This window comes from Phaethon aethereus, assembly GCF_964289735.1.
Source record: "Phaethon aethereus genome assembly, chromosome: 3".
Classification (NCBI taxonomy): domain Eukaryota; kingdom Metazoa; phylum Chordata; class Aves; order Phaethontiformes; family Phaethontidae; genus Phaethon; species Phaethon aethereus.
In genome coordinates, this window is record NC_138576.1 from 101,938,290 (window position 1) to 102,010,378 (window position 72,089).

The 72,089-nt window shown below is 39.9% G+C and overlaps 1 protein-coding gene across 1 annotated transcript; it reads left to right on the plus strand.

The window, feature by feature from the left end:
* Nucleotides 1-18,087: 18,087 nt before the first annotated feature.
* HAAO (3-hydroxyanthranilate 3,4-dioxygenase) lies at nt 18,088-54,287 on the plus strand (the record flags this gene model as incomplete). The annotated part of the gene is made up of 10 exons (XM_081997140.1): nt 18,088-18,167; nt 22,404-22,482; nt 32,843-32,926; nt 34,580-34,686; nt 37,274-37,363; nt 37,974-38,017; nt 49,660-49,805; nt 51,491-51,559; nt 52,745-52,827; nt 54,209-54,287. 10 exons carry the CDS (start codon nt 18,088-18,090, stop codon nt 54,285-54,287), a joined length of 861 nt encoding a protein of 286 aa, XP_081853266.1.
* Nucleotides 54,288-72,089: the final 17,802 nt, after the last annotated feature.

A 72,089-nucleotide genomic window follows, 5' to 3' on the forward strand; every position in this document is an offset into this window, starting at 1 on the left:
CAGTCTATCTGGAACTAGATGGCTTTTTTTCTGAAGAGGTCTCCAAATTCACCGCTTTCCCTTAGTAGCTGGAACAGCTGTAATTTCCTCCGTCTTACTGGAACTCCCGTGAATCAACAAGGAAGGTGGGGCAGGGGGGAGAACCTCTCCAATTTTGCCATAATTGCTATAAACTGACCAGATTGTACATTCAAGCAAGCACATGCTTTGTATACAATGCAATATTCTTAATTGAGCTCTCACAGACAAAAATTAACTATTGCATCTGAACCTTGAACACTGTCAAACAGTTGATAATTTTCAACAAGGGTAGGTCCACTTGTACATCTGCTTAGTTATGGACTCCGATGATCAGGCTGCATGTTGTTTAAAAAGTCTAGTACAAAAAGGACTAGGAAAGCCTGCATTTTTTTTTTATTTCTAAAGAAGAAATAGGGGAGTGTTGTAGTCTTAAACATGCAGGAAGTCACTTACAGCTCTACACACGTGGTTCCAGTTTGAACTCTTGCATCTTTAAGTGATTTGCTAATATTTTTACAAATAAGAACACTTTTATCAAACAGTCTTCCTCTGTCTCAAAGCAATTAAAGAATTAACAGAAAAGATTTAGGTGTACTTGCATCGCTTTTTAGTATAATATTTTCTTATGCAGCACCGTGGTATTTTCCATATGAAAGCCCTGAGTCTGAAACAACACCAAGTTATCATAGTCTACTAAAACCTGTATTTCAAAACACTTTAGAAGTGGTTTTGGATTACTTCTCCACTGGCAGCCTCCTGCCAGCCTCAGTAGCAAGGCGTTGCAAAACCACTGCCGGAAAAATAACGTTACAGAGTGCAACGCTGCCACCTGCTGAAAACGGGTTGTCTGAACGGTCTAATTATCATTTCCAAAGAAGATTTTGAAGATTCAAAGCTATTTAGGCCTATTTAATCCGATCGATTTGAGGAACAGTAACAAATACTTCTGCATCAAGCATTTGTGCTTACAGATCAAGGTCAACTGTAGTCCAGTACAGTAAGTAACTCTACTTGCCTGTAATGGGATAATCCACGTTGCCACATGTTGCGTACAGCGCAGCACTACAGCCTTGCAGAAGGTTCCCCCTGTCAGCAGCAGGCCTCAGGAGCAACGTTTCATGCATAGTGACAACTCTGGAACAGGACATCCAAGCCTGCAGGTTCTTCTGGCTAGGCACAAAGGAAAGCTGCACATCAGGGTGGACACCACACCCTCCAGCAACTTGGGCTGGTGTTCCAAGTTACCAGGGCTGCACCCAAGGGTGGCAGGCTTGTTGGAAAGCTTAAGAGCCCATATTTTCAACTGATTTTTATTTCCCCACATCTAATAATGGAATAAAGGTTGGTCCTCTCTTCCAAGTGATGGATGTGGCCTGCTGTAACTGCCAAAGTTCATTTCTACTTTGCCAAGAGACAGCATTTTTTCATCCGTGGGACAAACCGAAGCTGTTCACGTAGCAAAAGCTGCTACAGGAAAAAAGAGGAACTCATGTGAAAGTACCACAACATCATTTTCAGTGTGACCTAGATTAGCTGCAGTAACTAAATTTAGGTATGCGTCCAGGGGTCTCACATAGTATGCTCGCATTTCACCAGTATAAATCTGAAATAACTCAACTTATCTGACTGAACATGGACCTTAATTTCTATCACTGTAAACACATCAAGGATGTGAGCCACTGCACCAAATTTAGTCATGCATGGCTTTACCAGATACAGATGCTTAACAGTAGGAACCCAATTTGCCTATGCCTTGCGCTGAGGTAAACAAGAACAGAATTATAATATCTCAGTACCATATTAGAATAGTACTTGATAATCACTTTGAACAGATTGTAACCCATCTAATGGTGAAGACTGAACAGAAGAAACGGGTCTCTTCTATGTACAGGAGGACAAGCAAACTCATCAAATGATGAATGTTACATACCCTGCCTCTTTTTTTACCATCTCTCATTTCTTAAAAAAAAAAATCCATTGGAAAAATTCAGCCCCTATCATATAATCTAATTTCGTGCAGCTCCACAGTAATTATGATGGATTCACGCTGCATCACTTACATTGATAAAAGGAAATTACCAGGAGATTCCAGAAGCATTTTACCGGACTTAATTCCAAGCATAAACTCAAAAGTGCTCCACTGATGTCTGTCAGTTTGATTATGGTATGAATCACATACCAAGAAATATTACCAACTACGTATTTCAAGGCAGTTTTAGTTCTAGCAGCAGCACAAAGGCAAAAAGCCTTTCTTCAGAGATTAAAACATTCATCCTCAGTTTCGTTTCCTTGCAGGATGAAGAAAGCGAAATTTTAGGAAAAAAAAATAAATGTCAAAAAATTAGATATAGTAAGCTGACATTTTACACTGAAGTTGATAATTTGTGAATGCCGTGTTGTTTAACACAGACACAAGATGAAAAGAGTTTCAGTAAAACAAGACACAAACAGAACGCGTGGGAAACACAGTAAACAGCGACACTAAGCTACAGCAAAGACTCATTTACTCAGAGTAGCTCATAAATACCCACTCAGTAAAGAATGAGCAAGAAGCATTTTTGCCAGATCAACACTCATGTTTACAATTCCAAGCCAAGGAAACAGCAAAGACAGTAGATCTGATTACACAAGAGACAGAGAGAGTTGTTGGGGTTTTTTTTTACCCCACAGTGCAGTGGGCAAACACCAGCTTGAAGCTGCAGCAACCAATGCTACAGGACAAAGGTTCATAGGTCTGAAGCCACCTCAAGGTTTATTGCAGACTGCCAGCATGGTTAGACTGATGAATGGTAACTTGAACTGACCACTAACTAGGACTTCATGGACCATTAGTGGCCCATAAACATCAAGAAAACATCTGCCCTATCAAACCAAATGATCACAGGAGAGCCAAGTGCAGGTTGTACAGCTGCAACATTGAAATACAGGACCAATTTCTCCTACAATTTCGATGGATGCAGTTCCACTGAGTGTGGTGGGGTGGTTTTTTTTTTTTTACTTTTTTTTTTTTAAACCTCCCACAGAAGCCAAGCCAGATGGCTAAATGCTGCTACTACTAATGCTGCTAATACCCCTTCAGGATTATTTATTGAGTCGAACAGCTAGGACCAGCGCTTTCATAGCTTGTAATAACTACCAGTTTTTTTGGGTTTTCTTTACCCAGTTTGTCTGTATCAGTTATAATTTTCTTTCAGGATATGGCTTGTTAGTCTCCAACATGTATTGTTCACATCTACTACTAAGATTATTACATAGCCAATGCAAGTACAATTTAATTTAGATGTGTTGTTCTTATTTCAACTGTATCCAAACCACAATTGTTATTGGAAACTTCTGGTCTAAGTTACTTTCCAAAATGACCCTTAAACCCCACTTTCTTATATTGTCCAGCAGTCATTTAATGTAAGCTACAGGAATTTTCACCCCATTATCCCATGGATTAGCTTCCAGAGAAAACAAGCAACTTAATAAGTAGAAATATTTCATATAAAAATTAAATACAGTTTGATTTGTTTTTCAAACCAGCATTCACTGGAGACGTAAAGGAACTGTAGTTTCCTAATTATCACACTGCACAAGGAAGCAATCTTGAAGCAACAGCTGCCCATGGGTCACACCTGATAAATGTTCTAGCCATCCTCTTCAACTCCTGACTCTACAGAGGTCACACACCAGTAATACCCCTCCCCATTGTGAAAAGCCTGGTACACATTAAGCCAAGGCAATCTAAGCTCCAACAAAAAGATGTCCAAGCTAGAGAAGTTACCGTGCTAAGGGTTCATTCTGCTATTTGCCTTAATTTGCACCTCACTTATGGAAGGGACCTGTTGATTTCTGAAGGTCTTCTTCAGTCCAAATGAGGCAAAAGGAATCCAGATCACTCAGCCACAGTGCTAGCCAACTGCTGGGACTACCCTGGCTCTGTTTTTCACCAGAAGGGAAAAAAGTTATTATATCAAATGACATGCAAGAACATTGCTTAGGTGACTATGTACAGTGCCAGCAGCCAAAGCATATCTATTTAAATACTAAACAAAATGCAAAGTGAAAGAGAAGAAAAACAATTTAGTACAAAGAAGTTCTCTTCTGCCAGTGCACAATGCATCTAGCTCAAAGACCACAAAAGAAAATAAAAAAGCTTTTGAAAGTCAAGTCACATATGTTTATTAGATCATTTACCAAAGCAACATTATGCTGATTATATCCTCCAACCCAGTGGCCACAGAACAGAAAGTCCCCTCCAAAATGATGCCTGCCAAGCACAGCAGTCTTCACACTATTTACTGGTCAGTGCACACACATACATACATACAAAGGAGATGATTATGTCCTTCAGATTTCAGGTGTCATCCAGGAGGATCGTTTCCACAGTTTTAGCAGTGAATGTTCCAAACTACTGCTGTTCTTCCCAGCAGTTGTATTTTGTGGTTTCTACTTCCATTTCCTTTACTATGTATGCATAAGCAGGAGGCCTCTCTTTGGCCTGAATTATTTACCCTATAATTTGTGCTTCTGTTTTCAACTAGTATTTACTGATGAATCATGCCAAAAATCACACATATTGAATATTGCAGTGGATCATGCTTTAAAGCCCTATGAATTTCCTCGTTTCCTTGCAGCCAGACATAAGCTTCCCATTACTTTGGGCCAATCTTTACCCTCCTACGGAACATGAAGCAAAGTCACTGACATCACTGAAAATGCACCAATTTGTATTATACATTAATACTACATTTCAAAAACAGTCACCTCAATCCTGATTCCTTGACAGCTTGGCTTTTACTTTCAGAGGTATTTAGATGACAGGGGCTACTCCTGCAAGAATACTTCAAATATATTACATTTGCAGTAAGAAGTCTGTTTGCTAGATATCCTCTACAACATCCAGATGCTTAGAAGCAGATAGAAACATCAACAACAGGCAGGCAACCCTAAACAGCTCTGAAAATTTGGCCAAGTGCTGCAAGAATCCTGTCAAGGGCTATGGTTATTAGGAGCCTAAAGAAAATGAGGCAAGTACTCTAATTCTCTATTAACAAATTGTCCTTCAAACACAAGGACACACCATAGCACTCCTACTGCTCCCAATGAAACAGAAGTCTCCAACTCCATAAAAAAAATTGATTTTCAAAGATACTATATGCTATACTGTATGTTAAGAACTTATGAAATAACAACACAGACACACCAAACTCACTGCTATCATAAATAGCAGTAAGTATTTTTTTGGCTAGGTCACACTGCAGGCACAGAATAGCTAGATGAGAATGACAGACACAATCAGATACACCCATCAGTCACAGCAGTATTTTAAACAGATGTAGGCTACTATAGGCCTTGCAAACAATTCAGTATTAGCAGTCAAATTTTCAAAGCTATTAGGGACTTAAATACATAGGCAAACACCTATAAATCTCAATAGATCTGAGTGCAGGCATTTTTTACTGGCACAGATTTCAACGGAACACAGCCACCAAGCTTAATTGGCTTTGCAAGTCTCAAGAAGGCACAAGGACTCCTGAGGTGTTAGGGCTGGATCCAACAAAGGACTTGGCCACTGAGTTGGCCCAAGCCACTACCACCCAACAGTCATCGGTGTCCACACAACGCCTCCTGAGCCGCCCCGGGAAGCGCAGCACCTCCTACCACTCCACAGGGATGTACAGGAATGCCTTCCCAGCTGCACTGAGACAAGGCGACTGGCATGGACCTCATGTTGCAGTGCAAAACCCTTACAGCACTTGACCAAAGTGGGAGACGAGTCGAGCCCCTAAGGAGGCAGTTTGGAGTATGGGGAAACGTGGGTGGGGAGGTAAGCATCTGAATGGGCGCTTCCTGCCTTCCCTAAAACGGTGCCAGCTTCAAGGCAACCCTCTATCTATTGAGGCTGAGCCCCTCCATGAGGGGGAAGGTGGGGCAGAAGCAAGATCAGTGGAGAGAGGGGCATAGTGGCCCAGAACACACAAAAGAGTAACTCCCCAACCCTGGATCTGAGCACTTAATACAGACAGCCCCCACTCACCTTGGCTGAAAAGCACCCTAAAATCCAGCATCAGTTTCCTACAAAACTCCCCTGACCCTTAAGTGAGGTGGGCATATTTTCATTTCCAAGATGTTTTCAGTTTGCTGCAGCAACATACAAGTTTTCACAAAAGTGCCAAAGCCATTTTGTAGGGCACAGCTCGCTGACAAAGCTACATAAACTTGCATTATTAACAGCTTTTCAGTATTAAATTGCCTTCATATACGCTGGCACAAGTCTGATGTGACTTTCCTTAAAGATAGCTATATATCCTTCTTTAAACTCTTCCTTTAAACAGCATGTAAATAGTACTTAAAATTAAGATGTATAGTTAACCAACTCTTATCCCCACTTCAATGGGTAAGATACATGGAAAATAAATGCAAGCAGTGAAGTCAACTGACTCTGAGACCTTGCAAATAATGTTGGATGTTCATGATTAATTTGACAGCCTCTATTCACAAAACCAGAAAACCTGTGAGTTACACCATATAGCCATATGACCTGCAGCACAATTGCCTCCTAAGAATACAGCTCTTTCAGAAGACAAATGTTTAAAAATTGTTGCTTTATCCTCCTCCACAACCTTCATGTGTATAACTTCATAGTAAAATTTCTAGAACTACTTAGCAGATTTATGGTAGTGCTATTCCATGTATAAAGATCTCTCAACTAAAGCAGGCAGTCCAGGCTCAATTGCCTCCTTCAAGGGAGCATCCCTCCTCCAAAATTTTTAATTACAGACTTTCTGACTATTCCCTGCCATTTCAGCCACTTCCTCAGCTTGTTCTTTCTCTGGGTCTGGCTGAGTTTGTTTTGCTGTATTTTGAGACTTTTCCAAGGTTTCAAATATTTAGCCTGCACCAAAACTATTTGAAGAAACCAAGAGTCTTTTTCCACCTTAAAAGCAGAGCCTAACACAGCAAATTCAGCATAAGCAAGAAAATTAAATGGGGACAAAATCCAGTGCTGATTGTCCATTTCCTTCCTTTTCCAAACCAGAAAGCTGACCTCTCTAGCCCTCCCAACACCAGCTTCAGTCCCTAGAGGGGTCTTTTACATTGTGTGTTTTGAGCGGTTACTTTGGTGTGGCAGAGAAGAAAAACCTGCCTCTCGAGATCACTCTTTGCTCAAGCAAAATGTACAGGCCAATTTGCTTCCTACAGCAACTCCATCTTAGGTTGGCTTGACTAGCTAACACTTACTCATTTGTTTTTCACTGCCCTAGGCAGCACATTCACAGAGCTACAGCCAGATAACCCTTTTTTTGGTTTTTTTTTTTTTTTTAAAACACTTTCTTACCTATGTTATTCTACCTGCTCCCTCTGTTCCCTTCTTTGACTCCCTCCCCTTTTCCTTTTGTTCTTGTGCTCTCCTTATAACATCCACTTCCCTGGTTTCAGAGGTCAATGCACAAATCCTTTCTCTTTCTGAGCTTGCTTTTCTACTGTTCTTACAAGTTTCCCTCACTTCTCCTCCTTCTGTCAGCCCGTATGAGCCCAAATATCCCCTGCATCTTTCAGCTCTTCTCTTCACTAAGGAAGCTTCCATGTGACCATCTGACCTCCCCCCCCCCGCCCTTATCTTTCCCCTCACAAAAGCAGCATATTTCTCTTTGCTTTTAAAGAGTTTTTGAGCACCTATATTTTGTTCCTCTCCTCCCTGATGCTACTTCCAAGCCCAATACCGCCATAGCATGGACACCCTCAGTGGGAAGCATGTGCCTGGACTTTTTGTGCAGCACTGCACAAAAGCCCCCAACACCAGCTATTCTTTAAAAAAATCTGTTCAAGAGAATCTAAGATGGGCCTGTTATGCTGGCACTTTGACGCACTACTAAGTCGTACAGACTTAAAAAACATGCTACACCCCAACAACCTCCGTTGCTCCAAACACAACTAATCAATAGATTTTAATTTCAGGAAGGTCCTCAAGATGTTACATACAAAGAGCGTGGGGAACCCAAAACAAAAATCAAACGCATCTATACCCCCAGGGGACTTTGTTTTGTTGTTGCTTTTTGTTGGACTAAGCAACCCTTGGAATTTTTGCCTATTGTTCTCTGCTGTGCACAACGGAGCGTTTGGCAAGTGATTTCTATTTTTAGGATGTCCGGGAATGCGTGGCTTTGGCTTTTCTTTGTCGCTTTGTGGGACCACAGTGCCATCTATTGGAAAAGTTACGAAGAGCAGATTCTTATTGGCTATTGACTATTTATAAGGTTAAGACTAAAAAAATTTATTACTTCGATTTCAAAACAACTAGGTGGGCCAAGTCTTTGTTGTAGGCTTTTATAGGCGTTTGTTAGGATAGGCAAGCCCCAATATTATGGACAGTTTCCAGACTGATACGGTCAAAAACACTTCAGTTAAGCAAACACTTACAAGCCTCACAAAACACCAAAACCATACTAACATGCCAGAAGCAAAAAAAGTTGCCACTTTTAGAAATAAACGTCAGGAAGGGCTATCCTGCACAAGCCTGTCTTTCCTGCATCTCCCATTCCAGCAGGAATCCCTGTTTGAGCAAGATCATGTAGGGATAAACACAAAGCCTGCTCCCTAGCCTAATTACTATTAATTCTCCAAGATGAAACAATAGCTAGAGCTTTGTACTTCCAGCAATAAGCAACACGCATGTAAAGTTTCTCTGTGTCTGTAAGCGAGCTCTCTTTCTTTCCATAGTCAGCAGGAACTCAGAGCAGCCAAAATAAGCCTACAGAGTACGCATAGCCCATGCTCAACATTACATGAGGAGCAACACAAATTTTAGGAGAAACCTTTTTAAAATGGACCCCAGAAGGATTTCAGACAAGTTCGGAAGATACAGGCCTGCCGGCATGCCAGCCACACCAGGCAAATTAATAGAGAAATAAAGAACATGGCATGGGCTAGAAGAGGCAAGCCCCTAGATAAACGGGGCAATGTGGAAGACTCACCATGGGGAAACCTCTCCTCCCAGGGCACTTGCAGGAGCACCTATGGACCATCCAACCCCCTTGCCGGCTGACTGCAGCCCCCAGGCTGAGGCCACGGCTCCCCTGGCCACTGCCCGGGAGGACAGTAATGAATGCCAGGCAGTAGCTCACAGGAAGGAGGCCAACAAGCTTTGGCAGTTGGTTTTCAAAAGGAAAATGAGGCACAGGTGAACCATGTTATTATTTGGGGAAGATCTCTCTAGATCCCATTAGTACAGCTGGCACTTTGCATCAGGCCCTCACAGGTGTTTTCTAAATACGTCACCTGCATACATTAATGACTTAAAAAATAAGATGGCAGACACAGACACTGGGAGCTCTGCCATAACGGTGTAAAGGTATCTTTACGCATATGTATGTTGATATACATACATATATAAATATACATGTTTTTATATATATGTAAGCCACTACCAACCAGCATTAACCAACAACTCAGGACCAAAAAGCCTGACAAAAAACCACCATAGTGTAAACAAAAACATATACTTTCTTTTCGTATGCCTGCAAGATACCTAATTTTCAGAGAAAAGTTGTAAATGCAAGCGACAGCCCAGGGCACTCCACGCTTTACCTCCTCAGAGCTGGCGAGGCCGCGGCAGCAGCGCCATGGCTGCCCCAGCCCAACGCCACATGAGGATGAGCTCCTCACGCGCCCTGGAGAAACCTGGAGAGGCCCAAACCTTATCCCTCTCCCCGGGCACGGCTGCTGCTCCCCCAAGGGGCACCTGGACTCACCTTCTCCCCACAGCAGCCCACTGGGGAAGGAAGTAAAACAGGAACTCACTAACATCAGCTCCAGCATGGCACCCTTCCTCCTCAGGCTCTGGAAAGCCTCCCCAGCACCAGTCCCACAGCGGCACCTCCACGGAGCCGGGGTGGGAGGAAGCCCCAGCAATGCCCCTGCCCGGGTGCCCACGGCCAGGCCACAGTGAACCGCCACACTGCTCCACGGGGGTTTATTCCATCTTGTTTCACAGTACTGCCTCCGTCAGGAAGCCCTCAAGCTTTAGCAGCTGTTCACTTTATTCTGTAAATACCCATTAGATAAATAACATTATTTGGTTGTACAGGGTTTTCTAGTAAATTCCCATAAATTGTCCTGATGTAGCACAATTTTCAGTGTGAAATCCCTCTCAGAACACGTTTCCCTTGGGTGTCAGGCATCAGAGTTAATCGGGAGGTAAGGCCTCTGCTGCAGGAATGCAAACAAGTGCCACCTCACATGGTGTTTTGGTCTTTTTGGCTGTTTTTTTTTTGCTGAGGCAAGACAAAAATCATCTTGGAGTGAAAGTAAAAGCCAAGGTGGGACCAAGGGGATGAAGAACGCCACAGCCCTGTGCAGCTCCCACTTCTTGTCCCAGCTGTTCTCTATCACCGCAGAGGCAAGTTGCAAAAAAGTTGTGAACACAACAAACATCTGCTCCTTGTACCTCCTAGTCGGCAAAAATTGCACAATCACCCCCCCAGCACACCAAAGCAAGGCCCCAAATGCAAACCAGTGGTTGCCCCTCGGTGAGGGAGCGCAGCAGCAACGGTGAGTGCCCAGAGGCACACAGGGACCATGGGGCAGGGGGAGAGGGAGGAGGGAGCAGCACCATCCCCACTCAATTTCTGACAAAAGTGGTTTCTGTCCAGGGAATGGAGTCCCTCTCCCTCTGCTAGGTTGTTTCATTTTTTCCAGTTACACAAAAGCAGCATTTTCATTTTTTAGTATTTCCAGTAGCTCTGCAAATACTCGTCTGTACTGCTGGTACTCCTCAGCACTGGGACGTGGCACTCCTGCACGAAGGAGGAAACGCAAAACTCACTGCAAGCAAAGGATGAATGTTATTTACCGTTGGGTATATTACAGATCTCTCCTGTTGGTTTAGACTTCCTTATACTGATATGGCGCACGCTTCAGGCACGACCGCACTGTCACTGAGATCAATGGTGAAGTTAACGCAAAATTCAGAGAGGACAAAGCGGTAACTAGAATAGGGAAGGAGTGGCGATTAAAAACCTGACAGTGGCACATCAGGGAGTTAACATCTCCAGTACAGACGTCAAGGGGCTGATTCGGGCAACAAAAGCACCTCTGGCTGCGTGACTGTGAGGGTCTTGCTGAACTTTTTAGTATAAATTGCAGGGTTGCAATGGCAGATTAGATGTTAACACACGTGTTCACAAGATCTGGGCCTAAACACTCAGGCAGTGTCCCCGGGCTTTCTCTTTCAGGCAGCTGCCCTTTCCCCGTGGTCCTGCCGCCTCTCAAGCTGTGAAAACAAATCTGAAATTATTTGAATTATTTTCCTTCCCGCCATGGCCCACACATTTGTAAAGCATCGCTAAGGTAACGAGCAGCTACGGACTGTCACTGCTGAAGGAGGCGAAATAAGGGTGGGGTACATTTTGCTACCCTTCAGTGGTAGTGACCGCACCAGTCAGTATTTACTTGCACTCTCCATTAAATAACACGGCATAAAATAACCTTTATTTCCTGAAAGCTCAGCAGGAAAGTTGTTATCCCACGCACCAAACTTCCATCGGTACCTGAGTGCGTATCCCGTAACCAAACCAACCACACGCAAATTTTAACACAGAACGCCCCACCCGGTGCTGCCTGTGGGTACTGCCGCGCCAGCCACCAGCCACTTCTCACGCCGTGGGGCTCCCGGCTTCTCCAGCACCTCACACACCCACAGCACAGCAGGAATGCCTGTCGGCGCGGGCCGCTGCACGCGTGCGGGGCCCACGCTACCGCCACGGCTGCATAATTTTTCCGTGAACTTTTTTTTTTTCCCCCCCTCTCCCTGCGGAGCGCGTCCGAATCCCAAAAAAGCCCTTTTTCCCTTCTCAAAAAGCTGTGTGCTCCAGGTGAGGCTCGAACTCACAACCTCGGCATTGCTCGGCTTTGTACTGCTGTATAAGTACCGCGCGCTAACCGATTGCGCCACTGGAGCCCTGACACCAACTCCTCCCGAACGGTTTATCAAGGACTCGCCAGGCCCCGGCGGGGGAAGGGCAGCGGGGTACTCGCCCGCGTCCCGCGCTGGGCAGCGGCCCCGGGACGCCCCGGGTCTCTGCCCGGGCCGCGCTCTCGCCGCTAACAGCCGTTAACAGCGGCGCGGGGAGGGGAGAAGGGAGTTGAAGGACGCTGCGCCCCTCGGAGAGGGCGGCGCCCCCAACACGGGAGGGAGGAGAGCGGCTGCGGTGCCCGGGACAAAGCACACGCGCCCCCGCCTCCCCGCCGGGCGGGTGGTGGCGGCGGGGAGAGCCCGGCCCCCTCCGCCGCGCGGGCGGGGCCTGGCGCGCGGGGCGGGGCAGGGCGCGAGGCCCGCGGTCGGCTCGGCGCCGCGCCGGGCTCTGCGCAGGCTCCGGCAGTGGGGCGGCCGCCGGGGGTGCTGGCCGGTGGGAGCGGTCGGGCTCCCGCTGCCACCCCCAGGCGGTGCCGCTGGCTGAAGCGGCCCCTGGAGGCAGGCCTCGGCCCCGGGTCAAGCGGCAGCAAACCCCCCTGACGGCCTTCGGCAGAGGACCTTGGCCTCTAGGTCAACGACGTTCATTCTCACTCCCATTCCCGTCAGTGGGGAAATAAGGCACCCACCTGCCGTGCTCGGGCCCGAGTCTGAGAGAAAAGCAACTGAGCCCTGCCAATAAACTGAATTTCTCTCCCTGTAGTATCACTGCTGCACGCCCTTGGGCTTTCCAGTCCACTTGCTGCTCCACCGCTGTTGGTGTGCGGCACGAGGGATTCCCTGGCGCTTCCAAAACAAGTAGTACAGGTTGAGAGGAATCATATAGAATTCTTTTTGAATGATGCTTAATAGAAATAACCAAAAATATTGGGGTTTGTCCCATGTGGATAATTCATTGAGGACTGACTTTACCCCTGGACTGACTACATCTTACTTTACTGTTACTAAGTCCAGAGCATCCGTGATATAAAGACATAACATATACAGGGTCTAAGCTGCTTGTTTCATTACCGGACGATTTTGTCTTGCTGTTTCCTAAAATTCAAGGATGGAGTTGTGTCCTCTGATACCAAAATGCTGCGTAGATCTAAAAGACTAGTATTACTTATACATAGAAACAACACTTTGTATATATGATGTATCACCTGCTTAGAAACAGTTACTAGAAGAAAACAAACAGCACATGTTTATTGTTAAAGTGTACCACTAACATGGATTTATTCTGCAGTCAGATCCGTCTTACCTTATGTGGCAGGAAGATGGTAAACACAATTGGCAGCAGCAGAGATTTAAACCCAAGCAGCACCCTAAGACCATTACACAGTTGAGACTGAGACATACCCTTTCTTTTTTTCCACCCACAGTTAGGCACTGTCACCGCATTTACTCTCCTAGACGTCTCCATTGGGTTATTGACATAAGCACAGGAAACCATCCTTCTTTCTGCCACGGCTTCACTGTGTGCAGAGCAGCATGCTCTGGGCATTTCCTAGAATCATAAAGGTTGGAGAAGACCTCTAAGATCATCAAGTCCAACTGTCAACCCAACACCACCACGCCCACTAAACCATGTCCCGAAGCATCACATCTACATGGTTTTTAACATCTCCAGTGATAGTGACTCCACCACCTCCCTGGGCAGCCTGTTCCAATGCTTTCAGCACAGAGTGGATGGTTGTAGGGAGTGCTACACAGCCACTGGATTTCCATGGCCTCTAAAACTGAACTGTTGGTGGCCCAGCAGCAGGTGACAGGCACTCAGCCTGTTTTAAGTAACTGGCACTGATCTCCCAACTACTTTTGGCAGTTACGTATGATTTCATTATCCCTCCACCCCCCTCTGATCCATAAATGAGCTGAAACCTTTTGAGGCTGTTTTGAATGGACATGAGGTGCTTCTCACTCGTTGAGAAAGTTGTTCTGCTGGTGGTGGTATGCACCGTTGACAAGTGAGGTAACGGGCAATTGCCATATCTGACTGTTGATGGAGGTGGCTGGTATGGAGAAGAGGAGAAAACTGACAGTTTCATTTCTTACAGAAATTTTCCATCGTCACGTTAAGTTTAGTTGGCACAACAGAAAACAGCAGCTGCCTTCGTTACCCTTAGCAATGCATCATTACACTAGAAAATCAAAATTTCTATACCACACCAAGATTGCTGTGAACACAATTTCATCCAAACAACTGTTTTTTTGGCAAATACAAAATGTCGGAACGAAACAAAGCTGAAGCTGCGTATGTACGAACAATCTCTTTATTGCAGATTGAATCTTAGACTCAGGCAAGAGGGAGGACTCAGTGAGTCTAATTTTGGTGTTTATACAGACGATAATTACTGTGTGTTGTATTTTAATCAGCCTCCCCGTAAAAGCAACAGTGATAATGATGAAGATTCTAGTAGTTTTCATGGGATCTTTAACTCTTTTATTGTGCTATGTGATTCATTTCTTATGTTTGCCCCCACAGAGACTGAGGCCCTGGGTACTATGTTTATGAATATAGCAGTGAAATTTGGCCACAAGAATTAGTTTGTGGGAACGTAACAGTACTTAGGTTTGAGTAGTAGGTTTGTTACTGATTTGAATTTTTGTTTTCAGCAACTATATAGGGATTTTTAATACAAATAATTTTTCATTTTTAAAAAAGTACTTCATTTGTATTTGTTCTCAAAGAACAAATAGAAAAAGCACAGAATTGACCAAAAATAGGAACCATGTTCAACTGGGTGAAATGGATTATTTAGTCATATTTATGTCTTCCTTCTTCCATTTCTTCATGATACTAAAAAAAAAAATGAAAAAGATAAAAAGCAGAAGTTAAATCTGTCCTAATGCAGCATAACGTTACTTGCTTCCTGCTGCTTGCAGAATCTTCAGATTATCACTTCAGTGTAGCTCCATTATTTTAAGACCAATGTAGATAAATCAGTCTCTGTATTGCACAGGGACAGAAGTTGAAATGATACTAAAAGGATTTTGTCCTCAAATTGCTGGTGAATGCAAACCTCGCCTGGTGAAGATTTTTCAGAATACTTCTTAGCACTAAGTATGAGAAAAATAAGGCTTAAGAGTTAATTTTCACAATACTGTTTGCTTTCAAGAGTAGAACGGGCAGAGTGGAGCAGGCAGCATCCATGCTTGCTGGATTTAGTGGTTTGTTTCCCTCTCCCCTTCCCAGGGGCTCTAAACCATTCTAGGCCTTTATCATCAGTTCTTTAGGCGAAAAAAAAAAAATAGGGAGTAATAGAAAAATGACCAAATATCATTTTAATACAGATAAAATCCTGGCCAACGAACCTGAATACCTCTTCTAACTAGAAACGCAATATTTAGCTTATCTGCTTTTTGTTAACATATGCTGCTTGCTGGACAGCAGCTGGTAAATTTAAGTCTCCAATAGGTCTGGTGGTTGAGGAAAGTAGAAAAATAGAGTACGTCCTGTCCTAAACTTAGTTTTTTTCCACTACCACTTTTTTCCAGCGCCCTCAATGCAAAAGATGGATTCTTTTTGTGTAGCAGTTTTGTGCTTCAGTAGTTTTGTGCTTCAGTAGTCTTGTGCTCGTCTGGCAGCAAAAGCTGACGGATCGGGTCCTTACCTTTGCATAAAGGGAAGGATCTGAGCCGGCAGTGGAAGCAGAAACCCCAGCTGCTGGAACAGGTTTTGATGGATGCGAAAAGTCATTGCGAAGTAGACTAGCAGGAAAAATCCAGGCCCCAGTCAGGTCATGGGGCATACGTATTTATTTGAGTTTCACACAGTGCCGGCTCTTTGCCGCTTCAATATGCTTCACAGAAAGGGGGTTTCATGGCCTAGTAATTCCAGGCCACGCAGCCCATTTCTTAGGCCTCCGCAAAATGAAAACCAACCCCCCCAAAAAGTAGCGTTCTCCTGTAGCTGTTATATGCATGGAGAGGCCATTAACCGCATTTCTCAACACCTATTGATTTCAGAAGGTTGCAGAAAATGCTTCCCTGTGATAATAACCTCAGCTTCATACTAATGGTGAATTTTATAAGTGAACCTCATTTGTTTCCTCCCTGAGTAGGTCTAGCTATCAGGTTTTCGTATCTCACTCTAGCCACAAAATGGATTCATCAGCCTGCGGCTGAGATAGTTTTCTCTGCAGGTAATGGTACCTTCTGTTCTGCCTGGTGGAAAAAAGTGGAGGCTGGGGGTTAGAATAGGGCTTGCAGACAATAGCCCTGCAGTTAAAACCGGCACATTAATGTTGTGGTGAGCAAGGCTTGGCTCTGTCAGTTCCAGGATCTGTGTTTTTTCCTACTGTGGCTTTGTACGATCTCTTGGTTTTCATGTCCGACAAATGGAGTCCTGCTCTGCAATCCATGTTACTAATGACGAGGTAGAGCTCTACAAAACCACGCTCATTAAAATAGGGTGTCTTCAGTTCTTCTGGTCCCACCAGGCAGGGTCACAATCCCTTAAGTGAAAGTGCATTTTAAATAGAAGATCTCTTCCTTCACAGCTAAATAGTGTGCCAGCAGCCTACAGTACAAAAAGCACTGAAATGTTGCTGTCTGTAGGTCCGAAAATAGGCCTAATAATTGCTATGCACTGGTGTCTCACCACAGCCATTCTGATGGTAGAAATTTTGTGTGCTAAGTAATTATTAAAAAAACCCCACATCATTGAGTGAAATAATAATTACTTTGGGCTTATTTCAGAGGAAATTATTGCCAGTCCTATTGTGGTTGTACTAATATAGCCGAACTATAAGATCTACAGGGGGATCTTTTTTATGCCCAAATTTTTTTTTGATCAATTATGTAATTAGTTTAAACTAAACTGCAAAGAAGTAAGAGATGAAGGTAAAACAGAGTCACCCTTACACATACTGGAATAAGAGCATGGTACTAGTTCAAACTCACACTCCGTTGCTTTTTTCCATTGGAAAATTATAATGCTATAAGCTACAGAACTCCCAAATTTGTACTGTTCCAGTATACTGACTCTTCAGTCCAGCGCTGCACTGCTCATATGCACAAGCCGTGAGGATGTACCACTCACTTTTACACAAATTGTATTATAACCTTATACCTACACACATTCACCCGCTAAGCACAGTGTAGATATAATCAGAAGACTAAGCTATGCCAAGAGCAACTGAAAAGTGCTAAAATTTTGTAATGTCTTGGGGTTTTTTGTTTACCACCCATGTCATGTATTTCAAGTCTGAAAATAAATGTTTATACATTTACTTATTAAAAAATGCAGGTGGCGGGGAAGAGAGTGAACAATCCTGTAGGAACTACGTAGACGTTGAACACAAACTAGTGAGGGAATAAAGATTAATACAAATCTGGGATACCTGGTAATTCTCAGTTTCTTGTTTTCCTGATAATTTGATGACAATATGCTGCACTTTCCCGAAGGGCATCACAGAACCACATTCAGCTTTCCAACAAGCCGTGGTACAACACTGGCAAAGAGTGGATCAAATTACAATGAGCATTTTTGGACAGCTGCTTTTGGTCTTACAAATGCAAGAGACATCTTTATTTTTGTTATTTGGCAGAAGAAGATCCCAATATTTTCAAACACACACCCCCAAACATTCAGCCTAGGAAGGCTGAGGGGAGGTGGGAAAAGGAAATGGGACTCTATTATCAAGCCTGAAATACCTATATATAGTTATGCATATATATATGCAATTAAACTTTGAGCAACTGTTCTCAACTTACATTTAGCTTTGAAACTTGTTTCTGTATTAGACTTGAAGGGTGTGGATGCCCACTTCTTGCCCATTTTCCTATCAGTTTGTCTATGTAACAAGACAGTTTCTGTAGAGAGGGTATATACACACTGCAGCTGATGCAGTAAAGAGAATTAAGAAACCTCCTGTGGGCAGAATGAGTCTCTGATAAAAATATGTATTTTAAAACCACTGGTCAATTATTAGCTAAGCTGCTGGAGCATTAGTACTCTTTACAAAGTAACCTTTGGCTGATGGACCTGTCCCCTTTGACAGTCAAGCCTGAAGACACCTCTTCTACCAACCAATCCCCTGAGCTCTGGGGATGGAGTCACATGCAGTTTGCCCACAGAAAAAGCACTTTGCAAACTCTAACATCCCCATCAAAAGTTTCATACCATGGAGCTTCTTGTAAATGTAAGAAAATGGATAGAAGAAAACAAAGCTGCCTTTTTGCCACCTGTGTGCAATAAGCTTATGTAAGTAAATGAAGATTTCTTTTTTTTTACTCAGTTCTTAGATACATAAATATCCTTAGCTATAAGAGGAAGCTGCTAAAATGCATACATGGTAAAGATTAGTAAGGAACTGTAGTTCCTCTTAGACTGCAACCAGAGTGCTATTTGGAAGAACAGAAAGTGACTGAAATCTGTTTTTCCATAACTCTGCAGAAGCTGTAAAGATCAACTTGAATACAAGATACTTGCCTCAACTCCAAGTCTCTTGTAGGCAGTTTGAGTTAAGGGAATTTTTGTTAGTCCCTTTGACAGTACACTCAGAGAAATCAGAGGATATGGCATCAGATATACAAATGGTCAGATTTAGCTAACAGATTAGTGGTACCAAATTACAACCTGAAACAGCTGCTAGAGCTGCTGAGAGTCATTCCAACATTGAAGAGGAGCCAAAGCTACAGGAACAATCAAAACCACTGGGACATATCACTGAAGGATAAGGAGAAAGGAAGGGCAGGGGTACTGGAGGAGCAAGTTTCTAGGGCGTTTCCAGAGCTGTGAGGGCAGGGTAGGACCCTCTGTTCAGCAGGAGGCTGAAGAGGCAGTGTTTCAGAGTACTGACTGGCACCTTAGAGCTACAAACCATGTTCTGAATGATATAGCTAATGTAAGAAAAAAAGTGTGGGTATTATGCAGTTGTATGGCACGCATATTCTCAGTGTCAAAACTCATGAGCAAATTCCAGTGTAAATGGTCCAACGTGTGGCACCTTCTAGTCACAATGTTAGCAAGGATTTCTTTCATCAGTGAAGCTGAGAACAATATATTTTGTTCAAAACTCTATATACAGAAGGCTTTCATAAGAAAGGATTCTCTGTAAAGAGTGCTATAAACCCAGGTTTTATAAAGAAATAGCATTTTTCTTGCTTTTCTTTTTTTTTTTTTCTCTAATCTTGCTTTGCAACTTTAATCATTAAAAAAACTCCAAAGAATGTGCCTCTTGCCCTACCCTGAGGTGCTACCTCTTAATCAAAAGCTGAATGGGCAGTACTGCAGCAGTGATACTAGTTTCCATTCACAGATTTGAAGGGTTGCTTTTCAAAGTTGCAAGACAAAAATAAAGGGCACATCCTTACTGAGATGACTGTGTTGACACTATAGTTGTACGTTTAACTGAGAAATTATGAAACTTGAATCACTACAATAGTTTCAGAGAGGAGAGAATGAGAAATAGGAGAGAACAAGGAAAGTGTCGTCTTAGGAGCATTTTCATTTCTTTAATTTTCAAAATGGATTTAGGAAGCATTTTGTAAAGAATAGACATTTCTAATGCTTACCAATGATGGTGGTAAAATTTTAGTATTTTACAGTGTGTGGAATATTCATGGTTTTCTTTATTCATCAGTAAGGTGAACCTTTTGGTCGTCACTGCACTGTTCTGCAACCCCTACCAACAGTTCAGTGTAATCCTGAAGTTAATTGCAGAATATGACATCTATCAGAGGTCAGACAGTCAGATAGTTCCCAAAATAGTATTGACAAGACTTCCCCATAAATATTGCAAGAAGCCACAGTGAAACAATTTTTTATGATAAAAATTGCATAGATATAAAAAAAATAATCCATATTTTCCAACGTAGCTTCAGCCTGTGAAGAAGGAGATGGATCCTGAGTCTCTCACCACCTGCTCCTGGTGCTATCTAAATGTTTTCAGGATTTTCCAAAAAGGTTTTAGGTGATTTTCCAAGAAGTGACTAACAGATTTCCAACATTTTTCCAAAGGCTTTGAACCTTTATGTGCTGAGTAGAGATGTATAAGGCAATCTTCGCACTGCCTTCTACATCACTGGAAGGCAGCCACCTCAAAATGTTTAAGTAACTTATAATCCTGTGTTTCAAGAGAGAATTAGCAGTTAAAATCTAGGTCTTGCAGCAAATCAGTAGGATTTTTGGTGTCTAAATCTATTATGACTTTCAAGCTTTTATTCAGTTGCATTCCATATACTTGAGAGGATCAAAAGTTTTAAATACCTATTTGGGATTTCAAAACAAAACCTCAGTTCCTGAATCACCACCTGTTTAGAGTTTTACCAGAGTCAAGAAAAGGATACAATGCAAGAGCTGCAATTTAATTAGATGTATTTTAACGACACTATCTTGCAAGTTTAAATGCTTTTTAACCTCAACAACGAGCAATTAGTGCAAAATCAGAACCCTTGACATAGCTGATTTTTACAGGGTAGCTATGGCACTTTCAAAGCTCTTCCTTGAGCTCAAAATATGATACTTACCATAAGGAAACCTAACTGTGGTCACGGACTATCTGATTCTTCATGGTCTTGATACTTTTTGAAAGGTTGCCTGCTGGTACCATTTTCTTTATGTGATTAAGAGGAGAAATATAAGAGTATGTAAAGCTTAATAGACCTTTGATTAACATGTCATTCTAAAAATAGTGCAATCAAGTAATTTTCACACCCCTGAAACCTTTATGATACTCTAACTGCATTTTGGCAGTCTTAACTGAAACTCCTTTCCTTCCTTATGATTTTTCTTCTTAACTTACTGCAACTATATTAACCAGACTATTTAGCAATATGGACAAACCTATTGGAATTCCTGTTTGTATTTGATAGCTGGAGTGTTTTGATGGCGTCATTATATAACTGTTAATGATAAGAATGATTATTCCACAGTTGCCTGTTTATTATGTAAAACCCAGCTAAATCCATAGGGTAACAGAATTAATGGTAGATTTGTCAAACAAAAAGTTAAGCAACAATGAGCAGTATTTTCACTTTCAGTTATTCAACTAATAACAAAACTGTATGGGTTTCTACAAAAAAATAACTCATCTTAAAAGTAGGCTACAATATACCCATAGATTGTCTTTCTCTTATCTTATTCTCCAGGGTTGATTTTAATTTATTTCATTAATTATTAGCTGCGTTGTCACTGTTTTGGTCTTCGTGCCCTTCTTTAGTAGAAGGGTTCATTAATGCAGTATTACGGTGCGCCTTTTGAAAACTAGTATTAAATCTGCATGGTACAAACAGTTTTGATTTCAATTCCTTATTTTAGGTTATGGGCATGAAGCCAAGTGCTATGTAAACAGCTGCCTATGGTGAAAACAGTAAATTTAAGAATTGTAATTTAATTCGTTAGGCTTTTATTTGACCAAGGAGTTTGTCACTGTTACTTGTTATTTCTGCTTTATTAATCCCTACAGTGTTTTTAATTATCATTTAAATACTTTTCAACGTAAACATGATAATAGTAGCAAATCAAATGCATATAATCAGCATAGCATCAGAATAGCATCTCTCAATTAAGGCTTACGAGGTGCTGACACAGAGGCACATCATTCTTCCCTGTGTTTCAGGGGAGCGTGGCTCTGCTGGTTCTATGTTACTAGGATCTCCTATTAGCCCAAGTATTGCCCAGAATCTCCTCACTGAAAAGTAGAAGCCAACACCCCACAGTTCACATGTCAAAAAGAGCTTAAGGACAAATTTTAAATCACAGCTAACAAACAGGCCCGATTTACAGGTTTTTTTAGCAAATGAAAACCTGTTACCTTACTTCTTTATTAGCATAGGTGGACTGATAGATAATTGGGATGATATCTATTCTTTGTGACAGCTGAGAGAAGTGCTCACTGGGGCTCTTAGAAGGGGCAGAGTTAAGATAAAGGGCCTGAATCTCCTTTTCTGAATCAGCCACAACCATTGTAATGAATTGTAATTGAACCATTGTAATGTGGTTCCACCTTAGCAAAACCAGTATAAATAGAAGAGTATTACCAGTATAAATTAGCTGGTAATTCCTATCATCAGTACGTTTAGTAATTCTACCAATTGGAAAAGGGTATGTTTTTACCTTTACTGAATCCTCATCTAATTAGCTCACATTGAAAAGACATTTTCCTGTAGTTCTTTTCTCTTATGTAGCAACCTTTACCTTTACATTTCAAAGCTCTTTCCACAGCTAGTAACTATTGTTGTCCTCTTTTCATAGTAAGAGGCACTGAAACACCAGGAGAGAGGTAGCTGGCCTCAGGTCACCCAGCAGGACAGTGGCAGAGCAGAGAGGTGCATCCAAGATCTTTTGAGTTCTCATTCTGGATGTTGCTTGTCACTCAGTATTGCTTAATTGACTCAGTGACCTCAAAGAATAATAATAATAAAAAAAAAACCACCTTACATAAACTAAAGAACACTGTGAGTGAAAGTAGCTTTAAAACGTTGCTCTCTTTTCCAGGCATTGCCATCAATTGAATGTGATGTTTGTTGGAGGGCCAAATGAAAGGAAGGATTATCATATTGAAGAAGGAGAAGAGGTAACCTATAGGTTGTTTATATTTTGCTGTTTCAATTGATCTGTAATGATTAAAATGCAGCTACTTTTGAAGCTACAGATCAGCAATGCCAGTCTCACTGATGTTGCATTTATTAGACCTATTCAAAGACTTAAACAGAATCATTCACCAGAACCATACACAATCTGTGCATTTCCTTTGAAACAAGCACATGAGATCAGATCTATTTTGCTATAATTCATTTCCAACAGGAAACTAGAGAAAGCATTCTGACACATCAAAATGTCTCACTTCAATATTTTGGAATAAAACTTTGGAAAGGTAACAATATTTTTAAAGTGATATTTTGTTGCAAAAGATCAGTCTATATTTCAAAAGTAACTTTGAAAATCAAGAATCAAAATTAAATATTTTGTTTGGCTTGAAATCATATTTTTCTAGACTTCGTGAAAAATGTCAGCATTTTCAGCTTTCAGTCAGGTTTGGAAGGTTAAAGAATAGAGTCTCAGTATTTTTCAAATCAGTCTGCTTCGCTGCACATCATCTGTGCCTAAACCAAGCCATCCCACTGCTTTGAGATGTGAGTGGCCATTGTGCCAAATGCAGAATATAGGAAAAAAAGAGTAGAAACCTATCAAAATGGTACAAGTTTACACCTGCTTTGTTTACTGCCTATATCATGGAATTGTCTGCTCCCCCTGAGGACTCCTCTGAGTCAAAGGTGTCACAACAGGCTCTGAAGGAACTCTAAGGGAACGGGGACACTAGAGCCCTGACAGTAAGGATTTCAGGATGGGAGATAATTTGCCTTGCTTCCCAGCAGAATAATTTAATTTATACATAATTTATACATAATTCCAATAAAATTTGGCCACCTAATTTTAAATACCTTTGGAAACCCAAGCCTAAGCATCTACATAGTTCAAGGCAGAAGTGAGTCAGGTTCAACAGATCCTTTTAAAAAGAAACAAAAATCTATGTTTACTTATCATTGAATCATTTCTCACAAAATCAACCCAACTATTTCACAACAGCCTTCATTAATTATCTATTATAATTGTGCCATGCACAATTTTCTTCATAGAAGCTAGTATGAGGCTATGTTTTGGATTTGAGATGAAAATAACGTTGATAACATACTGCTGTTTTCAGTTGTTGCTAAGAAGTCAAGGACTGTTCAGCTTCTCATGCCCACCTTCCAGTGAGCAGGCTGGGGGTGCACAGCCAGGACAGCTGACCCAGGCTGGCCAAAGGGATATTCCGTACCGTACGACGTTATGATAGGGGGAAGGAGGTGGTGAGGGGGCACGTTCAGAGTTATGGCATTTCATCTTCCCAAGAAACCATTACACGTGATGGAGCCCTGCTTTCCTGGAGGTGGCTGAACACGCACCTGCTGGTGGGAAGTGGTGAATGAATCCCTTGCTTTGCTTTGCTTGCGTGTGCAGCTTTTGCTTTACTTGTTAGATGGTCTTTATCTCAATGCACAATTTTTCTCCCTTTTACCTTTCCGATTCTCTCCCTCATCCCACCATGGGGGAGCAAGCGAGCAGCTGCGTGGAGCTTAGCTGCCAGCTGGGGTTTTGCAGTCGTTATAACTGTACCACTCTGAAAGAGCGGTTGCTACCTTACCACAGTCTGAGTCCTGCCTGCTTTGGGTTGCCACCACAGTCTCACAGCCCACCTGTGGCTGTGGGCACAGGCACATCGGTCAGGTTCCAGGTTACCCAACAGGCTCCCTTATGTCCCTTCTCATCGGCTGCGCAGGGAGAGCTCTGGTAACACCTGGAAACATGCTGGCAGGATGCTCCGGCTGGGAAGGAGGCAAGCCAGGTCTCAGGGCAGCACGTGTGAAGTGGTTGTTGCTGACCAGAAGAATTTAACATCCGTCACACATTTACAAGGCAATTCCAGAGATACTTAGCTGGGGAAAACAAAATGTGGTTTCATCAACATGATTGTGTCCCTGGTAAAGGAGCAATCACATCTGTAGTATGACTGCTCAGAGAGCACTGAGAAGAATACCTAATCCATATGCTGCTATTATGGCATATTGTTGAGTATTATATGTTAAACTAAATAGAGTGAGTGAATTTTGCTATCAAGGTCAACGACATCAAGATTTGGCAGAGCATAAAATGAAGACAGTGAAGGTACATATGGAAGTTAGTGATTCCAAACAATTTTCTCTGTAACTTAACCTTTTTGTTTTTGTACCATTAACTTATTTTCTTGCTCTGAAGAATGCATTAGAGCTATACACAGAGAGGAACACACAAAAACAAGCTGAATTTTAACTGCTACAATAGTTTGCACTACAATATTAAATATATTGTATTTTTTTTTCTTTATGATTCAAAAAAGTCAAAGAAATTTAAACTCAATAACATCAGTGTTATTAAGCAGACATCTTTATTGCAGCACTGGATGCATGGGAGATATCTCTTCCTAGCATGTGTGCGCTGAAACGAACGTTCATCCTTTATATACCTTAAAGACATGAATATTCACACATCTTCCAAGAAATCACCGCCTCCTTGCTTATCTACTACATTTACGTAATGCTGGCATTGCAAAACTACACTAAGCATGCGTGAGGGTCTCGGGTGGTCATCGGTGGTCATTTGGGGAGGTAGCCCCCTACTCCTTTTTCCCTTCTATGGTGACGGGTCTCTTGAGGATAATTTCTTCTCCTTGGATGTTTGCCCCTTCTGTTGTCCAGCCAAGCGGTTCCTTCTTATCATCCTTGTTAGAGAATTTCTGCCAGTCTGTCTCTACGCTCAAGGTTAAGATATCTTCTCTGTTCTCTTTAATCTCTCAGTCCTTGCTCATAACTCTTCTTTGTTTTAATTTTCACAAGGACTGCTTTCCTCGTGATTAACCATTTACACATAGGTACGATGTTGGCATTGAGGCAAATACAGCCTAAGGACTATGAGAGTAGGCCGTTAAACATAATCACACATTTATTAGGCTAAAGAATTCTATACTAAAGTTAAACTAATCATGTAATCAATAACCTTCCATATATTAAGAAATCTGCAAAACTTACAGTTGATTAGTTACACATGCTAAAACCTTATAATTGTTTTAGATCCTTGTTTCATTTACAATCTTATCTCTCCCTGCATCTCCCAGTTCATGCTGGATTATCTTTGGTCCCTGGCAACATTCCTCTGCTGGTTTATTGTGGAGGTTTTTTTTTAATTTATCTCCTCCTCTCCTTCCCTTAAAATGAAAGTTAGATTAATATAATTTACCTCTTTTTTTTTTTTATTTTGCAAGATGTTCCTGTGTTTGAAGATAATTTGGCTTACCTTTGATAAGCCTAAACCCATTATATGACTTTCCAACAGTGTAAGAAGTTAGCCGTAACTATAAAGGCATAATTTATATCAGTATGCAAGAGTATAGTAAATTATTGCTATTTCAACTAGGTACAAGATTTTTCAAGTATCAATACATCCTCATTTACATAGCACATTTCCCACAATTACTCAGCAACCAAAAATGGAAACACAAAATTTCTGTCAGATGGGAAAATTGGCAATATATACATCAGAAGCATTATCAGTTACATATCAGTTTAATGTATGGGTCAATTTTGTCCACTTTTATGGAGGTACAATATAGTCATACGTTGCACTTTACCATAGCTTTTTATCAGACACATTTGCACCCTCTTGTGATCTAATTAAGCCCTTAGATCCATGTTTTTCATTAGAGAAGAATTGTGAGGCAGAGAGTATCCTAGTAAAAGAACATATTCCTAAATTAGACTTTGGATTAAAAAAGCATTCAAAACCATGTTCAGCTCATTATTTTGGCAGGCAAAAGGTCATTTATAGTTCTGAATGATAATTTGAAAGACAAACTACATACTGTTAACAGGCCAAATCACGAATGCAAAAGCCCACAAATCCTTTATGCAAATTTAGCTGATGCTGTTCTACTAGTGTCATTCTGATAGCAAAAAAGTGTTGGTTTCAAAAAGAAAGTGAAATTTAGGATTGTTTATATCTGCTCACTCATTATTTTATGACTGTTATCACACTTATAGTGTGGGCTTATAGTGTGCCCTGTAGCACAACTCGCGCTTGTCAGTCTGCCGGTCACAGCAGCGAGGGGTTCACAGGCAGAGATGAGGGCTTAGGAGCATCCTCCTGCTCCTGAGCTGTCCTCTGTTGATGCCGTTAACGTGCGCATGTATCGGGAAAAATCAGTCGTGACTGGATAATTATGAGAAAAACTGGAGGCTTGATTTGGACTCTCTTCAAAGCCTTTTAGGATTCTCCTGAACATTTGTTTAGGCTAAAACAGCTAGTCTCACACAATTTTTTTTTCTCCTCTCAGCAAGCAGGAGTTTCCTAAACATGTAACTCAATATTTCCTTCCTTCTTAGTTTTTGCTGTACTACTTCACTTCCTTCTTAATTTTCTATGCACTACTTACTTGCCATCCTTCTGCACAGAAGTACTGCCTCATACCCGAGACATTGTTTTCCATTGGACAGGTTTTAGAAGGAGCCAAATCAAGCTGCACCTTACAAGCGATAAATAATTCACATTCTTTGGCTTGACTTTAACACTATGTCATATTCATTCTTTTTCGTGTTTGTAAATGTTAAGTTTTCCCTTGCTTCCTTCTCCATCAGAACAGAGAGAGACTCACCAAACATCTACTTAGATGTTCTCTGCTTCTAAATCAGACTCATTCTCAAAATTAAAGTGAACTGCTTTGGGAAATGCATCTTCTGTTCAAACACAGCAAAAAAACTGCTGTGAGAAAGCACCTATATAGCTATACAGACAAAATTTTCTTAATAAAAAGAAAGTGTTTGTGCTATATAGCTAGTTTTGTGATGTTTTCATATGAATCATTATTACAATGTTCCTCACTTGTCAAGAAAGCTTTGGATTACATAGATTAGTGACTACAATTCTTGTGCAGTCAACTTAATGAGACCACTGAAAGCTTCTGTGGTGGCCCTGACATGATGCTCAACCCCTCACAGCTTTGGGGTAACAGGTGCATTCCAGGTACCAGGGAACAGTCCTCGACATGCCTTTGTCTCAAACTTTTCATCATACACTAGAATTTATGACAAGAAGAGTTTCAGTGCTTACACAGCTCTCAGACTTCCTGGTGTATTTACTGCATTTTTCCTTATTTGTGAAGTTAGGGGCGGGGGGGACGACTTCTAATTTTATCTTATAAATTTATCATATAACTTCCAAAGAAATAAGGTAATTGAAAACTGAAGGGAACTGTATATTTCAGAGGAAGCTAATGACAGATAGAAACTATGATCATAACAGAAGTTAGCTATGGTAAAAGAATCTCAGATTTTATTTACTGCATCACATGGGCTGCTTTGGGGGCAGTAAGATATGCTAACAGCTAAATCTAGGATCACAAAAGTAGTTAGGCTCCTGTCTCTTTACCCACTTCAGTCCACCACTTAAACACAATGAATCCAAACTAGCTGACTTTGATTTCTTAACAATTTATCTTCTAATGTTGAGTCTACATAAAACAGTGCAGTTCCACGCAGAGAAATTCAAATCAACCTTTCATCTGCCACCTGCAACACTTTTGCATTGGCATAATATTCTGCTTGGTTTTAAAAGCCCTGCTTCTCATTGTGCTGTGTGTATTTTACCATAAGTTTCTGCACTCAGCATCTAGGTTGTTTCCTATGGATACAGCCACCTAAGTACTGATGGAACCCCACAGATCAGAGCCCTTACACTGCAGTCCTAAAGATGACTCTCAGAACAGAAACTCCCTCTCCTTTGATCATCTTGGCCAACCTCTTCATCTTCTTCCAGCATATTTACATGGTCTGATTGAGATATGGTGATGTCTTGCTCTAAAACGTGATACAGATTTGAGGTCACATCTGCCACAGCTCATCTGAGTTTTCTAATGTGAGTTTCAATTTCTCTTTTTCTCCCCCTCACACACACACTGCAAGTAAGACTTGGCTCCAGTTTCTGACAAATTACCTGCTTACATGAAGGCCGACTCCTTCTTCTAGCGCGTGCTGCCCTCTCGTCAGCATGCTTTTGAGAAACTCTTCCCTAGCAGCTCCGTTCTCCCTTTGCGTTCTATGGGGATACTGGGTGCCTAAGAAGGAGCGGAAAGAGGGGCTAGGTGAGCATTCCAGTAGGTAGTTTTGCGGTGCTTATCTCCCAAATAAAACTGAGAACGTGAGTCACAGCAAAGCAAGAGAAACCTTTTTGCTTCCTTACATTTAAAAAACCCCACATTTTCTTTGAATATCTTAATAAGAAACAAAGCTCCCATTAGAAAGTAATAAGAGTGATGATCCTTTTGTATCAGAAGGAGATTGCATCTTCAGAAATAAGTTTGCTGCGTAAAACTGTTGGTATGAGTTTTGGTTAGTATTCAGGTTTCACCAATGACACGTAAATGAGCAGAGGAAACCACAACATAGTTTTCTCTAACCTTCCTCATCTGTTTGCCTTCCTGACTTCTGATAGCTAAAAAACCTGATGAGAACAGGAGAACATGGTTTTCTGTGCTCAAATAGATCAGTCACCACTGAAGTCTAGAGAACACCAAGGCTCTACTCCCACATCAGAATTTGATTTGCTCTGCAAATTAATTCCATACTTAGCAATCTGACAAGCAATACAAGACAGGATATGCCAAGTCAGAGCCTAATATCAGAAGTGGTTGAACAATCCCCAATTCCACTTTCAGAAGCAGTCAGTGCTCAAAGTACACTACAAATTGCAGGTATCTTTAGAGGTTTGAATGAACTTTCAGCTACAAAAGCCCTCGCAGAGCTCTGTGCTCCTACATTTAGGCAGAGTTTGATATCAAAGGTGGATCTAAATTAAATTATGTACATTGCTGTATATAAAATAAAATACACTTGTTTTTTAATTCGCCTATAAAAAACAATTAGAAAAACTGTGTTCTTCCCCTGCTACACGCATCCTTCTTTATTCTGCTAGGATACACATACCTGGATGAAGAAGTGATACAATTCTCACCACGTTAGCATAGCAGGGATGATATTGCTCTTTTTAAGGCAGTATCCACGCTTTCTACTACCCTGTTGAAATTAATTTCTATCAAGACAAGCAGTTTCAGTGATGCTTCCACTGAAGGCAACAGTGAACCCCCACCTCTCTGATTCTCCACCTATTGTCTCCAGAAATGCCTGCATAATTTATTTTAGGAGTCTGCACAACTGAGTGAAATACCCTTTTACAGACTTGACAATGGCTCAGCACTGGTCATGCTGCCTTTCATTGCAGTTTAACACAATACTATCAGGATTGAAGCATGATCAAGAAGGGTGAAGCAGACTTAGGAATAATAGATAAATAAATAAATAAACTCTCAATCTTAAGGGGCGTTCAGTTTATTTTTCATAGGCATAACTGCAGTTTTAATGATCATATTGAGCAATATGATGAAAAAATGTTATGCTTAGGGTAAAGAATGACTTCTATGTGGCTCCTAACTTCTAGAGGTAAGCTGAGAATTAATAGGAGGAGGTGTTTTTAGTGTAATCATAATGCGAAGATGCCACATAGTAAGCAGGAAATCTAAACAAGGGGCAGAAGTCTGGAAAACTGAAAGGAAAAAAAGGAGGAAGTATAAAAATAATAACAAACACACACATTTAGTAACATAAAAAGACGTGGTGAACAACCTTTGTTTCTTCCTTGAGGCACATTTTTCACCCAGAAAGACAAATCCATGTCAGATTTTAACCCATTATGCAGTAGCAATGTACAGATCTAGGCTTTTATGCAAGCAGATAGATATAAAATGTAACAAGAGACCTTGTCATTAATAAGATTCCAATAGAGAGAAAATGCTGTACATTTCCTCAGTTTTCAGTACTACTGTGGAGAATGGATACAAGATTATACCAGTAAAAACAGACCAATTGAGAAAGCTGATATTTTCAGGTGGCATGAACTCTGACTTACTATCTATCTATATATGCATACATATTTGTGTATATACCTACATATACATACATGTGTGTGCACTCACACGCAGCAACACTTGTTTACTCAGGCCTCGATTTTTCCAGGAGACACTTAGGAAGAGGTTGGATTTGCCCAGAAGGCATAGCTCAGTCAGCATTTAGAAAAAATAAAATTCCAGCAAAAAGACAGTACAATACCACATTGCCAAACTATCCTGTGAAATAGGTGTGGACTATAACTCACTAAGATATTAAACGGTTGACAGTTTTCTTGATAAAAGTTCAGGGTATAATATAAGCACAGCAGTAGATTCAGTAATTACTGCCACTTGTATTAATCACAGTTACATCGGATGATTTATGGATGACTGAAGCACTCAGACATTTTTGAAAAAAAGTTTTGAAAAATAGCCCATAATTTACAATGAAAAGTACTATTTAAATTCAATCAGAAAAACACTTTTATTGACAATGTGTAGCCCACCTCATTACTCCTTTCCCATTGCAAAACAATTCTTTAAATTCAAAATCTAGTGTTCAGAATCTTTCCTTATGACTGTGATGCTCGACTGCAGAACTGGATGGCCCCTTCCCCCCTCCAGTCTTTCATTACCAGAAAGTTTGCTTAGCTGCATGATTCATGGCCACAAGCAGAATAGAACTCTGCCTCTGTTGTCCTTTCCCTCATCTACATGATCTGTGTATGTGTTCAGTAATAGCTCCCTCAGTAGTTGCAGGAAGGTAACACTCCGAAGCTCAACGTTTCAAAAAGGAGCTTTTGATTTCAGCATTACCAGTGCCATATTACCAATGGCCTGTGTGATAATCCATCAGGATCTTACAGTCTTAGATGAGTCTTTTTTGAAAAGAAAGAGAGATCATTTCCCCACTCAAATCACTGTATGTTGTACAATGAGCAGTTCGCCTTGCCCAATGTGCTCTGTAATGAGGCTACTATAGCATTTTATATGGTCATTTGATAACATCAAAGAAAATGACAGGAAAAGAACATGGGGAAATGGAGTGCAAGAAGGATAAGTAGCCTGGAACTGTGGCCATCTAGACAAGAGTTATAATTTATCCATGGTGATGTCCCTGGCACAAGGTGAACTTTGCACTCGTGTAAGAGCTCTCAGCATGAGCTCTTTTCCAGTACATCTTCAGGTCTCTCTACTGTTTCATTTCTTTGGCAGCATATTCTTTCTTTCTTGCATTCATAAAGGTGTTTCTTTAAATTCTCAGGGGCATGCATTAATATTTCGCATTAATATTTCAAAACTGTTTTGGAAATAATCCTGATTAAAAAAATTGATTAAGTTTTTCGAACATTGGAAAAGGTTTAGTTTGGGGTTTTTTTATATAACTTTGGTGGTTTCTTCTTTCCCCTATTTATTTTCCATTTATCTAAAATTGTAGTGAATTACTATAAATAAAATTATTTTCATTCTAGTTCTAACTTTTAATCAGGGTTCAGACAATTTCAGCTGCACTAGCAATTTTATGAATTAATCTGTTTGGTTTGTAGGTATGGCAAACAGAACACATAAAACATACAGAAACTTGGCAGAGAGTGGCAGAAAATGAAAGTTGACTTTTTGAAGTATTATTGCTTTGTATTATATAAAATGAGGAAAAATGTGCACATTATTCCAGGTCAAAGAGAGACCTACTTACAGATCGTAGCACAGTTCTGCCATGAAACGTGAGGCTAAGTCTGAGCACCTCAGAGCCCCCACAAAGCTACTGTGAAAAAAGAGGTGTGGAAAGATCACTGAAGACAGAATTATGGGTTCAGTGGCTCCCACCTTATACATGCTTCCGATGTAATCCTTTTACACACAGTAGGAAGAAGCAGCAGCTGTTGCTGGGCTTTGAGGGTACCCACAGAAATAAACCTGACAGCTTCCAAATGGGCAATAATTCCCATATGAGAAATCTCCATTAAAAAACACACCCAAAGAACCTTTGCATGCATATTTGGATCTTATTTGGAAAAGTGAAATTTAATTTGACTGAATGTAATAGTGAAGACCCTGCTACATCTGAAATGAAGCTTTACATACAGTGAAATTAACAGATGTCTGAACCATAATGTCCCACCCCTACAAAGAGTAATTCCCAGGAGCAAAGACAGCACAATGGAATTCCTCTGTGTTCACAGAAGAGCTCTGTAACTGCTTATAGAGCTATTAGACCATCAAATGTATGTAAATTAATGAAAATAATAAATATTTAGTAACATTTTTAAATCAAAGGTTGGAATTCCGTTATTATTAGAAAAAAATCTGTAAATATTTGCAATTACAGATTGAAGGTATTAGTACATGTATCCTTTATATACAGAATATGAAGTACAGAATGTTTTGGAGGAGTTGCCTTAATGTTATTTTCCTATTCCTTCAGCTTTTTTACCAGGTTCAAGGAGATATGTGCTTGAAGATAATTGAAAATGGGAAACAAAAAGACATTGTCATCCGAGAAGGGGAGGTAAAACAGGGTTGTTTTTCTGTTATTGCAGTACATAGGCATGTTACATGAATATTTAATGAAGTATTTAAAAATAAATTCATCCCTGCTGTGCAGGAGATGGCATCAGGATTAAAAAAAATATTACAGAAAAGAATGCAGTATAGCAAATTCCATGTAACTAACAGAAAACTACAATACACTGTGTTCAACATTTCATTATTTCAATAACAGATAAAAGTCTCTCTGGGCATTTGGGATACCCATTCAGATAGTCAGGAATATACTGAGAGGAGTTTTTATTCCCCTGCATTGCATGGAATCTCCCATGTGAATTCAAGTGGATCAGTCTTTTATTTACACACTGTTGGTACATACTGCCCACCCACCCAAACACGCTATTAAGTGAACTGCCTAGAACTTAGAAAGTTAAGAGATTCAGCTATTTTCAGCCGCCTTCTTTAGTCCTCACAGCTAGTCCTTGCAATCATCACATCACCAGAACAGTTTTGAAAGAGCAATTTATGAATAAAGTGTATCCAGCTGCAGCCAGTTGTTTTTCCTTGTAGTAGTGGACTTGCTGAAGCATAGATAGCAGTGCTCTTAATGAGAGTGTGACTAGGTAACTTGTAGTAACACTAAGTAAAGTATTAGATGTGCTACAGCTGCCACTCATTGTCACAACCTTGAACTGCACTCAGCCTTTGAAAATATTATTACATCTAGTAGGGCCAGCCTTTAAAATGGAAGACATATATTGGACCAAATAGCTTGATGTCATTAAAAGTATTATGATGTCTTCAATGAAGAAACAGATCTATGTTTTCAAATCTGTAGACAGTGAGATTCTGGTAATACACTTCACGCTGGAGAAGTACATCCAGCTGAGATCTTGACATGTACCAGAAGCATTAATGAAAAGGAGCACACAACATCCTTAGTGGGCAGACTGACACTAGTCCTGGTGAGGCACTACCATTAGCTCTGCTTTGCAGACAGAGAAATTGTAACGACTTGCTCAAACTCAGCTAAGAAATCTGTAGGGCTGGAGAACAGTACAGGCTTACTACCTTCCTACATAGTGAGATAGCTGATAGAAAAATGTTTGTTCTCAAACTTCAGTAATAGACTTCTCGCAGCCAAATGTTGCCTATTCACTTCGTCACTTGCATCAGTTAGTAGCCTCTCATCTCTGTTAATTATTTCTGGAGAGAATAACACTCCTCATCATGCAATCACAGGTGCTCGCTGTGTTGGAGAGATACACATGGGTGATTAGTTTAGACATCTTCTTGAGCTGACAACAAACTTGCTTTTTATTTCCACTTCTGCTACTCAGAATTTGCAGTAGATTTATAAATTTACTTAGATTTTAATTTCCATTGTGTCTGGCAATGATGATCAAACCAGGAGAGCGCCTGACTGCCATAAAGGCAGTGCCAATTCCTGAGTCAATGGTCATTATTCACTGAGAAAGTAAAAAACAACATCTGCTGGGCTATTGGTACCAAAGTGGGTACAGCTGCAAAGGAGCAACACAGGATCAACAAGGACTAGGGGAGAAGCAGGGCAGTGAGCAGAGGACTTTGCAGCCTGGGGGACAAGGGGAGGACAACACAAAGGACAAAGACCAAAGACTTCCTGACACTGATGCTTTCCCATTTCTTTGAACAGATGTTCCTCCTACCTGCTAGGATACCTCATTCTCCTCAGAGATACACAGACACTGTAGGTCTTGTGATTGAGAGAGAAAGATTGAAGACAGAAATTGATGGGCTCAGGTGAAGTATAAACTGTTGGCTAATCTCTCTAGGATTCATAATACAAACTAATTTCTCATGTCAATACAATACTGCGTTTTACTTTCCTGATAATTTATCAGATTCACTCTGGCAGTTTCATACTAATTTTATCCACACATCTATCTATACGCACATAAACAGAGGTCTCATTTAGCGTTTGATTTAGTTAAACAAGGAACATTACTTTGTATTCTAGTGGGAGCAGGACTAAGCCTTGTCCTCTGGTCATACACAATTCATAAGTCTAAGGCGGCAAGTCACAGCAGTGACATTAGTCAGGTTAGAAAAGCTGTTTTGATCTTAACTGGATATGACTGACCAAAGAGAGCGTACAGCTATTCATGTAATTTGTAATGATTTAAAACTGCACGAATATCTGTAATGTACCGTTTCTGTCTTTTTGCCTACAGTTTTGATTGTTGCATGGGCAGTGTCACAGCAAGAAGATTGCTAATATGCGGAGCTAGAGATATATATATATATTTTGTTCAAACAAAAAAAGTCTAAAGAAAAAAATAAGAAGCTAAGAAAAGGACCATTCAAAAAAATCACCTGATTGTATTCCAAGCTAAAGACAAATCCTGTTCATTTAAAACATTGTTCATCTATGCACTTGTCCCTTTTTTTTTTCTTTCATAGCAGGTCTGTGAATCATGAGCACTTGCATTATTAAAAAAAAAAGATATTTTGAGCTAGAAGCAATTGATTCAGATAACAACTGTTTCAGATTACAATGCTTATTTGTAATAAAGGAACTTAGGTAGCTGTAGGTAACTTTAGGTAAAATAACATACCTTGTACATGAAGTCTGTGAACAGTGTGAGTTAGAGAGATGCTGAATGGCTTTTTAGGGATCTCATGTAGATATAGAGATTCACACTCCAATATAGTCATGCTTTTGTGGAGAAAGTAAACTAAAAGCTATCATGTGGTTTGCAGGTGGAAAATAAAATTGGATTACCAAAGTACACTTTTAATTGGAAATATCTAATCAGGTACCCAAAAATAAATCACTTAGAGATTTTTAGTGCCCTTGTTTTCACGCTGACATGGTGAACACACACACAACCTGAACTTTTGGAAGTGAACCATCACATCATGCATTTGAATCTATGTTGTCTTTTTGTGTACTTCTTGGAGAGATGGGGATTTACAACCAGAACCTCTAATCTTTTAACTTTTTTTCACTCCCAGCCACCTGCAGCAAAGACTGTACAAGAAAGTCATAATAAACTTTGAAGTATGTTGACTCAAGGTCTAATATTATGTTACTGTTCCATTATTTACCATCCCTACAAGCCTTAGTCATAAATCTGACCCCCAGCATGCCAATTATTGTACAAGTGAAGAATAAGTAGCCTGCCCCAGTGTTTCAGCCTATGTAATGATTACATGCTTTATACTGTAAGAAAAATGCACTAGCTAAACTTAATCCTATGGCAAACAAATACAGAAACAACTAAGTTTGATGTTAGTAGTGTGGTTGGATGCTTTAACACATAGTAAGGTGCACAGCCTTTTCCCAGCCAAGACATTTGTAACATCTCTCTTCTCTGTAGATTCTCTGTGTTCAAAGCTTGTGCTTGTAGCACAGCTTTTTCCATACTGAAGGCGTTAGCAAGGTTACTCTTTTCCAAGTACCTTCTTTTTGCAAAATTTGAGGAACCAGGGAGCTTTTAGAAAGCTTAGAAAGTTTCTGGACAATATTTATGTAGATAGATAAGATAGACATGAATACCAAAATACACATACATGCAACAGTATAATCATATAAGCCTTGTTTCCATCTTCATACACACATTCCCGTGACTTTAACCCAAAGGACACATAGGACCTATTTATAATCAGTCGCAATATGAGTGACTGTACTAGAGCATTGCTCCCTTGCCAGTCCGTGCAGTCTTTTTTAAATCTGTAGGTAAATTCTGTATTTGCCACTCCATAGATTACAGCAACCTTAACCTATTGATCTTGGCACAATTTATTTATTTCTTAAGACAAGGGAAGCACTAAGTTCCTCTTCAGAGGGGTGAGCTAAACAACACTTCCCAAATATACACAGCTGAAAACCACCCATTTTTTTGCAAACAAGTCCATAAGCCACTTTGTATTCTTATCAGTCTGTGCATGGGCAATATGCAAGCCAACTCTCTTAAATATGAGCATTTATCTTATAGCTGCATGGAAGCAGTTACTGGAAATGGTATTTGGGGCCAGTTATTTTTGCAGTAACTACATCCAAAGTGAAAGCTATTGGTCCCAAGGGACTAGGCATGGATCAGTTTCTAGGATTAAATCTGAAAAGTTTGCTAAAGGAATTTGGTGACTTATCTGTGGCTGATCAGCAAAACTACAAGGCCCTCAACAGATGTTTGAACCCACCCAACCAGTCAGCTAATCATGGAAACAGAAAGCTTCCCTAAATGACCATTCTTCAGAATAAAATACACCAGGCTTGACAGTAACATGCTCTCAATACACATCAAGTAGCTATTTTCTTGAAAAGACTGAAACTACCTGATCAGTTAGTTAATAAAAGGATTGACTAATGTTTTTACTTTTTCAGATACTATGTTGGAGAATCAACTAATGTCCTCTTTGAAAAATGGTTTCACTGTGAAGATCTCGGCACTCAACTTAAACCAATAATTCAAGAGTAAGCTTTTTTTCTGTGTAAATTTTAAAAGTTAAAGTGATCTAATAGATCTTCATCAGTCTGTGACTTACATAGTTAATTTTCTGTTAATGTTGCATTTTACACAGACTTGTTAAAAGTTAATTGCTGCTCTACAAATTTTTAATCATATATTGTATACACCAAACTCATTAAATCAGTTTTAAAAGAATAGTAAAATCAAGTGTTCCACACATAAAACACTAAACTGCTGTGGATTAAAGCAAGAGTGAAAGAACCCCTAAGTATTTTTAATCAATATTATTCATGAATAATCAGGACTCTGGCAAATTTTGGTAGAGGGCTGCTTTCTAGGAAATGTGTGAATGTCAGCAATTAACTAATCAATTTGTTAAATGGTTGCTAAAGGTGAAAAAGAGAATTGTTTAGTGATATGAATTTTGGAGGACTTTCAGACAAACCCTCTGTCAATAAAATAGGTATAGCCCTCCTGAATATGTGATAGTAGGTGAGGATCTGGCACATGCATTCTCAGCACAAAGTTTAATGGCCAGTATTACTGCCTAGTCTTTGTTAATCTGCAGAACACAAACATGACTTCTTACTGGTGTTTAAATGTTTATTATTCCAGGTTTTTCAGTTCAAAACAATATAAAACAGGAAAACCAAATCCAGGTAAGGCAAATTCATTTCAGAATTAGAACAATTCTTGTGTCAGCAATGATTCTGTCCACATAAAATGATCAAGTTTCTGTTTTTCTTTCTGATTATGTAAATTAAAGTTACTTTGGGAAGTAATTCCTTTCATTACCCCAACCACAAATAAAATCCATATACATGATTACCAACAGCATCTTGGTTGTACACGTCATGCCATCATGATGACCTATCGGGTAACTACAGTGTGAAATCTCAATATCTCTATCCTTGCATGGCATTCAAGTCTTATACTAACAAAATTGCTTTTCTGATTGTACAGTATGATATTTTTCAAGTTGAATCTACACACTCTATACATACTTGTACTCCTTTACCTATAACTATACACTGTCATCTCCTCTTGGGAAATAAGGATACCTAGAGAAAGACAGATACTTTTAGTTCATGTAGGATCTGATCCATTTAACATTTTATTTCCATGCTATCTTGCCCTGGTTTTTATTTTCCCTGTGTTTGTGGATAGCGATTGCAATTTCTACACTGGAGCAGATACTCTAGCCATAACTCCGCACTTGAGTCTGGTGGACAGGGACATAGGATATAGAGAGATTGACTGTTAAACAAACCTAATTTATTAGTATCTTTAGGAATCAGATGTCTCACACATGGTGGTTGCTTTCAGTATGGCAAGTGGAGTCTCTATTGCAAGGATACTTGCAACAGCACCTTCAGTGTGCAACTTGTTTTGCTGAAATCTTGCAATCCTGTTGGCCCACAGCTCTACCTGAACATCCAGCATGAGCATGATCCATTGCTATCGATTAACGTAAACTATGTGCAAAATACCAGCCACGTGTCTTAACTATGTACAAAAGACTACACTATGTGACCACTTCTGTGCCTGCAGGAAAGTTTCTATGGACTATTTGCAAGACTTTTAGTTAGCTGCAACCTGGTCAGTTCTGCTGCAGGAACTACCTGGAGAGCCTCCATTGCACTGCCAGGTTCTTAATAGACACACAGGAAAGTAAAAATCTGGAACTGCCTGTGGGATTTCTAGGACAGCCTCAGTTTCCCACCTGGAGAGTCCCTGCACCAGTTAGCCAATGCTGTTGTGAAGGCCACCAGTTCAGTCAATCCCATTGCTCAACTAGGTTGATTGTTTCAAATCAGTCTGTCATCTCATCTATGCAGATGACTGACTGGGGGATGTCCTGCACCAACCAGGGAGTTTGTGGCCCACGTGCACTACATGTGCACACACGCACAGCCGTAATACCCAGCTATGCTACTCTTACAACTACATGACAAACTTGAATGTCATCCTTTAGTCACACCCATAGCTTAAATTCCGTAGGTCTTGCCGCAAGTTAAAGATAAATTTTAGTTCCTCTAAGAAGTTTTTGGAACCAGTTGTCCTTAACCTCCATATTCATTCCCAAGTGTCTTAAATAAGATGATTTTTTTTATTAATTACTCTGAGACAAGAGTTCTAATGAAACATTACTACCTCATCTATCCCATTTTTCAGCTTGATAGTGACCATAAAAACATCACTGCCTGCCATCTCAATCAATAATGGAACAAAGTTCTTACTCGAATCCTAAAATCAGGGAAAGATGGTTTTTGCATGAACATCACCTTTCTTAAAAAATGTTCACTAGATCATCATCACCAAAATAAAAAGTTCACAGGGGAGGCCTATGTATGGGATAGCAACCTTACAAGCCCTTGCAATTAGGAAATGGTAAGCCAGGTGGAAAGCCTCCTTTAAAGACTCTGCAGCTGAACCAGCTTTTGGGCATTGGCTCTTTGACTAGAAAATGTACTTCTCAGAAAAAGGCTCTGTGTTTCTTACAAACAAAATGTTGTAATCTCCAAGATCTTACTTTTCTTTATATGCACCATCAGAATGCATTTATTTTAATTTGAGCATGTCACCTGTGTGACACGTTTGGGTGTTGGTGGTTGTTTTTTGCAGGGTGGGTAGGTAGGGCAGATACCATCTCTCACTGTGTCTAGAAGAGGAAATACAGTTTCAGATAAAGCCTCTAGATGCTGCTGTAATAAAAAAAAAAAATCATCTCACATATCTTATCCTTGTTCTATACAGTGATTTCCAACAAGCATCCCTCACCAGTCTGAGCTAAGAGTTTATATGTCAGTAACAAATTGATTACATCAGTGCAGAAACAAAGAACATTAAAGATTTATTTTGTTAATATTTTTGCAGAAGATTAGAGCTAAAGAACAAACCTGACACTCAGAAGCTATGATACATCTTGACATTTTTTTTAAAAACAGAGAACTCTGAGAAATTGTTATTGATAAATCCAGTACAGCTCTTTAATTTATTCAAAGGCTGTAAAAAGGCATGAGAGACTTCCATTAAAGCTGAAAAAAGTTTATTCAAGACAAAAAAGAAGCAGCAAATAAACATAGTTATTTTGCTTAGAGCTCAATACATCTTTTTCCCCTGAATGGATTCTCTTCTTGGATTAGCTGCTAAGTCAAGACAACAAATATTTGAAATGCTCTTGGGTTAACTCTTGCTGTAAGCAAAAAGCAGTCAACAAAGTTACACAGCAGGCTTTCAGCCTGGGGAACAGCTCCATTTTTCCAATTTTCAATTCTCATGGACAATAAGAAGCTCAAAGTCTCAGTGATGTCTTATATGTGAGGAAAATACTCCAGATTTTTAGTTACAGAAGTTTTAGCTAGCAGCTCCTGTAACTGTCAGTGAGACTTGTGTTAAAAAAAAAAACAAACAACCAAAACAAAAGACAAAAACAACAAAACCCAAGTTTGATTGAGATATGCATAAGAAAGTAATACGTTCCTTCTTGAGGCATATCCAAATGATAGAGAAATAATGCCTTGGATTTATTCCCTCAGCATCCCTCTTTTTTCCTTAAGAAGCAGAATTCAACAACCATCATGACACTTGTAACATAACAAGCTACCACCAGTTTCTCATGGTGTTTCACTCAAGACACATTTTAACAAGATTTGAGCTGGTCTATGCAGAGGGCTGGGTTTCAGCCTTTTTTTTCAGTTTATCTTCTGAAAATCCAGAATCCTCTCGGTTTAAAAGTGCCAGCTGAAGTGCTCTCAGCTTCATCTCTGCATAAGCCTGAACTGGTGCCTCCACTTTTTAGGGAGAAATGGAATAAAATGGAAGAAAAACATCTTGAAAGAAACCCTTGATTGCAGCTCACTCATAGAGGAAAGCTATAAATGGAATCAATCAAGCTCAAATTGCTTTAAAAAAAAATACCTAAGTCCAGACTTTTTCTTGATTTCTTTATTGTTTTTGACTCAGCAACAGTAGAGCAAGTCCTTCTGAAAGCAGGGTACTCTGAATATGTGGAGAGACAGCAGTAGCTATTAAAAAAAAACATTTTTAGAAGAGGGACTCAAGTACCATCAGGTGAAATACAATCAGAAAAATATGTTACATGCAATCCTTACTTGAGGCATCTTCCCTGAAACTATGTTATACTGAATTACCATCCTCTTTTGTTAGCACATGTAGGAATAAACCCTGAGAAAACTCCCCTCTCCCTTTATCAATAAGGGTGAATATATTTAGGAAATGGTCTAGACATGGAACACTCAAGATAGGTTGGTTTGGTTTACTTTACAAAATTTTTGACATGAGACATCACTCTTAAAGACAACTCTTGCTACTTTCAGTTGAATCAGACTGGAAGCAAGATTCTCTCAAGGTTCCTATTTCATCCCAATTTTATAGTCAAGGGGACAAGAGACAGTTCAGACAGACAAATTCCGGTTCTAATAAACAGTGATGGCTGAATATTGTTTGCAAAAGTATCCAGAGGTTAAAAAGTTCATCCTGCCATGGTCACTGAAATAATCCAGGCTTCTTTTCTGTGAAATTTGTTGGGAAAAAGTACAAGAAGAGACTTTTCCTAAGTTTGGCTTGTTTAAAAATGATCTTTAAGAACATTAATGGTGTAGGTGGAATGTGAGGTTTTTGTTTATCCAAATTAATTAATCTACTTATTAATGACATTTTAATTCCCATGAAATCTTTATTTTCAGTAGACATACATATGTATGTATAATACAAATACCAGTCCTGTAGTGACTTCAATAGCAAAACTTTCATCGATTCTAGGTGTATCTAGGGTGATTTACAGTCTGAACTTAAAATCAGGTTAGTATTGTTAGAATATAGCACAATATGCTTGTGATTCACAGCAGACAAAACCTAAGGGTCTGAATGACTATGAAAAATTGTGTGCTTTCTTCAGTCAGTAAGAGTAGGAATAAACAGCCTAGGGCATGGTCTATGAACAAATGTTTTCTGGTTTCAGTAGCATTATTAAACAAGTTATAAGGGTGGGCTCAGCACTATAAAAATAACCTTCTGTACTGTCATCCTCTGTAGGTAATCCAGTGCAACCTCTGTAGACAGTATTTGCTGTTCTGTCTTGTTTCACTGGTATATAAAAACAAGCAGATCAAAAGAGAAGAGTGCCAATAACTGAAAATAAGAAGAAGCTAAAGAATAAAGATAACTAGCTAGTGGGCAGTATTAATTCAATTAAAACCACATCGGAAAAATAAAAACAGGGAAAGGAAGAAATTCTGTCTGCATCTATAGTAGGGTACATATAGAGCCATTCTTTCAAACTTAAAATAACTGTATAATTTTTGTGCCTTTCTTTTGTAGGTACATTGAAATAATTTTAAAAATACTATCACTCTGGGTTTTTTAAAAATAAGAATGATGACTTTAGAAATAAGTTTTATTTGCTATGAAGCTGTTTAGAAAATGGAATATTTTATTCTCTTTTCTCATCTTTTAAGGACTTCCAACATATCTGGATAGATTGCTCCTTCTCTTCTATGTCAGTTCTTTGCTTTGAGTATTTGTATTAAAAGAAACAGCATATGAGCATTTAGATATTAAGGGGTGTTCCTCTAGGGAATTTATTTTGCAAACAGCCATTAGGGCGTCTCCAGGACAGAACAGGATTCAAACTGACTCAGGGAGGCAATCATTTTAAACTGTCTAGACCCACCATAACCGCACAATTCTCTGAGACACTGTCTCGATAACTATTATCAAGAACTTGAGTCTACTCCTTTTTCAGATCATCCTCATTGTCTAGTCTGGCAAAAATGCCTGCATAAATACACTGTTCATCTTTATCCTGTCATACCTAAATCCTTTAAGCAACTTCCAAGTCATGTTCCTATCTCTCCTGAAGCCCACCTGAACTGCAAAAGGTGCATAGGTGGAAGAAGGGAATAGAATTATCTAATATACATCTCCAATCCTGTATAACCATGCAACCTGTCACTGGTTTCATCCATTTCCCCTTCCTTCATATTTAATAACTTTCCATACCACACCGGTCACCAATGAGTATATAGCTAGTACTGGAGATTAAGAGCCCAGACAGACAAACCAACCTAAGGCAGCAACATTTAATACACAAATAAAGTAGAACTACAATGCTGGAGTATGGCTGGTATAATTTGCTATATGAAAACTTCTACTAAGCTTTTTAAACCCGAACTACAACATATCAGCCAAAAGCCAGGACTGCAGGCGGCACATTCTCTGGAGCCAGGAAGGCTCTGAAAGTTCATTAGGCTCCCAGAGCCCAGAACTGCTAATGACCACATTCACCAAACAAAAGCCAACAAAAGTCTCCAGGAAGAAGTCCGCTTCTCCCAGAATATTCTCAGCTGAGCATCCTCAAAGAGAGGCAGAACATAAAGTGTAATCTCCAGGAGCTCTGCTAATGCTTCGCCATGGGAACCAAGACACTACTGACCTTTAGTACATAATGTATGTAATAAACCTATGAGGGAAATTTGAAGAAGTGCCCTATAAAGTTGTTTTCCTTTCTGTTCAGACTTCAGTAAAAAAACCCCAAAACCTAATATTTTTAAGAGCTCTAAAGATCAAAGCAGTTTCGCAGCAGGTACATCTTCTCTAACAGGGTAGCTTCGTTCTTCTTTACACTCTTAAATACTCCCCAGACAGCAACATTTGAAACAGAAAACTCACAAGTGGAGTCAGTCTGACGTTTTCACTAATGTTTCTAAGGGTGTTTAGTAGTAGCAGCTGACACATGCTGTATAAATCCTTATGTCACAAATGTAGTGAGGTCTCAACACTTGTTATAATGAAATATCCTATTCCTGTTCCATGGAAGCAGAAGTTACGCACAAAGACGATTAATGAAATGCCCACAGTCATATAAAAGGCAGATTCAGAAACAAAAATTAGGATTCCTGCTTTTGGGATTGGAATAGTGGTCAGTATTTCTCCATACAATTTATCATTCTTAATTACAATGACCTAGCTATATCATGAAGAGCCTTTAAACAGAATTATGTCCTAAATCCTGCAGTGTTGTTGTTCTAATTTATTCCCTTCCTTCTGGCTGGTGATATCTCCATTTGAAGAGGCTATATTTCTTTATTACAAAACTATTTTTCAAAGCTTTCCTCAAACTTCTTTGTTTCAATTAAGAAAAAAAAAAAGTTGTTTAGTTTCCAGCATAGATTTAATGACACAAAGAAAAATGAGCCTAGAAATAATTACAGGGACAAGTCATAAATTAGCAATCATGCCAATTCTCAGGGCATGCTACAAAACCAGATACAGTTACACAGGGAAATGTATGATTACACCAGGAGGGTGCTATATTTTCAACTAAATGTTTCTGCATCTATACTGAACAACGGTGAAATGAAACAACTACTCCTGAAGTAATCAGTCATCATCAGTGGTTTCACTCTGGATTTTTATATGGAATGAGTTAACTACTTGTTTTTTTCAAACCCAGATGCCTGAAATTACGTCCCTCAGTCCACAGGTTTTATTTGCAGAGGTATTAAACTCCTGCTACTCTCATTGACATTTCTATTAACATTGAGAATAAAGCAGACTTTTCATAGGAATTAGGTAGGACCATATGGGAAAAACATCTCAGAGTATATATTATTGCTGCCATTGGCAGTTAAACGTGAAATGCTGCAAAACTGTCACATAAGAACTATTCGTTATGATATAGTATTCTCTAAGAGATGGAAGATATGATTAGAAAATGGACAGAAATAAATGAATACCTAGTTCTCAAATAACTTGTGAGCTCCTTAGCCCTAGTCTGGACCATTTTATGCTCAGTGAAAGGATTACAAAACAAAGAGGATCTAACTGATCCACTTTGGATAAGGACATCCGCTTTTACAAAGGGAGACACCATTTGTAAGGGACTTTCTCCTTGTGTGCAGGCCACAACATGCAGGGACAGACTGTTTCTGAGGCAGCACAGTCACTTAGGATGGAGGGGCTTTCATAATTAGTAAGAACATATACTGTGATTTAAAGATTTGAAGATTCTTTCTCCTAGAATGCACTGCTTAGACGTGAAGGATGGCATGCCACTGAAAAAATACAGTTTTTCATAAAGCCAACATGTAATCAGTTTGATAGCTGAAACTATTTCAATATATTGTATTTCATGTGCATTAGTGCTCTTTTCCTTCACAACAAACCTTGAAGAAACAAGGTTTGCAAAAGACTTGTGGGAACAGGTTGGGGATAGTAGGGCTCAAGAAACACTCTGGGAGAATGAAATGGTCTGATTTCTTGACAGAAAGCTTAGGCACCTCACTGGGGTAGGGAAGGGGGAGCTTCCATGTTAACATAAGAGTTTGGGGTAGACACACCCACATATACGTGGTAGGCCTGTGGCAGTCCTCTTTATTGCTATCAGAACTACTGTACTCCAGCAAGTTCAAACTCTATTCCTTCCTCTCTGTTGAGGCTGTAACTACCTGTATGTTCACTGGCTGTTTTCTTGCAAGCTGTTCTGTGTATTTTTGCACAGCTTCATATTCTCAGTCTCAGTACAGTCTCTATTGTTTATCTGAAATCAACTTCCTCTAAAGCCTGTAATTTCCTTTTTTAAATATTTACAAACTCATTTGAGGTATTTTTCAGCTTAACATGATATCATCACATTCTAACTTTAAGCTGAAAAGAGCTATAAAACCCATAAAGACACATTGCTGTGATATGAATATTTAATAGTAGTGATCTACAAAAATGGACTTTATTATTGAACTATTTAAATGGTGTCTCCTGAACATGTGAGAAAATATTAGATTTGATGTTCCACTTAGTGATATATTAGTAGGAGATAAATACACGAGACTTTTAGCTCACTAGCTCAGAATTGCCATCTTCTTGCATTTTGCCAGCTTATTTTTACCCTTACCATTATTAAACACGTTGTCTCCTTGTCTCACAGTATTACTAGAGCATAAGAACTCTGGAAACACACCAACTCACACTTCCTGAGATATTGTTGAAAGCTAACGTACAGGCTAAGCGGAAATATATGCAACAATATCTAAATATAAGCCATTAGCCTGATAAGAAACACTGTTACTTTGGAAGCACCAGGCTTCAACTCTGGTATGTGTGGGATCAGAAAATACTAGATTCCCCTCATTGTAACTCGAGTTCACAAGCGCTAGGGCACCTGCAGCTTTCAGCATCATGCAAGGGGTAAGTATTAGGGTTAAATGAGGACTCAGTCAAGTAAGCTATTAATAAGGTCAGACATGTCACGCACTTCATCATCACAGTTCTCTCTTATTTGTTCTGCAGTAACAGGTAATCAAATCATTGTACTAGATCACACTAAAGGTTAAGGTTCATTTTGTGCAGACTCAGTTTTCAAAGGCCATTATGCTATTACTAGGCAAGCATCATTAACATCAAAATTAGTAATAATATAAAACCCCATCACAGACCAGGGCCCACTGACAAGTGTCAAGAGACAGCTCTTGTCCTGAAGAACTTAAAGTCTAAAAAAGAAGTTCACCTTACTTGGAAGTGAAACTGTTAGAAAGTGCCTGTACATCAGAAGCAAGAAAGGACAGTGCTCTGTAGTAAGTGTAGGGTGTATTACACTTTACATTGGCCCTAAGTATGCACAGGTCACTATTTACTGTTGGCCCGTGTGTGTGGTCCCTGTTGATCAGGACAGCTGGAGTCAGAGATCACTAGAAGAAGGAAAACTAGCAAAATCATGTTTATGGGGAATATGTGACAAAAGTTAAGCTACAAACTTAGAAGTTTATAGTTACTTCTCATTGTTTAGATTTGTGTTGCTTCTTGATCAGAACGCAAACAAGTACTTTGGCTTTTTTGTACCCTGAATTCCTTGCAACTCATGGGCAGCATTCATGGTTCTGCTTGCCTAAACCATCACAGTGCCCACCCTAGAGATTCAGATTTTTTCTATGCATTGTCCAGCATAGGAAGTCTGAATTTACTTGTTAGCTTGATGCTGGAATTCTTGACCTGTGGAGAAGATGTATCCCCTTGAGCTGAGCAGGACACCCATGGCATCTCAGGATGTGTCCCTTACCCTTCCAGGTGCTATGTACTTGTTTTTTTGGTTGTGGGTTGTTTTTTTCTGTTTGTTTTGGTTGGGGGGGGGGGGGCTATTGTTATGGTTTGGGGTTTTTTGGGGGGGTAGGAGGATGTTTGGGGTTTTTTGTTTATGGTTTTGGTTTTTTTAATCTCGGCTAGGACATGCATTTTAGTAGAAAGCCCTACCAATGGGTAACTTTCTCATATTCCAAGAGGTTTTTCTAAATTCAAGAGTCACCTGTTTTATTTTGATAACAGGAAAAAAAACCCTATCATATTCGTATTACTTTAGAAGGCAAAGATTGCTATTATTAATAAACAAAATATTTAAAAATCTATTGGAATACTAATTGCACTGAGTACCTTCTGATAAAATGTCTTAATTTTTTCTCCCGCTCTTCTGTGTGTGAATATATCACATAATATTTTAGACCTTTATTCTGTATCTCACCCAAGCCAAAAAACACTTTCCAATACAGCTATAGTTGAGCATATCTATAATTTAAGGACAAAGTGTATAGGTATTCCTAGTTACCTCCAAAACAAGTTTCATGAACCTGTGAAAATTAGGAGGGAAAAAAAAACAAACCCTCAAATTGCAGTGTGAAAATAAATCACGAATGACCTTAACACAGTTTTTTAGTGGTATCGAACAATAAAATATAGTTCAGGGTAGATCTTGTTAATGATTCCAGGCTCAGATTCAAATAAATCTAATGTAAAGATTTTCTTTTTCCTTCTGGTGCTTACTTTCTCTGGAGGAGTTTGCTTTTCAATAAAAGTGTGTTAAGTATTTGAGTCAAATGCAGAAGTAGGAAGCTTTAAAAAAAAAAACCACAACCTTGAAGGAAAATAGCTTTCAAACAAAAAAATTCCTTCTTTTGCTGCAGATTTCTTCAGATTGCTTTCAGTATTTCCTGAAAGAGGCATTGCTGAGACAAATCGTTTGCAGAAACACGTTGACTTCTTCCATTTAATTTGATATAATGGAGAGGAAATTTGAATGGCAAAACCTGTTTCTACAGTAGAAGGGTTAGAATCCCATCCAGATTGTCTGGAGATGGATGTAGATATTTGGTGCTTGTTATGATCCGTTAAACCAGTACACTGCTATCACTTGGATGCATCAACTTTTAAACATATTATTCAAAGACTGCATACAAAATGGCCCTCCATGGCAAACTGAGATGAAACCCTCAAAACACTGCAGAGCAGTGAAATACAGCTTTAGAAAAGAACCAGAACATTGCATAATGAATACGCTAATACTTTAAAAAGACCTATTGATTACTAGTACCGAGACCACAATTCTGCTGCAAGTTTATTACCTCAATGCATTTATAGAAGACAGCCATCTAGTGATTTTTTCCTGCATCTAGTTAGCATTATCACTTGAAATTACTCTATAGGTGTTCCCCCATGGCATCTTAGAACAAACTACTTAGGATCACCAAGGTGATTGCACTGTCTCTGCATTTCTCTGTGAGCTGGTAAATAACTAAAGCTAATTTCATATACCAGCAACACACAGCACAAGTCTTGAATTTCACCAGCTACACTGAAATTGCATTCAGTCCTCCAGCTATTTTAAATCAAATCAGTTATGAAGAAGAATTACTGGAAATTAAATCCTGCTAGAACTCCAGGAACACCACAAAAAAGGCATTTTATTAGATTTAAGCTTGTGATAACCAGTTTGCTTCACTGTAGCCAGTATATTTAAAAACACATAGGGGAGAAGAAACATAAAAGCTGGTACTAACTACATGAAAGATATAGGATAAGCTGGTTCTATGGGCCTAATTCCATTTGTATGGGGATATGTATGGGATAACTCAGCAAAGGCTCAGAGACGATACGTCAGATTTTACCAGTGCAAAAGCTCATCTGAAAGAGAACAAAGACTATGCCAGCAAGAACTTGGTAGTCTATTGCACACTGTTTGAATGCATTTTTAACAAGCATGGATGCACAACAGTTCTGACAACAGCTTCAAAGAAACAACTCCATAAAGATACACAAATAATACATGCATCTTACAGCCTCAAGTAAGAAGTCCTGATAATGACCATAGCACTGTTTGCCATTACAACTGACTTTTGACTAGATTATATCTGTAAATTGAACCCTTTGCAAACATTTTACTATGTTTTTACTCTAAGCTGTTTACAGCTTAGAGATCAAGGGAAGCAAGCATCACTGATCTCTCTCTGCCTTACAGATGAACTCCTGAAGGAAACACCTTTCCCACTAAATTCCACTTCTGTTATGGAGCCGTTTTCCTTCCAAGGCTGGTTAAATGATCATCGTGGCAAAATAAAACAGAAGAAATCCTTGAGTATGTTTGGAGATAACTTTGAAACAGAGGTAGGGAGGTCTAACGTCTCTGAAAGAGAGGGATAGTTCTAGCGGTACAGATTATAGGTGCCTGCTGTTCATACTGAGTGAATCCAGACCTGGGAACATGTCCTGCTTTCAGCTGGGATAGAGTTGGTTTTTCTTCCTGGTGGCTGGTATAGCACTGTGTTTTGGGTTTGGTATAAGAATAATGTTGACAACACTGATATTTTTGGTTGTTGCTAAGTAGTTGTAGTGCTTATACTAAGTCAAGGACTTTTCAGATTCCCATACTCTGCCAGCAGGGAGAAACTGGGAGAGGGTACAGCCAGGACAGCTGACCCAGACTGGCCAAATGGATATTCCCCACCATGTAACATCATGTCCAGTACATAAACTGGAGTTGGCCGGGTGGCAGGAATCGCTGCTCCGGGATGGGCTATCGATTACCAGGTGTTGAGCAATTGCTGCATTGTGCATCACTTGTTTTTGTAAATTCCTTTATCAGTAATATTACCATTATTATTTCCTCTTCTTTTGCTGTCCTATTAAACTGTTTTTATCTCAACCCACAAGTTTTTTTTCCCCAATTCGCTCCCCCATCCCACCTGTGGGAGAGGCGAGCGAGCAGCTGCATGGTGCTTGGTTGCTGGCTGGGGCTAAACCGTACAGAACAACATGTAGTCAGCAGAGAAAATTACGCACCCCTACAGAACAACTCAGTCTTAGCCTGCCTAGCCCTTCTGAAGCACCCGTCTTTGTCCACCGATCTGACTAGCTTAGGGCAGGGGCTTCCTTGCTCAGATACGCTGTTTGCGGTATCAACCTGAACATTATTTCCATTAATTTCCTTGGGGATTAAAACATCTTGCTCTCTCCATCACCCCAGTATTTTCTAAATCAGAAATACCAGTGCGATACAAATACTACTCACAAGTGTGTTCAACTTCCCTACATGTTTAAAGAGCATTCTTGGTGCCAAGTCTAATCTGGGTGTACCTGCACTTTTATTCCTCCTTCTCAATCTACATAAAATGGAAAGAAGGAAAACTGGACAGCACCAGAGAGCCTTGGCTGTGCTAAAGCATTGCACTTCTTGGTTTAGTCAAACACAGTCTAGTTTGGGTGTAAATGAAGCTGTCACCATTTGATATCCATGCTGTATGCATGATAGTTTACAAAACATATTCTTTCCCTGGGTTACTTGGAGTCACACTCTGAAGAATGCAATACATTTGACAGCAGAGTGACAGTGTAGGACTGTCCAGAGAAGACAGAAGGGGCAGATAATGAGAAAAATAAGGTCTGGTCTGCAGCTTTTCTAATGTTAATGGAAGAATCTTTTCTACTTCAACAGGCTCTTGACAGGGCCCAGAGTTCATGAGGAGGAAGTGCCTGTTCCAAGAACAGAACCAGGAAGGATATAGATGCAAAGCTGAGAGTGGGAGGAGGCAGAAGGAATAGATAAGTGAGGATGCAGAGAAGCATAAGGAGTGGCAGGTGTGATCAGTTCCCTTTTTATCAGGGGGAATCGATATGAGAATACCTAACATAATGTGAATTTTAATGTCTGTAAAAATAACATCTTCTATGAACATTTTTCTGTAAAAATAGAATGTTTCAAATGCTGTAAGACGACAAATATGTACACTTTGGTCACTGGGATGAATTTGTTACTTTTTCTCCCCCCAACCTTTTGTTTTTTTTTCTTAAAGGTTATAATTTATGGACCAGGAACAACTGAGAAAAGTAAAAAGAATTCAGATATTTGGATATGGCAGCTGGTACGTGACAATTCACACACGTTAACCAATGAGTTCATGTTTCAGTTCAGAGCAGACTGAAGAGTAGTAAAGCCTTCTAGCACCAGCAGCAGAAACTGAAATTATTACCTTCCTTTTCATAGAAAAAACAACATCAACAAGGCACCACCCTTCAGCTTTTAACTATGATGAAAAATAACTGTAAACTACTGCCACCCTAAAAATAGTCTCTCTTTTTCCTCACCTTTTATGTTGAGGACAGAGATACTGGCATCCTTCATCAGGTCTTGGTGGGGATTTTAACATACCATACCTAGGGTATAGCCTATAAATACATTAGAATGGCTCGAGTGATAAAAAAGCATCACCTATTACTTCTGCCTTGAAGCATTTGTCCTCATACTGAAGTCAAACTGGAATCAGGTAGACTAAGCTAGTAAAAATCTAAGAACTTGTTTATACTAAAGCACAGTGGTAGGTGATCCAGATGCCCTTCATTCAACTGGCTTCTAGGAAACATTTACAGCCCAAGAGGGAAAAAAAAACCCCCAAACAGAGAAAAGCTAGTTTTCATTTATACAAGTGAGCTCGTTTGGGAGGCACATACTTATATCAGTTCCTGTTCTGTTGAAATTCACTGGGACTATCAAATACTAATTAAAGACATAATAATCTTGAAAGACATCTGTTTACACTGCAGCTTACAGCAGCCTATGTTGCTGGCAAGAGCCTGGCTCCTCTGCTAGACAAGATAATGAGGCCATTCTAGTGTGGATGGACTCCTATTAGCAATTTCTGTCAGATTCCTACTGACCTGTGAACTGCTTTTCAAGACTTAATAAGGTATTGGGAATCAGAAAAGTAGAAGAGGAGCTTGAAGTACTCCAGGAGGTTATCTCTGTAATTTCCAGAGCTGTACCAACTTGCAGGCTGCGAGGTTAGATTGGTAGCAGTGTACCCCCAAGAGTCAGGCAATGGGTTGCTGCTTTATGATGGGGAACAATGAACCATGAAGCATGTTTTTATTGATGCTAATAGTGTCAGACAGGGAAGATCAGTGGAATATTTAGCTAGGCCTTATGGAATAGAGCAGGTTTGAACTGATCTTTCAGTGTGAAAGATTTCCCTACTTAGTTGCAGCATTTTCATTCTGCTAGTGACAGGACATGGAAAATTAATAGCTGGTTGTCTGTTCTTTCCTTTCAGGAGGGCACATCAACTGTTACCGTGGATGGTAAAACCCTGACTCTATCTGCTGGTTACAGCCTGCTTGTCTGTGCCCAGTCTACGTGAGTAGAGATGAACAGTGGTTCAATGATTGCCCAGCTTCCAACAACATAAATTCTGTGTATTTGGTCCACACGAGGCTGGACATCAGCTGGTGCAGAAACACAGCATCTGTGAATGCAGGATTTGCAATAGTCTCCATTATTCCTCAAGGCAGAAGTGTCTTCAGGGGGAAAAAGCCAGACATTCATTCTAGCTCACCTCTTATGATTAAAGCTGGGGAACATAAAAAGAGATAAGCACTACCAAGAAAACGCAGCATGCAAGAGACCATGCATAAAGGTAGAGGGCACAAGTACACCAATCGGCAATCACAGCAGATACTCTAAGCCTCAGACCAGGCTTAATCAATGTCAATGTGGCAAGATTTGGGGTCCAGACTAAGAACATAGCTCTCTTCCTAGAGTAGGATGCATATGGCCGTTTCTGTAATGATGACACACGTGATCTATGCAAAGGAAAAAAACAGTCAAATTAGTTTGCAGGAAAAAACAGAAAGGAAAGTATTTGCCAATGCTTGAGCTGATAAAGTGCCCACTCATGAAGAAGATGAAGGATGATGTATGCTTACTGGTAATGCAATAGAGCAGATTATAGGCAGATGATAAAAATGGCCTTCTTTCCTACGGGAAAAATCTAATAAGTAGTAGTACTGACATTTGCACCTTTTGTACAGCATTGGAAACATTTGCTGAAAGAGTTGAAACCATCCAGGTGTGCACAGAACTGTTCTCTGCACCTGTGATCCCAACACATAGTCACCTCCTCCCTTCACTATTACTTTTACCACTTCTTTAAAATCACTTATCTTAAATTAATTCCTAGTCCTGCAGTCCAACCAATGAGCATCTAGTTTTCAAAATCATGGCATAATGCACATGCAGAGATCTACCAGCACAGTTCCTATTGGATGAAGATATTTATCAGAGCTGTACTGCAGGCACCTTTTATTGTACATGTCACTGTTGCACACTGACTGATCTCTGGCCGTCTCTGCAACTGGCACAGAAACAGCTAATACAAAAGTGATGACCACAAGAAAAATTCTGTTGAATTCGCAGGTACTTATTTTGTTGAAATAGTATCTGTACCGAGGCGATTCTGTTCCAATCCTCATGTCACAGAGACTGGAATAGATGCCTTTCCCCTTGGTTCATCCACATTATCTCCTCACCATATTATGGTGTTTGGCATATATTGGCAATGGTGAAGAGTGATTCCGTGAAATATCACAAGATACAGCAATATGGAAAGAGAACAAGTGTAACGGAACAGAACAGAAGTTTTCCCCTACTTTTCAGTAGCATCAATGTTTCAGTTGTTGGTTTGAGTGTGTGGTTCTTCCCCATACACATCAGATCATCTCTCTCTCTACTTTTCCAGGTACTGCTGGAAGAGAGCAGAAGACTCTGTTGCTCTCTGCATTGCTCAGGACCCAAAACGCAAGCAGCCTTATACCTAGCTCTTGTGCCAGTTGACTTTGATGATAAATAAGTTTTAACCTACTTATCTTAATTATATTTTTAGTCAGAATGCCTGGAAATTTGAATAGTCCAACACAATGATTACACTGAATTAAGTGGAGTCAAGTGCTCTGCCCAGTTAAAACTTTTTTCAACTAGTTGAAGTTTCAGCAAAATCTACAATCAGTAATTATTTTTTTTAAAAAAAGAAACAGAAAAATAGTTCTTATCTGAAAGGAAATTAAAACAGATCCGAGTAGCAGAATTACTTATATAATAAGATACGATACTATCTAGAATAAGTTAAAGGCTTTTCAAATGCAAGTCTCTGCCACAAGCTGTAGAAAAGGAGATAGGACAGATACTGTTATGCCTCCTTAGGTAACAGTCTTCATTTCTTTGTCTCAGTTTTGTCATTTGTAATAAACTGGGTATAACGTTAGTTACCCAGCCCACAGTAGGGGACCTTCAGTTGGCTCACAGATCTTCTGAGACCTTTGCTGAAAGGCCCTATAAAAAACAAACTCTCTGCTGCACTGCCGAAGGATCTCAGTGCTTTGTGAGGAGAGGAAGGTGCATTAGTAAAGGGGGGAAAAGTGTCTGCAACAACATCAAGCATTACTCAGATCACCACTGTACTTGCTTCAGGTGACTTATCAGTTTAACAAATCCAACAATGCAGTATCAATCACAGTCATCAGTAACATGCCACACATACCATGTTGGATGCTGTCTATGCACTATGCTATCAAGAACATGCACATCAATATGACTAACACAGGAGCACCTGGCTCATTGACATTTCTTGTGCAGTAGAAATCTCAAGTCAAAGTAGCCTAAGCAGTGTGTTGGGAGACAAGGGAGCAGAAAAAAAAAAAATTATAATCAGTTTCTACTAAATGCTGCTTCTTTCTAAATAGCAAGGTTCCTCGCAGAAATAACAAATGTCAAATTATCTTTCCCTGCTTTTATTCCAGGAAATCTCCAGAGGGATTTTTATTTTGCTTGGGTGTTTTTTGTTTTTTAAACACATATTTTCCTTGACATTACAACATTGAAAAACAGGTTGATAGTACCTGCAGGCATTTGAGCAATTACATGTTTGAGAAAGCAAAAAGTTACCATTTCTTGATTTTTTTTTTTTGTAATTCTAATTAAGTTCAGAAAATATTTCTTTAATATATCTGTAACCTACAAAGCTCATTAAACTGAGATGTCATATGTGTTTTATTCAAGTGTTCATTCTTCTGATAAGAAATACTCAGACGGCTTGGCTTTAATCTATAACTTATATTTAAGTTCACTAGCTTTTCTAGTAAAGCATACAGTAGAACTTTGCTACATCCTCCTAATAAAGGGGACCTAATTTGCGAAAGTGAGCCTAGTCCTTAAGGCTATTATGGGTGTGGATTATCATGCATGAAAAGGAGCTGTAACACTCCCTTTGAACAAGGGAGTCATTTGTCTGATTATCACTGGTATGGGTGTGTCTGTAGAATTGCCTACTCCCTGAGCGAACATCTGTTGTTGAGGGATGTAGGGTACCAAAATGTTACATGCTTAGGCTACCAGTTTGGGGGTAACCACTGCAGTGCAATTTAGGGATTTACTTCATATTACAGAAGTGTTTCTATATTTCACACTGAATGATAAGTGGACAAAACATAGCAACACATAGAACTATGTCCAGAATAATCAACAGCTCTTCATCTGTTCAGAGGCACTACAAGGCATAGAAATTTCAGAATAAAAATATAGGCATCTCTGGATTATATACCACCCAGTTTTAGAGACTTAAAGATTTTAAATTACAGCTTCACTCAAACTATATGTACTGATGAAGTCCTATTATGACAACTTGTGCTTGAACACCTGAATTCTACCGAAGTCCTGTGCTAAGTGCCTCAAATCAGAGCAAGAACCAGATCAGGAGCATTATGCCAGAGCTCAGTCATCTGCAGTTCTGCTGCTGCCCATGCTCAGAAACCAGGGCTGAGCAGGTCATCAGTTAACTTCTTTTCAGGAGCTGCTGTCATCTAAAAATTAGATAAGAGGTGTCCAGTCCCGTAAGTATGCCTAAGAATCAGGATCAAATCAGCATGAGAAGATTTATAAAAAGTCTTAGATACAAAGTACTAGGAGAAGAGTATTTCACATTCTAGTGTCTCTTTTGAGAATTATTTCAGTTGTTTTGTTTCGCCCCACCCCCTGCAATTCAGTAATTATTTGGTAGCCAGAGAACAAATGAGAGCACAGAGAGAACCTGTCATTTACTGCTTCCAAGGTGCTTAACCACTGTGATTGAGAGACCTGCAACTTGTCTTTTTCCAAGTCTTCAAATAGTTCCAGGGGGCTCCTGATACGTTATTGAATCTTTTTCAGGTGTTTTATTCTTCCTCCATATTATATATAGTATAAACTGTCCTACCAATGGTACATTTATAATTAGATACACCCACGCTCCTCTGCCTGTGAGCAAGTTGGCCAGTTGCAAGTTTGGTTCCTGGAGTCCTTTTAGCTGTTCGGCTCTATGTATGTGTAGTCAGCCTAGTAGATACTTTGGCACCAGAGTTGGGATCACAGTCTGGGGACTCCAGTGCTAATCTTGCCGTATAAAGAAAGCTTTCAGGCTCAGGTCAGTGGCAAAGGCTGAGTTAGGCATGTTGACTGGCAAACTGCCCTAATGCACTCCTGTTGACAATGTGCTTGTTCAGGCATGACCATGACAACACACCAGTACAAAACCACGTCCTATGCATATACATGGCTATTTTTCTTTACAGGTCTTTCTGTACAAGGTGCACGTGCACCCTGATTTGGGCATCCATTTTCCATCTGAATTGTACAGATATTGTGTCACCTCATACTTAATAAACTTACTACATCTTGGCAGGATGGTGCTAACCTCAGTAGTACAGAACTGCATAGACAGTCTATTTGTTGCTCACTGTTTCTCTGAGACTCAAAAGCAAAGCCTTTATAGAAATGTCTATTCTAAGCAATATTACAATAAATCCTACACACACCAAAAGCCATACCTGCACCATGCTTCATAAATTATTACCTTAAACACATGCAGGATTGTCTGGAATCACAAGCTGGAGTTGACTTGAAAGCTTAGAAACACAGACAAAGGAATTGGAGTCTACCTACAAGCACCTGGAGAGAGTTATTCCAAGCCTGAATTCTCACCTATCCTGGAAGTCAACAGGAGCTTTCCCCTTCACTTAAAGAGGGAAAAGGCAATGCAGCCCAATCCTGCCAGTTGTTGAGTAAAGTACCAAGAGAGGCTGTGGTTTTTTAGTGCCTTTAAAATGTTTAATCCCAATGAGAAAACTGGAAAGTTTTGTAAAGAGAAAGAGAAACCACTCATTTTTAGCTATTGATATATTTGATTTCTATTATTACAGCTCAAGGAATGGGCCCATGTGAACCTCATGAGTTTCAACAAGGTCAAGTGCAGGATCCTGCACCTGGGTTGGGGCAACCCCTGATATCAATACTGGCTGGGGGATGAAGGGATCAAGAGCAGCCCTGCCCAGAAGGACTTGGGGGTACTGGTGGATGAAAAGCTGGACATGAGTTGGCAGTGTGCACTCGCAGCCCAGAAGGCCAACCATACCCTGGGCTGCATCCAAAGAAGTGTGGCCAGCAGGTCAAGGGAGGGGATTCTGCCCCTCCACTCCGCTCTGATGAGACCCCACCTGGAGTCCTGCGTCCAGCTCTGGAACCCTCAGCACAGGAAAGACATAGACCTGTTGGAGCGGGTCCAGAGGAGGGGCACAAAAATGATCAGAGGGATGGAACACCTGTTCCATGAGGACAGGCTGAGAGAGTTGGAGTTGTTCAGCCTGGAGAAGAGAAGGCTCCGGGGAGACCTTCTTGCAGCATTCCAGTACTTCAAGGGGGCTTAGAAGAAAGATGGGGACAGAATTTTTAGCGGGGCCTGAAGCGATAGGACAAGGGGTAATGGTTTTAAACTAAAAGAGGGGAGGTTTAGACCAGATGTAAGGAAGACATTTTTCACAGTGAGGGTGGTGAAAGCCTGGCACAGGTTTCAGGTGGTGGTAGATGCCCCATCCCTGGAAATATTCCAGTTCAGGTTGGACGGGGCTCTGAACAACCCGATCTAGTTGAAGATGTCCCTGCTCGTTGCAGGGGGGTTGGACTAGATGACCTTTAAAGGTCCCTTCCAACCCAAAGATTCTAGAATTACGGCATTTAAATGCTGTAATGAATGATATAAACATTATTATAGTACTTCAGATTGAGCAAGTAACTTAATACCTTACAGCCAGTCTTTCAGTTCATGTAAATTAGCAACATAGATCAAAAATATTTAAAGTAATTAGTGTCTCCTATTGCCACGAGGCTAGACAGGCCTGACCTGATCAATTATTTATGTTCTTGTTTTGAGCTATGCTGACTTACATGAATTATAGAAATAAATTGATAATTTCTCCCTCTATTCCTCCTTAAGTGTTGAAATATGAGACAATAACAAAAATATGTTGATTAGCAAGGTTACATTATATATCAGCACCAGTTCAAAACAACTAGCATTGCTTGAGGTAATCATAATACTTTAAAAAAGAAATAAGTCAGTAAATAAAGCTTAAGTCTTCACCAACTGTTTCTATAATATTGAAATAAGACCTATAAAAAGCATCTTTATGCAAAATACGTATGTTTGTGGTTCTGAGAACTACAAGAAGAAAACAGTGACTCTCACAGATCATGTAGTAAACATATGAGTGATCAACAGCAGAGCTCAAGATTGGACAATTTTTAAAAATTAAAAAACAAACAGAACAGTTAAGGCAAGATAATAATCTAATGCCAACTACATTTCATCTTGCAGTGCAAAGTGAAAGCTTGTAAAAGTCAAGAAAGGAACTCTTCTTCCTCTGTGCTTGCTTTATTTTTAGATCTTACTTTTCCTTTGAAGTAACTAACCTTATCAGAGGCAGAAAAGCAGACTAGGTGGATCAGTAAACTGGTGAAATCGAGTGTATTGTAGTAAACTCTTTCCTCAGACCCTCACAGCATGTACTCACACCTGTAAACCAATCTTATTGCATGAGGATAATAAATGCTTTAATTCTGTTAGAAAATGTTCATTGTACTCATCATTCAGCTCTCCAGCCACATATGTTTTATAGAACTGATGCACATAAAGCAACCCTCCCACCATCATTGCCTATAAGTAAAGGAAGAAAGGAAGAAAAATTTCTTAAGCTATTTAACAAATTCCTACATTACAGCTTGTGTTCACAATGCAGACATTTCAGGGCCTTGGACATTCTTTTTACTTATTTTATTTTCCATTAATAATCCAGAGTGCACTTTGGGCTAATAAAAGTCATCACCTCCTGGTCTGTTTCTGATAGAATACACAAGTACTTGTAGAATTATTCTTCAACATCAAAGTATGTAGAATAACAGCTGGCTCTACCTAAAGTAAAATTGTTTATTTTAAAGTAATAATGAAGACAACAAAGTTAATATCTGCCCTGCAGCTCAGAGCAAATATCTGACCTACACGTCCTAGCATTATCTGTTACAGAAAGATCTTATGTTGGATCCAGTCAGTGATATTTTCAGTGATTGTCCAGAAAATGTGGAAGCGCATAAAAACTCTCCCTTTTAGCATTACTGGAATTTTGACTGAAGCTTGAAAGCTAGAGTAATATATACACACACACACACACACAAAATCAGACTGTATCCAGCACCGGCAAAGTCATTAGGCAAATCAATCCTAATGCACACATCAGATTCCCTTCTGCAGAAAGGTCTCCTCATTGAGGTCTGTAAATCATAGAACAATTTTCTAAATTGCTGTTGCTCTAGGTTAACTACATCTCCAACATCTTTGGCCTGGTAATTCAGCGTAAGTTGCATCAGAACCGCATCCTAGAAGATTTGAACACTGCTTTGTATTTTTAAAGAGTTGCTAAATAGGTGCATGTACATGGCCATACGTAGCTAAATAAAAAATTATGTCCCTTGTTTGGGAGATGAATTATGCTGAGGTTGGGGCAAAATATTTACTACATTATATAACCTTATAAGCCACTGAGAAAGATGTCATGGCAATGACAGCGTAAAATAAGCATAAGCACATTTGGAGCTTCAGTAAGTAATTTGGGTACATCTTTATTATGTCAGAGAAAAAAAGAACTTCTGCAGTGCTGTACAAATATGTACAGCAAAAATATTAAAGATGTTTTAGTGGTTTTCCCCTTGACAGAAACATTAAACACATGGGCTTAAGCTTCACTCATAATATATAGGAGAGTTTAAGTCTACTAAGTTGCCCAAAAGTCCAAACCACATGCTTTATTGTTTGAAAATAAATTTGACAATCCAATTGACTAAAGCAGCTAAACATGTGCCAGTGTTCAGAACTGAAACTTGAAAGCTTCAGCATATAGTTTCAAAACACCACTGGGGTTTAATCCTGAAATACAGTCAATTGCACCCTACCTAGCTTTTTGGTATATCTCCCTTCCACCAAAAACCCCAGGGCAGCATCTGGACTCCACGCAGAAGGCAGATTTGGGCACGTCCAGATAGGCTCCACAATAACCACTGTGCTGAGTGGAGACCTGCGCACACAGCACACGCCTGTCCGTGGCTCAGCCACAAGGAAATACCTGAGGAGTCATTTAAGTGTCACCCTGCCACACTCTGCTCTCAGAGTGCTGCAGAGAGCTACCTCCACTGAGGAGCCACGGGGCCCTGTACTTTACTTTTTCCAAGAGCTGAGCAAAGCTCATTCTCTTCTTGCAAATCACAGCCAGAGATCTAACCTCATTTTACCCGATAGTCCCAGGAAAAAAGCAGTCTCACAAGAAGCAGAAGGCCCAGGAACAGCTCCTATCTCTGCACAGGAGAAAGAATCCAAACTCAAAGCTCTGCCGTCCTGCAGGAACATCCCAGTCGCAGGCTCTAGTGCTAGGGGCATTTCCACCCCCTCTCGGTATTGCAGCGAGGTCAGCTGAGCCACGCAGGAAGCACCACAGTGTTGCTAGTGAGCTAGAGGATAATCCCTGCTGCCCAAATAGCGTTGCAGAAAACATTACTCTATAAAAATTAAAACAAGTACTGCCAGAAAGCACATATCATTACAAAGCCATTGTTCCAGTGGCAATTATTTGCCTGAACACATTTGTGATCTGAGCTGTCTATAGCATCTTGGCATACGTTACAAAATGAAGGTGAACAACACATTTTGACCTGGGGGGGGGGGGGGGGGGCGGAATCATCAGCAGATTGCCAAACCACAAATAGATCAGCTTTGTTTATGAGAACCTACGAAAAATGGTAATTACTGGTTGCTGCCTGATATTGGTGACTAACAACCCACATGGTTCAAGCCCTACATGCTCTATAACTGAGTGGCAAATAAATTTTCAATGTGCAAGCCCCCTCATCAGACAATATCTTGATAGTCTCTTCAGGAGGAGAATGGTAAACACTGAATGAAACAGAGTAAAAGCTTCACAGAATTAGAAGAATTTTTTTTTAATCCACCAAAGATTTTGAGATTAGCTTTACTTTTAAACCAATATAGAAAACTGTATGCCAGCACTGGAATCAGGAATCAGATTGCCTTATGCCATAAGACTTAGTTTAAAATGAATATTAACCAACTTTGTCTTCTATTTCCAACACGGATGACATTGTTCCTTTGTCTAAAGCTATTTCTCCCATCTTTTGGATATAAACTAGACAATTTACACACAATTCTTCACTGAAACCAATTTGCCACTACTCACATCTTTGCCATTTTAGATGCAGCTGCCCTGATTTATGCCAGTATGCTAACAGAATCAGGCTGCTACGCTACAATAACTCAAATGTTGCTTTGTTATGTTCTGTGTCCCCCAAAATACCATTGCATAGATGCATAGAGTTTATTTATACCATATACATATATAAACACACACATTATACACACATACATATATACACACACACTCCCCTATATACTCCTCCTGAGTATTGTTATGCAGTAAGTAGCTGTATCTTGCCCACACTGGTGAAATTTGTGCCAAGCATGCTGTGTGTTCTTGGCATTTTGTAACAGGACTAGCCCATTACTGGCAGTCAGAGAGGTAGAGATTGATACTAAAGGTCATTTTTATTTATGTCAGACACAGGATGTTTCAGAAGCTTTTATGGAGCAGCTACATCTGTGCTCTCTGTGGGTTGGATCCACTCCATACATACTGCTGGAGGACAGAAAAAGCAGTTCGTACAAGAGGGAAGCACTATCCTGGGCTTCATTGGAAGGCGACTACTCTAAATGCTCCACCTAACCCAGCCTTTTCACAGCATCCCAGGCAGTGGGGCTGTGCAGCTCACAGACGTTCCTCACAGAAGACCAAAGGTTGTTTTTTATTACCAGTTTTAATCTAATAGAAAGGTTTCATGGCATTTATTTCCTCTACAGCAAAATTAACTCTACTTGCAAAGCTTTCTTCCCCTCAGAGCGAACTAAGATACAGGCTCAGAAGCCTAAACCCGCAATGATATTTAAGTGCCTGAGGAACTGTGCCAGAGCGTCTGGCAGGGGAAGCTAAACAGACTCAATTTTAAAAGGGAACACAGTGAATGGAGACACAGACTGAAAGCTCAGGAGAATTAAATACTCCTTTTATCTACTATGGGGGGAGCTGTTAAGTGGCAAAGCAAACTTCTTTTCTATTCTTGCTTATCTGTGTGCTTCAACCCACCATGAGTGCCATCTCCACCAGTATTTGAGACCAGCCTTTCCTGCAGCTGGCACCATGTTAGTCACAGATGCTGTTTCCGGGACACCAACGTCAGTGCAATGGGAGCTGGACAGAGAGAAATACAGCTTGTGTGATCACATGAACATCCTCAAGCTCCTTGCCCAGCAGTACTAAAAAGTACTCTTTATGGAAGGTACTACCATTCATCTTGCTTAAAAATAAGACACGTAGAAACAGCTGAAAATGTTTTGAACAGATTAATTTACAGAGCCTGTGTGTTTTGGTATTAAACTGTCATTTTCCATATTTATTTCTTAACATTTTTGCATTGAACCCATTTTATTAATTTCCTCATATGTCTATACTGGGATAAATGCTATTCTCAGCTGTCTTTGTGTGAATATGCAGCTAATGGAGTTACCCTGATCTCACAGCACTGCAACAGAGGACAATTTGGTTCCGTATCTACATAGGTGTTATAGCTAAAGTCTGACACAATGATTAAACTGCATCAGCACATGAAGGTTGCTGATCATAAGGTGCACTCCAATATGACGCTTCTAATCTGCAGGTTATAACTTCACTCTAATAGTGTACCTTATTCAAGATATAGAACAAATCTTTTGGTGCTTTAACACCCTTATTACAGCTGAGTTAGTCTTTACAGAAATGCTAGAAAAACAGAAATTGAGCTGCATTCTGTTGAAAAGGAACAGCTCCCAGATGTTGATGTTAATATCTAGGCAAGTGGAGAAGACAGAACTGGAGAGCAATGAGAACATCTAAAAATAAGTCAGTTAACTAATTTTCTCATTATTTTGGAATTCAACTGAAAATGAAGTGCAGCCCAGAGCAATTTCTACAATTAGCTTGTTAATAATCTAAACAAAAAGGGTTTCTAAATTAAATCTGAAAGACCATTCATATTTTCCATTTTTTAGATTTGACCCTGCCCTAGCAAAGATTATACCTGCTCAGAGCAGATTCTACAATATAGCAATGGAAAGCATTCAAATGCCAGTAACGTCTCCCATATTTGTATTCCTAAAAACTCAGCATGCAGAAGCCTTATAAAAAAAGAAAGAGGTTCATCTGAAAATATTTTAGGGGACTAGGACCAAAAAGAGTTTTCTTTTTGTATTGTATTGCTTTCTCAAGTAAACAGACACTATTAGAATCTGACATTCATTTATCCAATTCGAAGAAGTAAGGTTAGGAAATTTATGCTAAAACAAGTGAGGAGTCGTTCTTGTGCATGTGTTTTAAAGGCACACAAAACCCCTTTCACTCTAAACACATCTGCCTGATGTGTTTAGGGAAATAATAAACATAATTTAAGTTATCTACCTTAAGGTCTTCACTGAAGATGTTCATGCTGTGAAGATTTCCATGGCAACTACTTAAAGTGACGTAAATGTTCCATTTTTGACACCTAAACAGAGATATTTTGTTCAGGGCCAAGTAAACTAACTTTCCTTTTCCTCTATGGAAACTAACTTCAGAATCATTCACTAAAGTTAAAAAAAACAAAAAAACTTACATTGTCTATCAAATTTTTTAGAAGAAACATAATGTATTTACATATACACATATAACTGAAATAATGAGTTCTTTATATTACCTAGTATACAGTACCTCAGGTAGCCTACAGAAGGTCTACATGAAGACTATTATACCAGGCTGAACCCAAAGAGGCACAAAACCAGATTTTGTAGAACATTTCCAAGCCTATTGAAATTCATCTGCAAAGAGCTTCCAAAGAGATGAGAAGTGCTCAATGCTCATTAAAATACTCAAAAACCAGGTACTCACCAGTATACTGAAGCTACTACAACAAATTGAAGTTCTGGCATGATATAGTAGTAAAAAGGGGAACCTAAATTAATAAGCATTGATCCAGAGTGAAAAAGAAGAAAAAAACCCAATCTAATACCTGCCTTAGAAAACACAAAACTGGAGCAGCCAGATCTTTTATACCTGTTTCACTTCCCTCCAGGTGCAGTCTTGATTTTACCAGGCAAGAGTTAGGGGCAGGAATTAAGCACACTCTGCCAATCCCAACCTGCGAACTCTTTAGAGATCACAACCAGCCAGCATAGATGCATTATGGTTAATTTATGGGTTAATTTAAAGTGGGATGGGGCTGATAGGGAACACATCCTAAAACCATGTAGCCACAACTAACTCTTCTCAGCCCCGGTCTTCATGGTGATTGCTTGATCCAGCTGAATGTATTCATCTCACAGAACCAATGGCTGATAGCTTTACTCATCAGCTAAAGTCATACTTTAAAAGCTCTCCTTCTGCAACATAGTGTAGTTGATATAGATCATTAAAGTCAGCTTGAAAAATACAGTTTATTTTTATGCAGTTATCTGAAAGAGAATTTTATATCAACTCAAGTAAAGCTCCACACAATACCTAGTTTTTATATTCTCTTTAATTCTCACATCTATTTCAGACCTCCGTTAAAACTGCATAACATTAATTTATTCAGGAAAGCTTAATAGTCTCCTGTTGGAAGTTTTCTCCATTAAGTTGATATTACTGTCACTTCATGGAAGGCCTGAACAGATGTCCTTTTTTTCCTGTAAGGCTTATTATTCAGAGCTGTGCTCACAGAGGCAGTTTCTTACAGTAAAAGTGCCTGGAAATAAATGTTCTCTGTGATATACCATCTCATCTCCTTATCTTCTGACTGGTCAAACAATGACAAAACCATATTGTTCATTTTAATGGACATTTAAGGACTCATTCATGAAAGACATAGTTGTGGAGAAACATATCAAGGAAGAGCAATGAGTCAGACTGTCAGCAGCTACATCAGCTGGAGGAAGCCACGTACATCCAGGCTGCACATGAACTCCTTGAACAATTCTACTCTGCCTATTTTTACCACTGAAAAACATTTTAACTTTTACTCTCTTGGGAAAAAGGAAGATGGCATAGTTTAAAGGGACTTGCCCTGGGATTGCAGTGATCGGCAGCAGAGCCTTTGCTGTGGGTGCCCTTCAAATGGGACAAAGGAAAGGATGAGCTGAGCTAGAGAATAACAAGGCAGAGTTAATGCACAAATTCCTATACCTGCTCATCAGCTAGTGTCCTAAAAGCAGGGACTGGGCACAGAAACAACACCATTGCCAGAGCTGAGTGGGGAGGGGATGTTTATTCTCGCTGCCCCTCGCAGCTAATGTCACTGCCTCTCAACCTGGGCGTTGGAGAATGGCGTATTCTCCTTGTCTTTATTTGTTCCCACTGAATTTGTTAAGTGCTTTTCTTCACCAGGGATGACAATATTGAGTTTGTGAACGTGCTATGTGTAGCTTTGTTACAGCATTCGCTGCCACTTACAGCTGCAAAGCATGTGGATAAGGCATAGTGTGGTTCCCTGTGGCTTGGATAGACATTGCCATTGCTGCGTGCTCAGGGGAGTTTTTATTTAGGATTCCCTGTGCTCTGGGAGAAAGCTAACCCTGTCTCTGCTTAGGCTTGTGCTATTGCTGGAGACTAGAAAGGAAAAGAAAACTGCACAGAAGGCAAATCCCACTATATTTGAGTGATCAATAAAGAAAATACTCTATGATGTAAGACTCCCATGCTCAGCAAGGCACTGTAAAATCTCTTATTGAGACAATCGGTTTCCCTGAGGCTTGTAGGCTAAATAGCAAGCTAGAGAAAGGGAGCTACACAAGAAGCAGAGAAAGCCATCTGACAAAAGCCTCATTAGCCCTTCATTTCCTTCACCCACAGCATATGTTTGTTTCTTCTCAGAACTGGCATTTCTGAAGGTCTGTATGCTCAGTACTTATCCTAAGTATCCAGCAGTGAGAAACTAAGACTGCATAGTTCTCTGATTTAAAGAGTTATTGTGTTAAAATTTTGGTTCTCTAATCACTCTATGTTGTGAAAACTCAGGTGTCCAACTGAGAAAAAGACATCTAGAGTAGAACAGAGATGACTAAGAAAAAGATTGCTGCCACTTTAATTGCTTTTGTACCAAGATATTACCTCTTGATGTGTAAAAATCAAATTAGCAATATTCTCAGGGTGAGCAGTAATCTAGCAATCAAATAATTCCTTCCAGCTATATAGCAACAACAATGTGCTCTCCCATCCTACTGTCTTTTCCTCAGTATTTGGCACACTGTGCACTGAGCGTACTTTAAAATATTCCTATGCTGTAGACACTATTAGATTCCAATTAGTCTATGTCTTTATACTAACTTCATAACTTTGAAGCTTATCAGCACTTGTGTTTCCATTTTATAGAGAGAACTGTATGCCATGGCTGGTGACACTAGCATGGGAGCCAGTGAGCCAAAATGTTACTTCAAGACCTGTGTTTGTACACTGATGTCTCTCTCTCACAGGGAATTTGAAATCCAGCATTATCCAAACCAGTTTCAAAACAAACCTAGTATTTCTTAGCACTAAAAAATAACTTTTATGTAAAGCAATTTTTTTTTTTTTACCCATATTTCTACTTTAATCTGATCATTATGGTCAGATAATCATCATACGTCATCTGTGACGCCCATCTACAAGAAAGGCCGGAAGGAGGATCCTAGGAACTACAGGCCTGTCAGCCTGACCTCCGTGCCAGGGAAGATCATGAAGCGGTTCATCTTGAGAGTGCTCACAGGGTATCTGCAGGACAACCAAGGAATCAGGCCCAGCCAGCATGGGTTCATGAAAGGCAGGTCCTGCTTGACCAACCTGATTTCCTCCTATGGCCAGATGACCCATCTAGTGGATGAGGGAAAGGTTGTGCATGTTGTCTACCTGGACTTTAGTAAAACCTTTGACAGCGTCTCCCACAGCATTCTCCTGGAGAAACTGGCAGCTTCTGGCTTAGACAGGTTTACTCTTCACTGGGTAAAGAACTGGCTGGAGGGCTGAGCCCAGAGAGTTGTGGTGAACGGCATTAAATCCAGCTGGCGGCCGGTCACAAGTGGTGTTCCCCAGGGCTCGGTTCTGGGGCCGGTCTTGTTCAATATCTTTATTGATGACCTGGATGAGGGGATCGAATGCTCCCTCAGTAAGTTTGCAGATGACACCAAGCTGGGTGAGAGTGTTGATCTGCTGGAGGGTAGGAGGGCTCTGCACAGGCTGGATCGATGGGCAGAGGTCAACTGTATGAGGTTTAATAAGGCCAAGTGCAGGGTCCTGCACTTGGGTCACAACAACCCCATGCAAGGCTACAGGCTTGGGCAGGAGTGGCTGGAGAGCTGCCCGGCGGAAAGGGACCTGGGGGTGCTGGTTGACAGCCGGCTGAACATGAGCCGGCAGTGTGCCCAGGTGGCCAAGAAGGCCAACAGCGTCCTGGCCTGTATCAGAAATAGTGTGACCAGCAGGAGTAGGGAAGTGATTGTGCCCCTCGGCACAAGTGAGGCCGCACCTTGAATACTGTGTTCAGTTTTGGGCCCCTCACTACAAGAAGGATGCTGAGGTGCTGGAGCATGTCCAGAGAAGGGCAACGAAGCTGGTGAGGGGTCTGGAGCACAAATCTTATGAGGAGCGGCTGAGGGAACTGGGGTTGTTTAGTCTGGAGAAGAGGAGGCTGAGGGGAGACCTTATCGCTCTCTACAACTACCTGAAAGGGGGTTGTGGTGAGGTGGATGTTGGTCTCTTCTCCCAAGTAACTAGTGATAGGACGAGAGGAAATGGCCTCAAGTTGCGCCAGGGGAGGTTTAGATTGGATATTAGGAAAAATTTCTTTACCAAGAGGGTGGTCAAGTATTAGAACAGGCTGCCCAGGGAGATGGTGGAGTCACCATCTCTGGAAGTGTTCAAAAAACGTGTGGATGTGGTGCTTCAGGACATGGTTTAGGGAACATGGTGGCGCTGGATTAATGGTTGGACTTGATGATCTTGAAGCTCCTTTCCAACCTTAGCGATTCTGTGATTCTGTGATTCTGTGATTTTTTGCATTACCATCCTGCTACTACCTCACACCTTAATAACCTTCATAATCTGAGTACGTACTTTACCAGCAGTTTAGATATTGTCCAGGGGATCTTAATTGCCACTGCAAAAAGGAAACTACTCACATTTTGGAACTGTGAGCATAGCGCAAGTTTATTCAGTAAATTGTCCTGGATTACCCTATGATTCAGGATGCATCTCTGTTGCTGAACAGGTAAGTGCTGGAAGTGAGACTGAGAGCTGTTTCCAGTCTCAGCCCGCAGGTCTGTTCTGGGCCATTCCAGCTAGCACCCTTCAAAATTAGGAAGTACTTAGAGGGAAGAGTGCTCCTACAGACCACTCCCTGCAGTATGAATGAGGTTACAGGTTTGTCTCTCTCCAATATTTGCAATCCTCTGGCATTACCCCACCATGGTTTGCATTCTCCATGACTCCTGGCATACCCTCATACCACATCCCAGACCACAAAACATGTGGCACAAGCTCCTCAAGTGCACCATGTCCTCTCAGTAAACACACTTTTAGGAACTTCTCATTTAGACCATCTTGTTTCAAGTCAAAACAAGCTTGCATTATTATTATCCACAGCTCATTTTCTACTTCCCCCAGAACCACACATCTATACATTTATCCTTTTTCTATGGTGTATAAGTTTACCTGACTATGCTAATATGCATAGCCACGTTTGAATGAATATTTACAATGAAAATGTTGTTTCCATGAAGGCTAGGGATGTATTCCCTGTTCCCTGAGTTCAATGAGGAAAAACTCAATGGATGTCAGAGTCAGTTGGGATTTTCATCTGTATTAATAGGAGCAGGATCTGACAGCTATACAAATTAATTCTATTCCATTGTAGCCACCTGAAATTCAATCTCCAAAATATTAATCAAGTTTATCTGACATGATTTTTCCTCCATCATCAGCTCATGCTGCTTATTGGTCTGTTTACCCTTATATACTGATAGATTTTTATTCCCCTTAATACTTATGTCTTTAAGAAAGATTGAGTTAGATTTATTGGACAACCTTTTTAGTGATCAATACCATATTACCTTCTCTTTAATCATTCTGTACATATCAGCTGTTTGCTATATGGCTCTATGTGGTCTGGTCTTTCTTTGCACTGCTAACGTAATATAATATGCTTAGGTTTAGCAGTACATTTCAGTACTGTAACTCCCTATACACTCAAAGACTAGTAGGTCAAGCACCATCTTGATTTTTCTGCCAATTTCTTACAGTTTCATTTTATTAGCCTGAGTCCTCAGGCCTTACTCTGAAGTAAGGTTACGTTTCATTTTTCACAACAATGGCAAGGGCTAGAGTATTTCCCCCCCACACTTTTAGTAAAAGCTTTGATTTCTTTAAGTAGTGCATTTCTGCTGGAATTCAGAAAAACACTACCTGTTTTGATGCCTATGCTGTAAAGTCTTTTTGAAAACCTGTTGATACTTAAGTTTTTCTATGGTAAAATACTGCAGTTGCGCTATCACATCATTTTACCTTACTGTCTTCTCCAGGGATGACTGGCTGATCCACTTTTTCCTATGTATTTCCTCACTGTACTTTATATTGGTTTTTCCTAGAATTAATAAATCATATAAACATAAGAATCAGAATTTATGCATCTAGAGCTCTCCCCCTCTCACACTACATTATATCAAAACACTTCTGTAGTCCTAAAGGCTACTGAATCCACTTAAATAAATATAGGGTTTGCAACTTCCAGATATTATGTGATTTTGAAAAACCTCCACTGAGCTTCCTGAAAGTATTCTTTCCAATTCTTGTTAGATCTCATTAACTAAAGAACATTTCAATAGAAGTAAAGTTATCTAGGTGTTTTATATTTTTAATAAATATCTTTGACTTTCCTCTAGTTTGACCAAGAACAGTCCACCTTGTTGGATCTTTGGGTCTTACTGATGCTATGTATGGTATATGGAAATCTCTGTTTTTCTTAAAGAATATTTTTCTATCTTATTAGTCTTCTCATTACCCAGCATAGAATAGTTTTCTAAAACAGTAATTTTTTGACAAAAATACAGATAGTGTCTAAGTCTACAATTGCTTGAATGGGTTAACAACTAACATTGGGTCAAGCCAATCTAATTTCCTTCTAGGAACAAGGTAAATAAAGGACAAATAGTATCTGTCATGTTTTGACCCCACTAAGGCCCTAGATGCTGGCTCACATAGAAGAGAAACAAATCAAGAAAGTATTGTCTAGGTGAAAATACTCTCAGTTGAACTTCAAGCAATATTTAAAACTAGCTGAATAAAATATTGCAGAGGATTGTTAGCTGTTGACTGGCAAAATGGACTTGCATTCAATGCTGTATAGTCATAGTAATCTGGATGATACAATAGACAGCATATGAATTTAAAACACATACAATCCCAAACCAGGTAGAATTGCAGTATCCTAGAGGTCATGCTTAGAATTCAAAACTTTCCCAATACATTTGTAGAAAGTTCTAAAAACAACAGGGTGAAATCCAGTGGGGACAACTGTAACGCACATAAGCACAAACAAATCAACTGTATAAAAACATGAGCAACAACTTGCTATGCGAATGTTCTCCTGGAAAACATTTGGAGGTTATTGTGGATCACAAGATGAAAATGAATCTTCAGCAGGGCATTAGAAAGGAAAGAACAGACTGTATTGAGATGCACAAACAAACTCCTGAAGGAAGTCCTTCCAGTCTGTGGGGGATTGACAACACTGCAGGTAAAGTCTGGCTTCCAGTAGTGAGTACCACATCTCAGGAGGGAGGCAATACATAGTTACCCTCCAGCCTGCAACAACCACCCTGCAAAAAAGTCAAAGTCTAGGTTTTTTGGTTAATATACAATATCTGAATACTTTTTCCACTAAGATGGAAGAGATGAGTCTTCATATAAAGGTTATGTGTTAGACTTCTCAAAGCAAAGCAACTTACAAAGATTCCCACAATATGTTATTTTTTTAAAAACCCAAAATTGTATTTTCATATTTTAAAAACTTGTCTGTGTCAATTTTGGAAGGAAAAAAAATTAATTAGTCACAGGGTAATTCTCCAATTAATGTTGATTTTAAGTATGGCTGATAAAATCTGAAAGGCTGAGATTAGTAAAGCAGTGTGT